At 40.7% G+C, this 69,454-nt stretch overlaps 1 protein-coding gene across 3 annotated transcripts; it reads left to right on the forward strand.

Moving 5' to 3' along the window:
- The first annotated feature begins 30,926 nt into the window (after positions 1 to 30,926).
- Srfbp1 (serum response factor binding protein 1) lies at positions 30,927 to 52,733 on the forward strand. 3 transcript variants are annotated; one of them, NM_001005536.1, is given in 8 exon segments: positions 30,927 to 31,052; positions 38,675 to 38,763; positions 39,661 to 39,733; positions 45,963 to 46,034; positions 49,025 to 49,106; positions 49,723 to 50,446; positions 51,512 to 51,549; positions 51,914 to 52,208. In NM_001005536.1, coding segments are annotated over 8 exon segments (1,329 nt in total). In that variant the 5' UTR covers positions 30,927 to 30,986; the 3' UTR covers positions 52,099 to 52,208.
- The last annotated feature ends 16,721 nt before the right edge of the window (positions 52,734 to 69,454 follow it).

Consider the following 69,454-nt stretch of genomic DNA (forward strand, 5'->3'; position numbering starts at 1 on the left):
AGTTCTCACACCTCATCAGAGGGGCTCCTCTTTGCAGTGGGCAGAGGCTCTTAGAGAGATACCCAATGGGTCCAAATGCAGAGGCTACAGTGCTGTGCTCAGTCTCATGTAGAACATCCTTAAACAACAACAACACATAAAGGGACATCCAAAGTGAATGACAAAAAGAAATTTAAAGGGGAGGGAGAGGACTGCTCCTAGGTATGGTTGAGGAGATGGTTTATTGTGGATAAAAGGGAGAGCAGAGCCAGAGGTGGGGTCATCTGGGAGAGTCCAGAGTGGACATGATCAAATTGACCTGTGCCCTGTGGGAAGCGGGGACAGGGAAGAGAGGGGAACAAGGTGCAGCAGCCAGAACAACCAAGGTTCAAAAAGAGGAGGTGACCAAAATGTTTAGATTATACAGGGAAGAGCAGCCCAGCCGCTGGTATGGAGAGTTCAGGGTAAGGTGCAGGGTATGCCAGCCTGGAGGACCCTGTGACAGGTAGAGACTGAGGGGCTGTGGGGAGAACCTGGTAGCCAGTGTCTACTTTGATATGTTAAATAGGCACCCCAGGCATTTGTTTCCGGTTTAAAACCTCACAGAGTTCTTAGCTTATGGCAATGATAAAGGAGGAAAACATTCAAACTTATTTAAACACTATGTACATATATATCAAGCTGTACTGACTAGTTTTATATCAACCTGAAACAAGAAGGCAGTGGCTCTCAACATGTGGGTCGCAACCCCTTTGGGGGTTGACAGATCTTTTCACATTCTCTTAAGCCAATGAAATACACACATATTTACAGTATAACTCGTAACAGTAGCAAAATCATAGTTATGAAGTAGCAATGAGAATAATTTTAAGGTTGGGAGTCACCACAACATGGGACATTGTATTAAAGGGTCTCAGCATTAGGAAGAGCAAGAGTCATCACAGTGGATGGCGTTCCCACTGAGAAAAGCTTCCATAAGATCAGACTGGAGGCGCAACTTCAGTGCATTTTCTTAATTAACGATTGATTAGACTGGCCTAGATCATTGTGCATGAGGCGATTTCCAGGGCTGGTGGTACTACATTCTATAAAAAAGCAGACTGGGGGCTGGAGAGGTGGCTCAGTGGTTAATAGCACTGACTGCTCTTCCAGAGGTCCTGAGTTCAAATCCCAGCAACCACATGGTGGCTCACAACCATCTGTAATGGGATCTGATGTCCTCTTCTGGTGTGTCTGAAGACAGCTACAGTGTACTTAGTATAATATAATGAATCTTTAGAAAGCAGGCTGAATAAGCCACGAAAAGCAAGCCAGGAAACAGCATCTGTATCAGCTCCTGCCTCCAGGCTTCTGCCCTGGTTGGATTCTGACCTCACTGCTTTTGACGATGAACTGTTATATGGAACAGTGTGTGAAACGAACCCTTTCCTCCCCATGTTTTTGGTCATGGCGTTTGACCACAGCAATAGTAACCCTAACGAGGAAACAAGCATCACATGGTGTTCACTAGTCTTAGTAAGTGTTATGTTTTATGTATCAGTTTAAAGCACATTAAAATGCCAAGTTGGGACTAGATGATGTTGCAAAGAGTGTGTTATATTTTGTGGTAAAGAGATTTGAATTTTATCATACAACCAATGAGGAAATATTGACCAATTTGGGGGGCGGGGGTGTACATCCTATTCCCAATTATACTTTTAGGCACAGCATAGAACTCACAGTGAACACTGTCAATCTAGAAGCAGAAGAACTAGTCAAAAAGACTCTGCTAAGGTCAAGGTAGAGATGATTGATGCCCCACATTGAAGTGCGAGGCAGGTGAAAGACGTCTGACGCCCCAGACAGAGAGGTAAAGGATGAAGACCTGAAGAGGAGACAGATAGAAGACAGGAGCATTTTAGCAGTTGGTGAAAAGGGGGAAAGAGGAATGTTCACGACACTAGGTTTGTGGAACAAACCCAGTCACAATATAAGGCATGGAACGTGAGAAGGGTTGGCATGGGGGAAGTAACGGGAACTGTTTTTATGGCATAAATGGAATACCAGAGTGAAGTAATCCAAAATCATTTGGGCTAGAGGAATGGGATGAGAAGGAAAATGGTGAAATGCCTCTCAATATTGAGTTTTCCATGTTCAGTTTCCTGTCGGTCTATAGGTGGCCTAAATACTCAATTCCACAAATGAAAGTCAGCAGGAAAAAAGCACGAAAATCAAGAGAGATTCACAAGGTTCAGATGGGAGTATAAATTATCACTTGGATAAAAGTAATCCTCAATAGCGATTGAAACAATGAGGAGCACCTGGAAAGTACAGCTTAGTTCAACAATTTTGAACTTGTGACACTTTTAAGAACAGACATATCATAATTTTGAACAAATTACTATTATGTAGCCCAGTAATTTATGGCATCAACAAACTGCAAACAGCCTTCATGAACTTAAAATAGCTACAGAGTTGAGACAAACCACTTACAATTGTCCTGATGGTGTGGTACACATGAAACAAGGACCCACACAGTTCCTCATTCCTGGGAGGCACTCAAAGTGCTATTTTGTTAGATTCAAAACAGCTAGCTATGCCATCCTGAAAAAGCACAATATAAAACCAGTGGTGAATATACTCAACCTGTGAGATATGTTAAATAGTAGTGGGTTCCATAGCTATTTCCTTCAAAGGAAAGCATTCTCTCTTTAAGAAGAAAAAGGGGATTAGAGACATTCAGGAAGTTCATGAAATTTACAAGAATCAAGAGACACATCTTCGGGATTATAAAAGCAGTAACCAATTGCTGGGGGGGAAGATATTAAATGTACATTTGATCATATGCCGGTTTGAATGTTTTATATGTCTTTATCAGAATAGAAATTAATTTTAAATAGAACTGGTACAGTTCTGGCTATGAGAATGTGTGCTGCCATCTCAGTCACTCTCCCATGAGTGACCCCAATAAATCCCTTGTTTCATGAAGCTAGACCTGATGGAACTATTTCCTTGTTCTGTCGCTACCTGGTATGCGTAGCTGTTTGTTCTCTTGTACAAGGAAAGTCACGCATCATAACAGTAGGAAACTTTTTTCCACAATGAAGAATTATTTCATGAATGGATTTTTATATTTGGTATTACATTCATTCAACTTTTTCTGTGCAGAGGTTGATAATGTGATGTGATATACCACTGCTATTAACCACTACATTTAAAAGTATTAACTTTAAAAACCATTCTCATGTTAAATACAATACGGGAATTTAAAGAATATACTGCCTGAAAGTTAGAAAATGATGTCACACTCGTTTCTAAGGAAAGACCTTTAATTTCACACTGTTGCAAAAGACATCAAGAGTCTTAACTACAAGGCAGTATTGAAGTACAAAATTACAGCTCTGGCTCTCACAGCTTAACACAGAGTTATACGAGTAATTCATTACTGTGTTGATTTCCTGAGTCCATTTCTCCCATTTCTGTGAACAGAAATCTAGACTGAAAGTACATAAAATCATTTAATATAAAAATATTATAAGTTTATAATTAAAAGTGGCATTTATCAAACTACTTCTGTCAGTATATAGTTAAAACTCTCATATAAAAGAATATTTGAAAGATGTTCACTGTTCAGATAAGTTTTTTCTTACCAAGTCCATCTGTCTTTATTTCAGAGAGAATGCATTTGTTCTATTAATCTTTTGGCCTCTACAGAATTGAGAGTTTTCTTATACTTTGGGTTTCAATTTGTTAATTATGAGTCTTGCTAACATTAATGACCATGCATACTTAAGAAAGATTAATTATGTTTGACCACAGACAAGGTAATATATTAGAGGCAACTGTAACCCAGAATCCACCAGTCTCCTTGGTACATCTTCCCTCTGCAGCCCTGCACCAAGGAGCGCCAATGGAGATCCCTGTAGCATGAACGCCTGTGTTGCTATAAAGCAGCAAGGTAAAGACAAGGAACTCATGACCACTTAATTTCAGCACCATTAAAATTACCTATCTGCTTTCATTCCACAGCAAGAACTGTACCAGTCCTATTTAAAACTGATTTTTAGGGCTGGGGATTTAGCTCAGTGGTAGAGCGCTTACCTAGGAAGCTCAAGGCCCTGGGTTCGGTCCCCAGCTCCGGAAAAAAAAAACTGATTTTTATTCTGATAAAGACATATAAAACATTCAAATCAACATATGATAAACATGCATAATCAGCCCTCACTTCCAAAATCTAAAATAAATTTGGTCACTAAATGAAGAAGTTAAGAAAATAAGATGGTTTTATAATTTTTGTCCTTGCAAGTCTTTTCATTGTTTATATTTTTAAAATTATGTATACACACATATATATTATATTAACATACAGATATAATATATGATAAACATGTAATTTATTATACAGAAAAAATGAGGGAGAGACAGTTAGACATATCCTCCTTTCTATCTCCCTTTGTTATCATATAATTGATCCTCTTTTCTCCCAAGACAGCTTCATTTCTACTCTTATGATATATATACATATATGATTTACGTATTTTTATAAAGTCTAAGAATCATCTTTGCTGTACTGTCTTAACTTGTATACTATGACTACCTCCAGTCAAATCCTTTTCTCTCCAAACAATGTAACTTTATTCTTTTTATAATTAAAAAAATCCACATTTTCTGTACCCAATTTTTTTTGGATACTTAATCTCTTTCTATAACTCTTGTGAATAGTGCTGAAATAATTACTGATGATAAGTATCTCTGAGACAGAGTAATTGGAATTCTCCAAATTAATACCCAGGCATGCCATAACTAGACCATATTGCCGACTAACTTTGAGGTTTTGAGACATTTTCATCATGACTGGACTGACTAGTTACGTTCTTGCCAGCAGAGTATTAGGTTCACTTTGGTCCACATCTTCATCAGCATTTTTTTTTCATTCTGATTGGGGTAAGATGGATTTGCATTTCTCTGTTGGCTAATTAAGTTGAACATTTTTTCAGGTATTTGTTGACTTTTTATATTTCACCTTTTCAGAAATGATTGTTCAGTTAAGTTACTTAGCCCATTGCTCTATTTGCCTTCTTTATTTTATTGTTTGGGGTTTTTCATTTTGTTTGGTTTTTTTGCTTGGTTTTGGTTTTTGGTTTTGGTTTTGGTCTGGTTTGGTTTGGTTTGTTTTTTTATTTTATTTTATTTTCTTCTTTTCTTCTTTATAATTATCTTTAACCTTTTTTTCACAGTCCGGTCGTTGTCCTCCTCCTGGTCTGCCCTCCAACAGTTTCTCATCCCATCCCTCCTCCCCTGTCTCCAAGAGGATGTCTTCCCCCACCACCAGGCTTCCCAACTCCCAGGGGCCTCGTCTCTTGAGGATTAGGTGCATCTTCTCTCACTGAGGTCAGACCAGGCAGCCTTCTGCTGTACATGTGTTGAGGACCTCATATCAGCTAGTGTATGCTGCCTGGGCAGTGGCTCACTGTCTGAGAAATCTTGGGGGTCCCAGGTTTGTTGAGACTGTTAGCCTTCCTATGGGATTGTCCTCCTCCTCAGCTTCTTCCAGTCTTCCCCTAACTCAATGACTTAATTCACTTTGTAGAAAGGTCTAGTGTTGAATTCACAGAAATCTGCCTGCCTCTGCCTCATCAATGTTGGGATAAAAAAGGTGTGCCACTATCACCTGGCTTATTGTGGAGGTTAGCATTAAATCTTCAGGTACATGTGTTTTGTTTTAAATATCCTCAGGAAATTATTAAAGGTGGGCGTTGGAGGTACATTCAAGGGAAGGGGGACAGAAGGAATAAATACGAAGTATCAAAAGGGAACAATTGAACTGGAAGAGCTAAACGAGGGTGATGGAGCAGAGTACAGGGTACAAGAGAACTTTAGGGGAAAAAAACAGAAATCTACCGCTGGAGAAGCTTTTCTCTAAATGGTAAAGAAGCCAAACTATCTGGACAATAGGCTTCTCTATAGGAAGAGGTCTTTGTTCTGGGCAGCTGCATATATTTAGCTGTCCCAAATGTATTAGTCATGGTTCTCTTGAAGAACAGAACTAATAAAATGAGTATATATGGGATGTATTGCAGTAGTTTATAGGCTGTAGTCAAGCTAGTCAATCAATGGTTATCTACCAATGGCAAGTCCATGAATCTGGTAATTGTTCTGCCCATGAGGCTGGATGTCTCTGCTGGTCTTCAGTATACACTGTAATTCTGTAATCTTGGAGGAGTAGGCTCTAATGACAGTAAAGTAATAAACTTGCTAATGAGAACAAGGACAAGCAGGCAAAGAGCAAAAGCTTCTTTCTTACATGCCCTTTATATAAGGTACCACCAGAAGGTGTGACCCAGATTAAAGGTGAATCGTCCCAGCTGAAAAGATCCGAATTAAAGGAGGGCCTTCCCACTGTGATTATTTAATTAAGGAAAAACCCTGTAGTTAAATTAGTCATTGGTGGCAGACAGAGGGAGAGAATCGGGTAAGAGCAGGTGTCGCGCGCCCAATGTCCTGCCAGCAAGAACAACGCGCGGCAACAGGATTCTTCTGCGAGCAAGCCTTTACTGTGTTACAGCTCTTCTTAGTGTTACAGCTCTCTTAGTGTTACAGCTCTCTTGAACAGGGACCCCGAGCAGCAAAAATCGCTCGGCTTATATAGACAACAGTATGCTAATTATCTCTCAGGGATTGGTGGGGCTTGGATCACCCCACTACTTGTCCTCCAGGGATTGGCGGAGAATGAATCACCTCATTAGCATATTAACGGTCAACTAACACCTGGTGCATAAACCGCACATGTGCAGTACCGCTGTTCACCACTAGAGGGAGCCCTAGCAAGGGGACAAGCCTGCACATGCGCAGTAAGTCGTTTATATCCAGACAAGGCTGGATGTCGGCGCCATCTTTGTTTCGCCGCGCCGCTCTCTACATCTCCCCCTTTTTTGTTTAATAAAATGACTGGTCTAGATCTGGGTGTCACGTCAATCTTGTCATTGCTCCTGTCTTAGGTCATTCTCATCCAAACTCGGCATTACCCGTCATAGAGTTACCCTATCGCCACCAGGCCCCGTGTCTTGGGTTGGTCCGAACTCGAGGAAAGTTGCCCGTCCCTGGATACAATGACTCCACATGACTGTGACAAAAATGATCTAGGGCGAACTCTTGATCTTTCAAAGAGGCCAGTCATATGTTGGAAGAAGTACCCTTTTTAATGGTGGTCATAGCCTAGTAAACAACCACTTTGTGTCTGGCATGTTCTCTTTTTAAACAGCCAATAAGCCAGAGACCTACTCCGCATACCTGGAGGACAATAACTCCCCAGGACAAACATGCCCGCCCACTCCTTGAAAAGGGAGAAAGCATTGGTAATCCATGAGGTAAAGTCTTCAACTGTGATGGGGTCCAGCCTAGTGCTGTTGAGGACAGCAATCTGCATCAGCAATTGTCTTGATAGTTGCTCTGCTTTCATGGACCAGTTTGCTTTCAGATAATTCGAGATTTCTTTGCTCTGTTGAAAATGCTGAGAAAAGTTAGCTTGCAAAAGAGTAATGTATAAACCTCTAAGGGAGGAAACGCAAGACAGCTGTGTCATATGATACAGTGCTTCAATTTGTTCTTGAACTAAATCTATCCTTTGATTGGCTAATAGAAGGCCAGATGCCAAATGGGTATTAAATTCTTCTTGGATCTCTAGCGCCATTGCAGTTCTTTTTACAATCTGATTGACAGTCTCAGCCGTCTGTATTTGATTGGTCATAGTAATTGTAGCTGTGGTAGCTGCAGCAGCAGACAGCACAATGGCTGAAATTATGGCTGCCGTAATTCCAAAATCTCTTCAGCAAATTAAGAATAGGAAAGCTATCTGGGTTTGCCTCCACTGGGATTGGCACAAAGGAGGGAATCTTAACCATCACTGCGGTGTCATTAGTGCCATCCCAGCATTCAGCTAAATAGCAGACTACATCAGAGCTATTACAATTTAAAGCACCACTGCTTACATTAGTGCTTATCAGAAAAAAGGTGATCTAGCACATACTGAAGTACTAGTGGCAGTATTATTTACCAAGAAGTTATTATATTGAATATTGATCAACCTTGTATCACCTTTTCTGGTAGCTGAAACATTATACAGCACGAAGTTCTCTCCCATCAACCTAGCAAAGGGGGTCAGGGATGTATATGACCCTTGCTCATTGGACAGCACCCATACAAACCAAGGCCAGAGACTATGCTTGCCAGTCTTATTCTCAAAACAGTAGAATTGCTATGAACTGGCATGGGTACTGGCCAGGATCTGGCAATAGCCCACAGAGTGAGCGAATTAACCTGTATTACCATTCCCAGTAGTAATAATAGGGTTCATAATCTCATCTTCAGGAAGAGCAGAAGACAATCTTCGAGTCAAACGCTCGGGTTCCCAAATTGGATTTTCTTGACTCTGTGGAAAAACACAAATCGCTCCCCTAGATCTCGAAATCACAGGATCTGGGCCACGCCATTCATCAGTTAAGACATCCTTCCACTTTACTCCTGTCTTAGTTATAGGTGTAGTAGTAGCATGGCGATCCGCAGCAGAGCGGCCATGCACATCCAGAATTAAGAAATTTAGAGTAAAAAGAGCTAAAGAAAGTTGTTCTTTTGGTGTTCGGCTGCTGGCAATTCCCTCTTTTTGTGTTTGTATAAGCTCTTTTAAGGTATGATGTACCCTTTCCACAATTCCTTGACCTTGGGGATTGTATGGCAATCCTGTAGTATGTTTGACCTGCATTGTCTGGCAAAATGCCTGAAAGGACTTTGCAGTGTAGGCAGGCCTGTTGTCTGTCTTGAGACTATCAGGCTTTCCCCAGGCTGCCCATGCCTCTAAGCAATGGCTAATGGCATTATGAGTCTTTTCACCAGTCATCAGAGTAGCAGTAGCGTGTATAATACCGGAACAGGTATCAACAGAAACATGAGCATATTTTAAATTTCCAAATTGAGATATGTGTGTGACATCCATCTGCCAAAGTTTTAGCGGGATCAGACCACGAGGGTTAATCCCCACATGAGGAGGGTGGTGAAATTGACCTTTTTTTAAAACCATATCCAATAACTTAAAAGCCAATAGTCCATAACCAAGGCATGTAGAGAATATTTATACATTTAAAACCAATCAGAAAACAAAATTGAAGTGGCTACACATATCTTAGCTACAGGTGCAAGGCTCCAAGGGCCGATTGAAACTGCTTTTTTAAGAGAAGCACCTTGTCACTTGCTAAATCTCCTTGAGAACAGGAATCCAAGTAGGCACACTCAAGTTTATCATTTTGTTTGATTCTCCTGAATAAATTTTCAGGCGGTCTACCTCTATCAAATCTGTTCAGTATGACTCTGTGAGGTTTCCAGAGCCTAATCACATACCTAGCAATAGCCTCAACTTGAGCCACAACAAAAGCTGCACTGACCCCATTTTTTATCTCTGCCTTCTCTCTGTTCCTTTTATCTCCTTTTCTTTTCTTTTTTTCTTTCGAGACCTTTTCTCCCTCTGACATACTTTCTTGTTGCTCTGCAAGGACCCTCTGACCTGTCCTAACAGCTTCCTCACATCGTTTATCCTCTAAGCAGGCAGGGACCATTTGCCAAAGAGGTTTTGGTCCAGGCTTAAGCTTGCCCTCTGTGGCCTCTCTATCCCACACAAAGAAGAAAAGAAACAAAATTACAAGCCTTGCCCACAAAGGATCCATAACTTTAGGTTTCTTCACAGTGGCTGTCCACCTAGGCCCATATCTTTCTTCCTCATATATGGCTGCCTCTTCCTCTAATTCCTCCTCCTCCGACTCTGACAACTCTTGCTCAGAGTCACTGCCAGCCAGTTCTAAGGCTTCTAATTCTTTTAATGGATACAAAGTATCCTCTCCGGGTGACTTGTACTTCGTCCTCCGGGGCATACCTATTTTTTCCTCTGGCAGCGTTTCTTCCGCCTTTTGTATCTCTTTCACTTTTGTTTTAGTAACCTTTTTCTTTTTTGCGCGCTCCTAATTTCTCACTCCGCTCCGTTTCTGACATGCTCTCTTAAATCCAAAAGGGGCATGTCTCTCGGAAGCCTAATTTCTCACTCTGCTCCGTTTCTGACATGCTCTCTTAAATCCAAAAAGGGGCATGCCTCTCAGAAGCCTAATTTCTCACTCCGCTCCGTTTCTGACATGCTCTCTTAAATCCAAAAAGGGGCATGCCTCTCGAAGCTTACCTTTTAATTTACCTTCTTGCAGTTCTGAATCCTCTTCAGCACACTGAAGGGTCCCCTCGGCACTGGCGATGTTGGTTTCCGGGTTTCGGCACCACTTGTCGAGCGCCCAATGTCCCGCCAGCAAGAACGACGCGCGGCAACAGGATTCTTCTGCGAGCAAGCCTTTACTGTGTTACAGCTCTTCTTAGTGTTACAGCTCTCTTAGTGTTACAGCTCTCTTGAACAGGGACCCTGAGCAGCAAAATCACTCGGCTTATATAGACAACAGTATGCTAATTATCTCTCAGGGATTGGTGGGGCTTGGATCACCCCACTACTTGTCCTCCAGGGATTGGCGGAGAATGAATCACCTCATTAGCATATTAACGGTCAACTAACACCTGGTGCATAAACTGCACATGTGCAGTACCGCTGTTCACCACTAGAGGGAGCCCTAGCAAGGGGACAAGCCTGCACATGCGCAGTAAGTCGTTTATATCCAGACAAGGCTGGATGTCGGCGCCATCTTTGTTTCACTGCGCCGCTCTCTACAAGCAGGAATGGGAAGAGGAATAGAGTGGCTCAGGTGTGCGGAGATGCAGAGAGGGGCCAGAAGAGTGAAAATAAATCAGCCACTGGGGTGGGAGCATCTCTAAGATGCAGGCGACTCCAGGGTGTCTATGGAGGTGACTCTGAGACTCATAGCAGTGTGCAAAATGGACTCTGAAGTAGTCACCTCCTGTAGCCAGGCAGAACTTCCAGTGGAGGGATAAGGGCACCAACCAACAAAGCCTTTGATGCAAAATGTGCCCTGCCTACAAGATGGGCAGGGACAAGGATGGAGCAGAGATTGCCCAAATTGAGACCTATCCCATAGGCAAGAACCCGTCCTTGACACTATTAATGATACTCTGTTATGCTCGCAGACAGGATCCTAGAATAGCTTCTTCCAAGAGGTTCCACCTAGCAGCTACTGAAACAGGTTCAGAGACCCACAGCCAAACACTGGACAGAGCTCTGGAGTCTTGTGGAAGAGTTGGGAAAGGACTGAGGGACCCAGAGGGATTAGGAACTCCACAGGAAGACCAACAAAATCAACTAACCTGGACTCTTGGGAGCTCACAGACACTAAACCGCCAACCAAAGAGCGTACATGAGCTGAAGCTAGGCCTCCCCCACTCATATGTAGTAGATATGTAACGTGGTTTTCATGGGGCTCCCTCAGCAACTGTAATGAAAGCTGTCCCTGACTCTGTTCCCTCCTTGTGGATCCTGTTCCCCTAACTGGCTGCCTTGGCTAGCCTCAGTGGAAGAGGATGTGCCCAGTCCTGCAGAGATTGATGTGCCACAGTGGGTTGGTACCCAGGGGTGGCCTTCCCTTTTCAGAGGATAAGGGGAGTCGGAGGCCAAAGTGGGAGGGGAGTCACTCGCTAGTCTATGAGGAGGGGAAACTGTGATAGGGATGTAAAATAAATAAAAATAATTAATGGGGAAAAATTTCCCTCACAGTCCCTTGGGTTTTAGTTAAAACCAGACAAGATCAAATTGAGAAACAAGATAGCGATCATACCAGCTCTTAAAAAAAACTCAGAATCGGTTCCCTTAAATATCACATAAAAACAAATGGTGAAGGAAACTCTGAATTCAGTCAGTTATTAAACAATCATCTTTCTCGGATATTGTAGACTGAGAAAGTTCTATTTAGACAGTTAAAAAAATGAAACCAGTAGAAATCAGATATGGGGGGAGGTTATGGTAGGTAAGCAATGTTTGGTGTCCCAGTAGAAAATGTTATGATGCTGGACCACCTAAAATGTTATGATGCTGGAAACAGTAGGACTACTGTTTCCTTAGACAAGAATTAGATTTTTAAACACAATGAGCAGAATTTAAAGATAGGGAATGCTTTGATCTAAGACACCCAATGTTTCTTTTAAATAAAAGGGAAAATAATGGCAATGTGGAAACTAACTACTTCTATAAGGAGAGAGGTTGTGTGACTATTGCCTTCTGTGAAAGAGAAATCTGAAGTGTTTGGAGGCAGGGGCAGGGGGAACCATTGTTGGTCCGTTTATCTTTCAGAATTAATTAAGACAGTGTCTAGCATTCATCTCCTATCCTCTTTTTACAGTTGACTATTTCAAGGTTCTAGATGACAGAGTGCCTTTCCCAAGGATTTTGGTTAGTAACTTTTTAATAATTTTTGCTAGATATGGAAGTATAATGAGTCATAGCCTGTGGCTCTTAAATGTTGATGATAATCCTCTTGGCAGGATCTAATTGTTCATCAAATTTTAGCTCTCTAAATTTTGGAAAACTATCAGCACATAAATTTGGAATTCTTATTTTTAGATTTAGGTAGCATGGAAATCAAAGAACCAAGTTATTTTATAATTAACTAATTTCTGAGCTTTTGCTTAACTTGCCTTTGTGATCACATTGATATAATTTTTATTCATCTCTGACTTTTATAGCCCTGATTATTAAAGTCTGGCTTTGCTATTTCTTATTTATAATATTCTCAATTGATACTCAGTCCCACTCAGTACCTATTATATAACTTTAGAAACAAAACTCACGTGGTATTCTGTTAATACCCTGAATATTCTGCAAGACACTGACAGTAAAATGGTAGAAATCAAACACAAGTTCTGCTAACAATGAATTTAAGAATTTAATGGAGGTACAAGTATTCAAAACGGTTATCAATGTGATAAAAATTTAAAACTTAAGAAAATGGACTAATTAAAAACCACAGCAAAGACTTTTAACAAATATTTAAATTATTGAGTATAGGTCATGCATGGGGACTGATAAGACTGGAAAACCAGGATATGGTATTTCTAAACTACACTGAATGGTCAGGGGGCTTGAATGACAGGTTAATATGTCAGACCTTGTGCAATACAAAATAAAACTGGAGAGGTTAAACATCATAAACTGGGTAACCAACTCAATCTTCTTTTGAGAGAATGGTTTGACAGCAATAAAACTAGAATTAGGAAGATCATCAGTTTTCTAGCAATTTCTACCATGCAGGCAAGATATGATGAGTATCAATAATCACACACAGAGAGGTAATGGATTTGAAAGATATTTCACTGTTTTTAAAAGCAATCAACATAAGATACGCTGTCTCCTCACTGGTATTGGAAATGAACTGGCTCAAAGTGAGTTTGTTCACCACCCACACCAAACTTACCACTGAACAGGTGCAGCCAAGTGCAGAAGATACAGTAGTCAATGGATTGTGAGCAGTTCTCCAAATATACTTTTATAGAAAGTATGTTTATCAAAGACAAGAGCCTGAGATCTTTAAGGGCTATTAGTAAGATTTAGCAGGAAAACTGAAGTAACGGTTTAGAACACAGACTACATAAATCTTGTTTAGCTTTGCAAGCCATTGCAGTTATCAATCTACACATTTTTTTAAAGAATGAAAATGTTATCAATGACTTTGCCAGAAGCTTAAAATCCATAGTAATGATAAAAGCAGGTTGACATATAGTGCTTGTTACTGATTTTATGTTTTCCAAGAAGCCTTTCCACTGCCTTGTTCCCCAGCTGGAGCTAGCTAGCACAATCCAGCCCTGGGTTCTCTGTTAGACAATGTAGTTTCTTGAACCAGACATGGTCATCGATGTGTAAGCTTTCAACTTCAGCTCGATTGTGAGTTGGGTCATGTAATTCTTTGTGGAATCGATAACAATCACATGGTCAGGAATAGATGTGAAAAGCTTGCTATGAAAAAATACATTATTCAGCAATGATTCTAAGAAGGGAAGTCTAGTTCATCCCATACTTTCTTTTTTCCTTTTTTTTAATTGCATATTTTCTTTATTTACATTTCAAATGTTATCCCCTTTCCAGATTTCCCTTTCTGAAACCCTCTATCCCATCCCCCTTCCCTTGCTTCTATGATGGTGCTCTCCCAACCACCCACCCACTCCCTCCTGCCTCCACACCCTGGCATTAACCTACACTAAGGCATTGAGCCTTGACATGACCAAGGGCCTCTCCTACCATTGATGCCCTACAAGGCCATCCTCTGCTGCATATGTGGCTGGAGCCAGGGGTAGCTCTATATGTACTCTTTGCTTGTCGATTTAGTCCCTGGGAGCTCTGGGGAGGTCTGGGCGGTTGACATTATTGTTTTTTCTTATGGGGTTTAAACTCCTTCAGCTCCTTCAGTCCTTTCTCTAACTCCTCCATTGGGAACCCTGTTCTCAGTCCAATGGTTGGCTACAAGCTTAAATCTCTGTATTTGTCATGCTCTAGCAGAGCCTCTCAGGAGACAGCTATATCAGGATCCTGTCAGCAAGTTAATCTTGGCATCAGCAATAGTAATTGGGTTTGGTGACTGTATATGGGATGGATCCTCAGGTGGGGCACTCTCTGGATGGTCTTTCCTTCAGTCTCTGCTCCACACTTGGACTTTAGATTGTCCAGTTTTGTTGAATATAGGCTTTTGTAGGTGGATCTGATGATTTTTCTGAATGTCCTTAGTTTCTGTTGTTATGTTTCCCTTTCATTTCTGATTTTGTTAATTTGGATACTCTCTCTGTGCCCTCTGGTTAGTCTGACTAAGGGTCTATCTATCCTGTTGATTTTTTCAAAGAACCAGCTCCAGGTTGTGTTGATTCTTTGTATAGTTCTCTTTGTTTCTACTCGGTTGATTTCAGCCCTGAGTTTGATTATTTCCTCCCGTCTACTCATCTGGGGTGCATTTGCTTCTTTTTGTTCTAGAACTTTTAGGCTCGCTGTCAAGCTGCTAGGGTATGATCTCTCCAGTTTATTTTTGAAAGCACTCAAAACTATGAGTTTTCCTTTTAGCACTGTTGCCATTGTGTCCCATAAGTTTGGGTATGTTGTGCCTTCATTTTCATTAAATTCTAAAAGGTCTTTAATTTCTTTCTTCATTTCTTCCTTCACCATGTTATCATTGAGTTCAGCTTCAATGTGTATGTGGGCTTTCTGTTGTTTTTGTTGTTATTTAAGACAAGCCTTAGTCCATGCTGAACTGATAGGATGCATGGGCTTATTTCTATCTCCTTCTATCTGTTAGGTCTGTTTTGTGACCGATTATAGGGTCACTTTTCTGGAAGGTACCATGAGGTGCTGAGAAGAAGGTATATCCTTTTGTTTTAGGATGAAATGTTCTACAGATATCTGTTAAATCCATTTGATTCATAACTTCCGTTAGTTTCTCTGTGTCTCTGTTTAGTTTCTGTTTCCATGATCTGTCCATTGTTGAGAGTGGGGTGTTGAAGTCTCCCAGTATTATTGTGTGAGGTGCAATGTGTGCTTTGAGCTTTAGTAAGGTTTCTTTTATGAACTGGGTGCCTGCAATGGGAGGAGAAGCCCTTGGACCTTCCAAGGCTTGACCCCTAGTGTAGGAGAATATCAGGCAGGGAGGCATGAAGGGGTGGGTGGATGGATGGAAGAACACACACATAGAAGAAGGGGAGGGAGAATGGGATAGGGGATTTATGGATGGGAAACTGGGGAAAACATGTGAAATGTAAATTAAAAATATCCAGTAAAAAATAAATGTGGGCGCCCTTGAATTTGGAGCATAGATCTTCAGAATTGGGAGTTCATCTTGGTAGATTTTTTCCTTTGTTGAGTATGAAGTGTCCTTCCTTATGCTTTTTGATAACTTTTGGTTGCAAGTTGATTTTATTCTATATTAGAATGGCTACTCCAGCTTGTTTCTGCAGACCATTTGCTTGGGAAATGTCTTCATTCTTAATACTTTCCGTGCTTTCAGATAACCTAATCTGACAAATAAATGGAGTGATCATCTATACCTAGACCACTGTATTAAAGTTTAGTATGTAGGTCAATGGCGACCTTGATTAGGGGGCATTAACATAGCGTTAACATGGGAAGAAACTGATGCGGTGATGAGTTCCGAGAGATAAGGCTGAAGTAGTACTTGACTTCACAAAATGAACAACATTCAGTTCTCTTCACATTTACTCCTTCGTAGAGAAATAGCATTTTAATTCCTCAAAGAGAGGTAAGTGACAAGCTCACTAACAGTCAGCCACCATAATTCTACCCATTTGATTCAGAATTTCTTTTTAGGTTATTTTACCTTTCTTAATAATAAAATTATTTAGTGCACCTGTATTAATTGTAGAACATAGTGGCAGTTTCATGCCCATATAAAATGACCGGATTCGGCACCCTACACTTCCCCAGATTTGGACCCACTATGGCTTGGTGCCATTTCTCCTTCCTTAAAGTCTCATTTTTCTCTTTCCCTTTCTTTCTGTACATAAAATAATGTAATAGTTGTCTTTCTAAGTCTCTCTTATTGCATAAAATATAAAATTATCTCTGCATCCATCTATATTCCTAAAAGTATTACAGCTTGACTTACGTTTCTGGCTAAATAAAACATAGTTGTGTGTAAACCTCGTGTTCTTTAGCCATTCGCTCACAGGCAGGTGTGCAGGCAGACTCCATCGTTGTCTGTTATGATTGGTTCCATAGTGAAGAGAGATGTGCCCACGTCTCTATTTTATGCCAATACTGATTTTCGGGACATATACAAGAAATAGTGGAGTGGGCTCATCTGTTAGCTGTATTTTGAAGATTTTGGGGTTTTTTTTTAACTTCCATTCTTAATTCCATACTGTCTGGACTAACAGGTAACAGTACCAAAATTGTTCAAGGGCTCCTTCCCCCAAACTGAATGTTCTCACCACATTTATTATTACTTACTTGGTGACTTCATTACTTATATCCTGACTTCAGTGTCTATCCCGGTTTTGAGGGACAGGGGATCCAACATATATGCAGTATGCATATATAAAATCCTGTTTTAAATAACAAACTTAAAATGTTTTCTCTGAACAGGCTTTAACATCAATCAATTTAATCTCTCCCAAATTCCCATCTTGACGATTGTATAAAATGCCACAAAAATTCTGCTAACAACTGGCAATTGTTTTGCACACCTGATTTCACAGGTATTTTGAAACATGCTTCTACCAGAATAGTAAAAGTTGTTGGTTTTTTCCTCAAAAAAAACCTTGTTTTGATTTATTGGAACTCAAAATTCCAATAAAGGGTACCTTGATTTTTAGTAGGAATGTGATATTTTTAATATATTTTTTAATTTCTACATCTAACAATGTTTGGGGCAACATTTAAGAGTGTATTTAAAAATTCTTTATACATTCTGTTCGATTATTATTGCTTGCATTACTTAGCTAATTTCATCTGAATTTATTTAGTTTTTTAACAGTCATACTAAGCTCTCTTTCAAATCTGAACCCAAATACAACCTACTCCTGAAGCCTTCTATTCAAATTTCCCTTGCTCCCCTACATGTTGTTGGCATGACTTTTCCTAGGTCAATGTAAAGAAATGTCTATTCACTCCAGATAGAGCCTGCACAGACAGACCAAAGAAAGCATTCCATCCAAGCCCAGCTTGGTTCATTGGCTGCTTACTGAAGCATGAGAAGTTTGAAGGCAGCTACCTCAGTAGAAAAGGCCCACTCTCCACGATGGGATCACAGGCAGAGGCACCACTGAAGACAATCCCACAGTGTCAGGAAAGGGAAGGGGCTTGTGAGGCTCTCGTGAGCCTCCCGAGTCCAGTGAGCCTCCTCCGTCCTTCCCTCCAAAAGAGATAAAGTAAATAGGAGTGAATTCTATAAGGTCTTCTTTAGACAACCACAACTGCTGTATTTCAAACCAGAAGAGACAGCTTCGCTATGCTCCACTGTTAAAAAAAAATTATTCTACTCTAACACATAATGAAAACTGTCTTCATACCACAATTATTAAAGGATATCTTTTTCAGTTTTTAATCTACTGAAAATATCGAGGCTTTTCACAAATAAAAACTTAAAGTATTTAATAAATTAAATCAAAGGCCCACTACTTTATTTAAATTGAGTGGAAACTGGGCTTTAAGTGTTTTCTAAGCATTACTTTGAATTACTATAGGCTTTTGTTACAATAATCTTGAGCTTATTATAGTAAGCTAATGTGTAAATGATGAAAACTACAGATCACATATATGAAGGGATTTACAGTTATTAAATGCACTATGTCGCTAAGGATTGATCAGTCAGTAATTGGATGGATGAGAAAGAACAGCATGGCGTTCACAAATTATTAAAATGCTTTCTATTTGGCTCATGTGTCTGTTACAAAACTTTCACCAAAGACTTGAACTAGAATTAGAAGACTTGAACTACCTGTGTTACCACTGTGACCTTTGGCATATTTGTCATTTGTGAGACAAGAGTCCTTCATATGTGATGTCAAGATCAAATGTAATGATGAAAATGACAGCCACTCAAACTATTGAGAAGCAAACTTTCTTCAAGTGTGTGTTGTGTTTCCACTCGCTCATCACAACCTGGAATATTATTATTATTCCCACCTTTTTTGTAAGTAGAAATGTTGGCGTACATGAGTGGTTTCTGGAGAGGTTAAGAGGTGAAACTGAAGTTGGCGTTTTGTCATCTGACTCTGGGGATAACTCCCTTAGCTACAACTACAGGTTGCTAAGAGTTGCTATCCTCACTTTATAAACTAAAGCTAAGTTTCGTAAACTACTAATTAGCTTTTTCAGAATACTGTGATGTATAGTTCCAACAATAGGACATTTTCAGATGACCAGCAAGTATAAAGTCAGGAACGTAATCAAATTATTGCTTTAAAATTCAAATGAAACGTAAGCAAAGGAAAAAAAATAACTTCTGGAAGATGTCAAATTCATAGCCTCAATATTCCCTATATCCTCCCATTCGTGCTTTCCTTCTTATTACTTGAATGTTCAGTAGATCTAGATGGTTTGCTGTAGTCTTGTAACTCGTGTAAAGTAAAAATCAAACTTTACGCTTTATGAATGGGATAGGAGTTTACTCACCAATCATTTACCCAGTTTTCTTCAGCTTTCCAACTTCAGGGTCAGTGTGCAATTTAGAAAACAATACTGCCACCCAGAGGATATGGGGTGGAAAGACACAGTCAAAAGGAGAAGACTGTTACAATCTGTTTCTTGGGGAATTATTAAATAGCCCAACTACCAAAGGCTGCGATTTGGATGTGTAAGAAAAATGACACTATTCTTGATACCTTATATTTTCATCCTTAAATAAAGTGCAACTTAGAGTTCTATAGATTCTGTAACTTCTAATAGCTGCAACAGGATACAGAAGTATAGAGAACATATCCTAAGCCAACAATGACAAGAACATCTATCAACCAGTTCTAGTCCCACCTAAAACAAAACAGAACAAAACAGAAGCTGGAGAGATGGCTCAGTGATTAAGAGCACTGGCTGCTCCTGCTGAGGACATGAGTTCAGTTTGCAAACCCCACCTGCTGTGTTCACAACTGTCTGTAACTCCATTTACAGGAGATTAATGCCCTCTTCCGGACTCCAGAGACAAAACGACCTTCTGGACTCTATGTAGACAAAACGAACACTCAAACATATAAAATGAACAGCACGAACACTTCTAGAAAATAAACTATCGATTTGTCCATTTTAACAAATATCAATAATGTCATTTCATCTAGTTATTACCAATATGAGCAGAAGCAATGAATCTTGATATATTTATCTTCTCGGCATTATTATAAGTATTTTCCAGGCAACCATCTTACCAGTAAGACAATGCTTATTTTTTTTCAGCCTTTAGAGAATTTTATTATTCTATTTTGGTATTTTCCTAGAACTCCCAAGGCAGTGTTCAATAGTAGCAGTGCTAGTGTGCATGCCTACCCTGATCTTGGTTTTAATGTGAATTAATTCAATAACAGAAATGAAAGAGCATATTCAATTTCCATTGGAACAAAACTGCAGAAATGTTTTAAATTCTATTTCAGAAGCTAACTCTCTTGGAAAAATATAAGTGCACAAGGGAACACTATACTATACTAAGACTTTACACAGACCTCTACCCTTGATTTCCTCTCTTGGGAACAAATAAATGGTATACTTCTACTATGGTAATTTCTGATAAAGTATGATCTGAATGACAAACCTAAGCCAGCTTTATATTCACACGGCATGATACTGTACTGCTCTACATCTAAAATACTAGAAGACACGATCTGCAAAGCATGATATTTGAGGCCTGATTTTAGTATTCTAGCACAGGGATCAAAGAATGGTATTTCTCTATAACAGCTGTGGGAGAGGAACACGTGTGTGCAGGCGTGTATGCACACCTGTGCGTATGGACACCCAGAGCGAATGTCAGTGGTTGTCTCCCATCACAATCTACCATGGATTTTGAGACAGGGTCTCTCCTTGAATCCAGAGCTTGCAATCTCCACAACCCCTGCTCTAAGATTCCGTGTGGGCTGACTAGTTGTCTTATTTCTACTGTTCTGACAAAACGCCATTACTAAGGAAACTTATAAAGAATGAATTCATTTGGGGCTTACAGTTCCAGACTGTTGGAGTCTGTAACCACCAAGGCAGGGAGGCATGGACAGCAGGTAGGAAACTCTGTAGCTGAGAGCGTACATCTTGATCCACAAGGATGAGGTAAAGAAAGCTAACTGAGAGTAGAGTGGAAATAAAAAATGAAGGACTATTTGCAAATTATTTTCAGAATGTCAGTATCACCTTGGCCTAACAGCCAAAGACCTAACAGCAAAAGAAAAGGCCATGAGCATGGATGAAAATCTGAGTAAAATCCTTACAAACTGGGGGATACCCATTGCTGTGAGTGTGGTCTGGTAGAGGAAGTGATGTGTAATGAAAGGGGCTTTGGAAATGTAGAACTGGAAGTCAGAGGTTTAAACGGAAGACAGCCCCAAAGAGGATAATGCACTTCCTTAGTAGTAAAACAATGAAAGAGTATCACACAGGTGAATATGAACCAGTGGCTTAGAGAAGAAAGGGGGTGCATCCACTGTTGACCCAACAAAACTCACCTGGGCCCCCTACTTGTGTTTTTCATGGCCATAAGAACTTTATCTTGCATTTTACAGAAAAGAGCATGAACAGTTTTTCAAAGCACCCCTTACCCAGTCACGTTTCTCTGGCAGCTGCTGAAACAGGCACCAAGTCTAACAGCAACTTGGTTATTGTCGCCTTGCAGGGATTTCAGGTCAATGCCAAATAACTTGGCAGCTTGTCTGTCTTGTTTTTAACAGAATGGTATGTCTGCCCTGATGGTAAATCCACCCACCAAATCTCCACTACGCATTGTGGAAAATCAGTGGTGATTAGCAAATTCCTTGCTCCTGACAGTCTGGAAGCCAGTTTTGGTACTGGCAACAGAGTATTGGTAATCTTGTACTATTGGATCTGATGGTCAGCATATTCCTTGATACATCTTCTCAAGACATTTCTGTTTGGGTTGAAATCATCTTTTAACTACAAGTTGATTATTACTATCTAAAGAACCACCTGCACCCAATTCTGCCAGAAAAAAGAAACAAAACAAAAAAACAAAACAACAACAACAAAAAAAAACCTCGCAAGAGGTTTCAGCTGATAATGTAATAGTGATAGTAAAACTGATAAAAGATGCTTTCTTGATTAGTGCGGGTCTGTGTTTCGCCTCACCACTGGGGTATGAGGACACTGCTCAGGGAGGCAAAACAGAGGCACTAGGCTTTGAACCTGTGGAGTTCATGTGACACGTGCTTGGAGAAGTAGAAACATAGCCTAAAATAGACGCCTCAGCTCTGGGTGAGAAACAGCACAGGCTGTGATTGGGGCTGCAGTTCTCAAGCTCCAAGGCACCCAGTCACTACTGGGAACCGAAGAGTTGAGAACTGGGGCTGAGGGCTGGAGATGGGTCAGGTGGGGTGGGCAGGGATCCGGCTTAGCTCAGGGTGAGTTCCAGGATTGTGGAGAGGTCTTCTGCAGGTGACTTAGACATGGCTCTGTATGATGGTCCCCCCCACAACAGTCCTTAAGGGGGCAGACAGTCCTTGCTTGTCCAAACTGTTAATTCATGGAGTAATACAAGTGTTCCATAAACATATTTCGTTCTCTCCACTTAATTACCTTCACAATTTTGTCAAAAAAAATCCTGTCTACAGATGTGTGTCTAGATTTTTATTCTTTTCTGATGTTAAATATCTAGCTTTATATGTGTTTGCAAACATGACTTCTATTTTCAAGTTGAGGGAAATGACAGAATTGACAAAATAAGGTCTGAAGACAAGATTACCTTGAGGTGAATCTAGAAGTGTGCCTCCCGAATTGAACCTTGACTTTATCTACTCTCCATCCATATATTCAATATCAATCCCTAATGCTATGTAGTTTAGGGATAAAACATTTGTGGGAATAATTAAGGCTAAATAAGATTATTGCTGTGAGATCCTATTGCAACAGGATTGGGGCCATTAAAAGAGACACTATAAAGCACTCCACATGCACACAGAATAAAGGCCATATCAGAGGTCAAACATCTACAATTGGAGAGCCTGGAAACCAACACCTGGCAACCTCATCCTGGACTTCTAGATTACACAAGTTTTCGAACATGGATTTCTATCATGTAATCTTCCCTGTCTGTGAGATTTTGTTAAGGCATCCCAAGTAAAACAGTATAGTGGGATTTGGGAAATTTTGAAGAACTGATGGGAACTGAGTTCCTGTTGAGTGTGCTTTTGGACCCTTAGTTTTGCTAAGCTCAGTTCATATGCTGTCCTGCCCTACCCAATCTGGCCAGATGACAACTCTATATTCCTCCTTCAATATTGCCATCTTGTTCAAACACAAGTACTCAAGTCTCAAGCAGAAATCGTAAACACTTTGGGGGAGTTTATATAGTACCTCTGAAACCTTGCAGTTAAGAAAATTGAGGAGAGTGGGGAGAGAGCTGGCCCATCAGAAGTGAGGACACTCCTGAGAATCCAGAGTTGACAAAAACTTTCTGACTACATTCCTGACCCAAGAGGAAATTGCCTAGTACCATCTGTGCCCCCAGGGCTCAGGGACCTAGGAGCAGTAAGGGCAGGACCCTTCGGGTTTCTGCCTGCACAGAGAACTGAAAGCCAGTCACCGAGAGTGCCTACACACCTGAGAGCAGAGGTAAGACCAACTTTTCTGCTCCAAGTGACCTGCCTGGTGGCACCAGGACACACAAAGGCAGAAGTCCTCTGGGACAGGACACTTCCGTTTTCTGGCTGTGCCCAGAACTGAACTGAACCAATCCCATAGCTCCCTGTATCCAAATCCCGTCGGGGCAAGAGCTGAACTCCCAGAAGTGTGGACAATCCTGAAACCTCAGGACAGACTGCCACTTCTGTCCACTTCTGACCACTTCTTCCCACATTCCCCGCCCAAGAGGAAACTGAATAGTGCCTTGGGATATAGGAAGATAGGAGCAGTCAGCCGCAGGAACTGGCTGGTTTCTGGCTGCATCCAGAACTGAACTGAACCTGTACCACAGCTCCCTCTTGCACCCAAATCTAGTGGGGATGAGAGCTGGACCCTCAGAAGTGTGGACACTCCTGAGAACCCAGAGTTGACAAATACTTTCTGCCCACATTCCTAACCCAAGGGGAAATTGCCTAGTGCCATCTATGCCCCCGGGCACAGGGACCTAGAAGCAATCAGGGGCAAGACCCTTCAGTTTTCTGCCTGCCCCAAGAGCTGAAAGCCAGGAGTGCCTACACACCTGAGAGCAGGGCTCTCTGTTCTCAGATCTGGTTGAAAAACATAGTCCTACAGGAGTGTTGACACACAGGCCTACAGGAGGGCCAAGCCACTTTCAGAGTCAGCAGGACAAGCCAGCACCAGAGACAACCTGATGGCAAGAGGCAAGCACAGGAACCTAAGCAACAGAAACCAAGACTACTTGGCACCATCAGAGCCCAGTTCTCCAACCAAAGAAAATACTGGATATCCAAACATACCTGAAAAGCAAGATTTGGATTTAAAGCCCCATTTTATGGTGAAGATAGAGGACTTTAAGAAGGACATATATAACTCCCTTAAAGAAATAGAGGACAACACAACACAAGCTCTTAAAGAGAAAACACAAAAATCCTTTAAAGAATTCCAGGAAAACACAGCCAAAGAGGTGAAGGAAATGGACAAAACCATCCAAATTTAAAAATGGAAATAGAAACAATAAAGAAACCACAAAGGGAGACAACCCTGGAGATAGAAAACCTAGGGAAGAGATCAGGAGTCATAGATACAAACATCACAAACAGAATGCAAGAGATAAAAGAGAGAATCTCAGAGGCAGAAGATACTATAGAAAACATTGACACAACCATCAAAGATAATGCAAAATACAAAAAGCTCCTAGCCCAAAACATACAGGAAATCAAGGACACAATGAGAAGATCAAACCTAAGGATAATAGGTATAGAAGAGAGTGAAGACTCCCAACTTAAAGAGCCAGTAAATATCTTCAACAAAATTATAGAAGAAAACTTCCCTAACCTAAAGAAAGAGATGCCCATAAACATACAAGAAGCCTACAAAACTCCAAATAGATTGGACCAGAAAAGAAATTCCTCCCATCAAATAAGAGTCTAAACACCAAATGCACAAAACAAATAAAGAATATGAAAAGCCGTAAGGGAAAAAGGTCAAGTAACATATAAAGGCAGACTTATCAGAATTACACCAGACTTCTCAACAGAAACTATGAAAGCCAGAAGATCCTGGACAGATGTCATACAGACCCTAAGAGAACACAAATGCCAGCCCAGACTACTATATCCAGCAAAGCTCTCAATTGACATAGATGGAGAAAACAAGACATTCCATGATAAAACCAAATTTACATAATATTTTTCTACAAATCCAGTGCTACAAATGATAATAGATGGAAAATTCCAACACAATGAGGGAAACTACACCCTAGAGAAAGCAAAAAGTAATGTCCTTGCAATGGCACCTGAAGAAGAGAGGCACACAAACAGAATTCCAACTCTAACAACAAAAATAACAGGAAGCAACAATCACTATTCCTTAATATCTCTTAACATCAATGGACTCAATTCCCCCAATAAAAAGACATAGACTAACGAACTGGATATGTAAAGAGGAACCAGCATTTTGCTGCATCCAGGAAACACACCTCAGAGACAAAGACAGACACTACCTCAGAGTAAAAGGCTAGAAAACAGTTTTCCAAGTAAATGATCCGAAGAAACAAGCTGGAGTAGCCATTCTTATATCGAATAACATCGACTTTCAACCAAAAGTTATCAAAAAAGATAAGGAAGGACACTAATATTCATCAAAGAAAAAAATCCACCAAGATGAACTCTCATTCCTAAATATCTATGCTCCATATACAAGGGCACCTACCTACATAAAAGAAACCTTACTAAAGCTCAAAGCACATATTGTACCTCACACAAAAAGAATAAATTTCAATACCCCATTCTGACCAATGCACAGATCATGGAAACAAAAATTAAACAGAGACATAGAGAAACTAACAGAAGTTATGAACCAAATGCACTTATCAGATATTTATAGAACTTTTCAGCCTAAAACAAAAGAATATACCTTCTTCTCAACACCTCACAATATTCCCTCCAAAACTGACCATATATTCAGTCATAAAACAGGTCTCGACAATAAAAGAAAATTAAAATAAGCCCATGCATCCTATCAGATCACCATGGACTAAGACTGGTCTTCAATAACAACAAAGATGACAGAAAGCACACATATACATGGAAGTTGAACAACACTTTACTCAATGATAACTTGGTGAAGAAAGAAATAAAGAGAGAAATTAAGGACTTTTTAGAATTTAATGAAAATGAAGGCACAACATATCCAAACTTATGGGACACAATGAAAGCAGTGCTAAGAGGAAAACTCATAGCGCTGAGTGCCTGCAGAAAGAAAGAGGAGAGAGCATAAGTCAGCAGCTTGACAGCACACCTAGAAGCTCTAGAACAACAACAAAAAATAAAAAATAAAAAAAAAACCAAATACACCCAAGAGGAGGAGAAGGCAGGAAATAAACTCAGGGATGAAATCAACCAAGTAGAAACAAAAAGGACTATACAAAGAATCAAAAAACCAGGAACTGAGAAAATCAACAAGATAGATAAACCCTTAGCCACACTAAACAGAGGGCACAGAGAATGTATGCAAATTAACAAAATCAGAAGTGAAAGGGGAGACAGAACAACAGAATCTAAAGAAATTTTTAAAAAATCATCAGATACTACTACAAAAACCTATATTCTAGAAAACTGGAAAATCTGGAGGAAATGGACAATTTTCTAGACAAATACCACATACTAAAGTTAAATCAGGATCATCTAAACAACCCCATAACTCCTAAAGAAACTGAAGCAGTTATTAAAAGTCTCCCAACCCAAAAGAGCCCAGGACCAGATGGGTTTAGTACAGAATTCTATCAGACCTTCATAGAAGACCTCATACCAATACAGTCCTAACTATTCCACAAAATAGAAACAGGTGAAGCACTATGCCATTCCTTCTATGAAGTCACAATTACGCTTATACCTAAACCACACAAAGACCCAACAAAGAAAGAGAACTTCCGACCAATTTCCCTTATGACTATTGACACAAAAATACTCAATAAAATTCTTGCAAATCGAATCCAAGAACACATCAAAATGATCATCCATCATGACCAAGTAGGCTTCATTCCAGGGATTCAGGGATGGTTTAATATATGGAAATCCATAACATAATCTACTATATAAACAAACTCAAAGAAAAAAACCACATGATCATTTCATTAGATGCTGAGAAAGCATTTGACAAAATTCAACACCCATTCATGTTAAAAGTCCTGGAAAGATCGGGAATTCAAAGCCCATACCTAAACATAGTAAAAGAAATATTCAGCAAACCAGTAGCTAATAACTAAACGGAGAGAATTTTGAAGCAATTCCACTAAAATCAGGGACTAGACAAGACCCACTCTCCCTACTTATTCAATATAGTCCTGGATGTCCTAGCCAGAGCAGTCAGAAAACAAAAGGTCAAATTGGATTCGAATTGGAAAGGAAGAAGTCAAAATATCATTATTTGCATATATGATAGTATACTTAAGTGACCCCAAAATTCCACCAGAGAACTACTAAGCCTGATAAAACAACTTCAGGAAAGTGACTGGGTATAAAATTAACTCAATCAGTAGCCTTCCTCTACTCAAAGGAAAAACAGGCTGAGAAAGAAATTAGGGAAATGACACCCTTCACAATAGTGCTAAATAATATAAAATACCTCGGTATGACTCTAACCAAGCATGTGAAAGATCTTTGTGACAAGAACTTCAAGTCTCTGAAGAAAGAAATTGAAAGACCTCCCATGCTCATGGATTGGCAGGATTAATATAGTAAAAATGGTCATTTTGCCAAAAGTAATCTACAGATTCAATGCAATCCCCAGCAAAATTCCATCTCAATTCTTCATAGAGTTAGAAAGAGGAATTTGCAAATTCATTTGGAGTAACAAAAAATCCAGGATAGTGAAAACTATACTCAACAACAAAAGAACTGGGGGAAATCGCCATCCCTGACCTCAAGCTGTGTTACAGAACAATAGTGATAAAAAAACAAAAACGAAAACAAAAAAACAAAAAAAACTGCATGGTATTGGTAATGAGACAGGCAAGTAGATTAGTGGAATAGAATTGAAGACCCAGAAGTGAACCCACACACCTATGGTCACCTGATCTTTGACAAAGGTGCTAAAACTATCCAATGGAAAAAAGATAGCATTTTCAACAAATAATCCTGGTTCAACTGGTGGTCAGCATGTAGAAGAATGCAAATTCTTATTGCCCTGTACAAAGCTTAAGTCCAGTGGATCAAGGACCTCTACAGCAAACCAGATACACTCAAACTAATAGAAGAAAAAGTGGGGAAGAGTCTCGATCACGTGTGCACTGGGGAAACTTTCCTGAACAAAACACTTATGCTCTAAGATCAAGAATCGACAAATGGGACCTCATAAAACTGCAAAGCTTTAAGGCAAAACAGCAACCAACAGATTGGGAAAAGATCTTTACCAATCCTACATCTGATATAGGGCTAATATCCAAAATATACAAAGAACTCAAGAAGTTAGACTCCAGAGATCCAAATAACCCTATTAAAAAATCAGGTATAGAGCTAAACAAAGAATTCTTAGCTGAGGAATATCGAATGGCTGAGAAGCACCTAAAGAAATTCTCAACATCCTTAGTCATCAGGGAAATGCAAATCAATACAACCCTGAGAATCCACCTCACAATAGTCAGAATGGTCAAGATCAAAAACTCAGGTCACAACAGATGTTGGTGAGAGGAACACTCCTCCATTGTTGGTGGGATTGCCAACTGATACAACCACTCTGGAAATCAGTCTGAAGGTTCCTCAGAAAATTGGACACTGCACTACCTGAGGATCCAGCTATACCTCTCCTGGCCATATACCCAAAAGATGCTCCAACATACAACAAAGACACATGCTCCATGTAGTGGCTATTCCTATTTGTCAACTTGACCATATCTGGAATGAACTAGAATCCAGAATTGGAAGGCTTGATCTTGAGGCTGGGAGATACAAGTTTCTGACCTGGATCTTGGTATGAAGAACTTGAGGCAAAGTGGCTGTGAATTCCAGGAGCTGAAGGCAAAGAAATCTCTGAGTTCAAGGTCACCTGGGACTAAGCAAGTCCCAGACCCAGGCGTGGTGGTACACATCTTTAATCTGGGACACATCTTCTGCTGGAGACTTACATAAGGACATTGGAAGAAGGAAGAGGGTCTCTCTCTTTTTTGCCTGCCTGCCTCATGGGACAGAACCACTGCTTGATCCTTGGAATTCCATTCACAGCTGCTGCTGATTGTTGTTGGGGAGTTGGACTACAGACTGTATGTCATCAACCAATTCTCTTACGATATAGAGATTACTCATAAGTTCTGTGACTCTAGAGAACCCTAAGACACTCCACTATGTTCATAGCAGCCTTATTTATAACAGCCAGAAGCTGGAAAGAACCCAGATGCCCTTCAACAGAGGAATGAATACAGAAAATGTGGTACATCTACACATGGAGTACTACTCAGCTATCAAAAACAATAACTTCATGAAATTCATAGGCAAATGGATTGAACTAGAAAATATCAACCTGAGTGAGGTAATCCATTCACAGAAAAACACACATGGTATGTACTCACTGGTAAGTGGATATTAGCCCAAAACCTTGGATTACCCAAGATATAATCCACAGACCACATGAAGCTCAAGAAGAAGGAGTACCATAATGAGGAGGCTTCACTCCTTAAAGGGGGGAACAAAAATATTCATAGGAGGGGATATGGAGGCAAAGTTTGGAGCAGAGACTGAAGGAACAGCCATTGAGAGCCTGCCCCACATGTGGCCCATACATATACAGCCACCAAAACTAAATAAGAATGATAAAGCTAAGAAATGCATGCTGACAGGAACAGGATATAGATGTCTCCTGAGAGACACAGCCAGAGCATGTCAAATACAGAGGTGAATGCTAGCAGCAAATCACTGAAGTGAGAATGGGACCCCCACTGGAGGAATTAGAGAAAGGACTGAAAGAGCTGAAGAGGCTTGCAACCCCATAAGAACAACAATGCCAACCAACCAGAGCTCCCAGGGACTAAACCACTACCCAAAGACTATACATGGACTGACCCATGGCTCTAGCTGCATATATAGCAGAGGATGGCCTTGTTGGGCAGCAATGGAAGTAGAAGCCCTTCCTGCCAAGGTTGGACCCCCAGTGAAGGGTACTCTGTGTGTGTGTGTGTGTGTGTGTGTGTGTGTGTGTGTGTGTGTGTGTGTGTGTGTGTTGGGGGTGCACGGGAAGGGAAAACCCCTTATAGTGTAGGGGATTCGATAGAGGGCTTATGTCTGGGAAACCCGGAAAGGGAATATCATTTGAAATGTAAATTTAAAAAATCCAATAAAAAAAAAAACTGGGGAGACATCATGGTAGTTTTACAATTTATTATCAGTAGTAGTAGTAGTAGTAGTAGTAGTAGTAGTAGTAGTAGTAGTACAAGTAGAGACACGATGCAGCAAACATTTTCCTCCTTTTTAAAAATCGGGGAGTGCGGTTGTCTTGCATTTCTATTTTGCACTGGACCCCATAATCTATGCAGGGGTTCCTAAAGTCTTGATTGTAGTCAGTCCCCAGCTAGGGGAGTTTGAACAAGCCATTTTATTTAACTGTCAGTTTTGTTTGTTTTTAAAATGAAGATCGGATTTTAAGATTAAATCAAGTAAAGCGTTTGGGCCAGGATGTTACCTACTGTAAAGGTCACTACTAAAATTTGTAATTAATAGTTGGTCTAATTCAGACTTCTCATTTACATTTCTTCTGCCTAGAGTTTGGCTCTTCAAAACAGTTCTTACAGGCAAAAGCAATTGCTCCTATTTTACTTCAAATATCCCGTTTACTAAAATTCAACCTTTCCACATATTCATGCTTTGGCCAGTAGGAAACAAAAGGCTTTGAGGGTGTTGTAATGATGTTCTTCTTGAAAGGGCAAAAAAATTTTCACAAGCGCTAAATTTTAAAATCGAACAAAATCAAGTACTTGATCTATTTAAAAAAAAAAAAAAAACACGTTTGGCTCTCCTTGCGGCCTCCCAACTTTAACAGAGCACGAAGAACCTTCTGGTTCTTCTGCTAACAACAGCTAAAGCAACGCCTACTTCAGCGCGCACTAGCTTGGTTTCCAAGGAAACGCTCAATTTTGGCTGTTCGCCCACAAACTGGAAGTCGCCGTTCGCACTTCCGGCACTGCCGGAAAATCCCTACGTTTGGGCGGAAAAGACCGCCATCGGGGGCGTGTCTACGCAGCCGTGGTGTAATTGCCGGTGCTCACGTGCTCGAGATGGCGGCGGACCCCTCTCCTCCGTCCGCAATGGCTCAGCCGAGACCTCTGAACCTCAATAACGAGGTGAGCACGCGGGTCGAGACCGTGGGATGTGGCCTCTTCTCGGCGTCTCCCGCCGCGCGGGCAGCAGTGGGTTGAGAGGTTCCGGAAAGGCGGAGCACGGCCACCGAGGACCCGGTGGAGACCGGATCCACGCGCCGGTCGGGTCCCGGGTCTCAGGCTCCGCACACTTCTGTCTGTGCGACCGAAGCGGGGGTCGCTCAGTGTACAGTCACTTTTAATTGTTCTCTGTAAAATGAAGCTCAGAGTGGTATCTTCCTCAGAGGGTTGTAAGATATAAATTTATTGAGATCTTTGCGTAGTGCGGGACCCTGAGTAAGCTCTTCCTTTCTTAATTGTCAAAAATGAAGGGAAGGGAATTCAAGCTGAGGCATAAGTTGTCCTAAGAAGTTCCAGATCTTTAATGACTGTGTACGCACGCCCTAATTTCTTTTCTCCTGGTACTGTCGGTCCCATTTGTCCCCATTACAGCATTTCGTACACGCTATCTCTGTTTTCTCTAACCTGGTTTCGCGCTTTTACCTTCACCACTACCTCCACTGTAGTGTGCTACTGTCACTAGGCCACCTTGAGTTTCTGCTGTATGTTTTTCCCAACTGTTACCTGGCATCCTAAAAAGTAAGGTTTGGAGAGCAAGGATCGAAAAGAACACCTCAAAACAACCGACATGGAAAGAATTGTTTACCCTGCATGCGGTTCGTATGCAGGTTACACAGCCGTGTATGATGTTCTTTGTGCTTTTTTTTCCTTTTCCGGTAACCTAAGATAAAAAGTAAATATGAAGGTCCCATCCCTCCCAAAAACAGTGCAGAAGTGTTTGAAAGAGGCAAAGTCAGATGTGCGATAGAGTCTTCAATCTTCTTTGAAGATATGTGGGAATTGCATACAATAGTTCCCTAAGGTACCTGAAGGTCTTATAAGCAGAGAAAGGGTGGTAGGAAATGCTGAATAAAAGAAGGCCTAGACAACTAATGAGAGTTAACAAATAGGCTACTACTGTCTAATTGCCAGATCAAAGAAGTATTTAGGATTTATTGATTTTTTTAACTCACTTAAACTTGTGTTTTGTACAAGATAACTGTTGGTGGGACATTTTTATTAGGTTATGTATGAGCTATGAGTGATCTTAGGTTAATTGTCTTTGGAAATTCACAGAAAGGGATAATTACATTTAGGTCCAGTATTGATGTCAGTGTCATAGTATTCGGGCATCTGTCAAGTAAGGCTCCTCTTGCATGTCACTGACTTGTAGACTTTTTCAGAATAGCTTAAATATGACCGTTGGGAAGCAGTTGGTAATTGATTTTAACCAGAATGCTTCCCACGCTGTGAAAACCTGTTTCTGTGTGCCTGTGTCTGAATTTATCAATCAGAAATGATACATATCTCAAATTTAAATTTAATATGTCCTCAGAGAGGATAAAGAGGACAGAAAAGGGTGGAAATGTTGATGTTATAATTAAGGTCAATGAGGAAAGTAGAAATACAAATATATAGTTACCTATCACTTAATGGCAACAAGGTGTAAGAAGTGTGGCATCTGGTAACATTGTCTTCGGAAACACAAACGGAAATGGCTATGACATAACTCGTCCTTGAATTATTATGGGACCACTGCCCTGTGTTCATCCCTTCAAAGTTTATGACGGATCTACGTAAAACAGGCGCATACCCAAAGAAGGAAGAGAGACAACTAACTGCCTAGAAAAAGCTCATCAAACATACTTGTTTTTTCCCTAAAAACTTGTCAAAAGAAATGGGTCAACAGCTTGCCCATAAAGGAAGCCGATGTGGAAAAGTTGAAATCCACTGTTCCACATCGTTCCTCTTTTCTTGTGACTGCTGCTTTAGTGGTCCAGATTACATCCACATAGAAAGCTCTTCTGCTCTCCTCCTAGCCACCCAAACTGACCCTTAATTTGGTCATTTTAACTGCTCCTGAGCACTTTCTTCAGCACAGATTTAATCAGGTCATTTCCTTGTCTTAAATCCACTAGCTCTCTTTTGGATAAAATTGAGCAACAGAAGGGCAGCCTGTCCATGTTGTGTCAACCCATGCACTGCAGCTGGACTGGCTTCCTTCTGGCCCACTACAGTCCTTGCACATGCTGTTCCTGGATTTGGAATGTCCTCTTGTTGTTCCTACTTAACACTTTCTTAAGAAGCCCATTGCTAGTTTTTGTCCTTTGTGTAAGTTCTGGGAGTACCATGTAATTCTTCTTGTCAGTACTTGCAATGGCATTTACTTGGGACTGTATATGTGAAAGAGATTTTGTGTCCCTCTACCTGTCTTTACAGTCTTGCTTGTATTCTCAGTATATATTTTGTGAATATTTCCTTTTTTTATATAGGAGGGAGGGTGCCACAGTTCACATGAGGAGCCCAGGATAGCTCCTGGGCGTCAGTTTTCTCCTCCTACCGTCTGGGTCTTGGGGATGGAGCTCAGTTTTCAGGCTTGGATCCTCAATATCTTAAAATAAATAGCTCTTCTTAAGTTGGTTCAGGGAGTAGTTCTGGTCTTCTGTATTTGACTGTTGTGCATGTGTGTAGGGGCGGTAGTGATTATTGTTCTATTGCTTTTAAATTTTCGTGTCTACTTAGGCATATATAGGGAAAAGAACTCTTACTTACAGGATTTTGAACTATCCGGGGTTTCAGACATCCACTTTCAGTATCAGAAAATATTTCCCGCAGAGGAGGTAACTTGTAAAGGTAGGAGCTAAAATGCCTAAGAACCAATTTATTTTCTGTTATGAATAATAAGAATACCCAAAACTGTGTTTATGTGTATATATGGACATATATGTATATATGTAAAACTTTTTATATCGTAGTATTTGTGAAAATGACTGAAGCTATAAATGTATTCTCCTTGAACTGACAAGCAGCTTGCTTGCTTGTTAACACCCTGGCAAGCCTTGCTAGGTGGCAGCATAGGCTTGGCAGTGGTTAAGTTACAGACAGCCACTTACCAGTTTGGATTTTGTTTTAGAAATTCTTGTTTATTAGTAATAATTCAACAGTGTAACTAATAGTAAGTGGTAAACTAAATGACCAACCTAGAGTTTCCTTGTAAAGGCATAAATGTAATGTAAAGGCTTATAACTGGAATACTTGAAACACATGGAAAATGACAGTTCCCATGACAAGATCGTGTGGTGTCACACTTATTTCTAGCTTAGAGGTAATTACTAACTTTTTTGGTGTATGCTTTTCTTACCTATATGTCTCATTATTTTCTACCATTTCTGTACCTCATGTGTAGTATTGGTGTATACTTTTAAACTTAACATGTGAGATACTGCATTGCAGAAATGTCTGTCCTTCTGTGTGTTTTTTATACATGTGTTTTATGAAGCATGTTCTAGTGGGAGGGGTGTGGAAAGCATTGTGAGTGATCCTTTGTTGTAAGTATGCCTTCTAGATGGACTCTCGGGAGTATTTTTATTAAAGATTGCCAAAGATTCCTCCATACGGACTACAGAAGTTGTCGTTTCTACCAGCGGTATATGAGCATGCCTGTTTTCCAGTGTCCTGATTATTGTTTTATGATTTTTATGTATGGAGTGACTCGGTAGAAGTTGTAATGTATTCCAGAAGTACACAGATGAGCTCAGCTTTTCCTATAACCATCAGTGTTGTTAAAGGTTACTCTAGACCAAGTACATGGCAACGTATGCATTACTTGATATTAGCTGATTGATGAATAGCAGACAGTCAGCAAAAGTCAATTCAAATCACTTAATTTTGTCTATGCACCATGGTATCGAAAACGTTTAATTGTTAATAGCAAAATATATTTTTTTCTCACAAGCAGGTTCTCAGAAAACATAAGCTAGGAGATAGGCTAGATGAGTAAAGTGTCCCATTACACAATATGTGACATCTAGAGAGAATGCTCACATTGTAAAACACTCTTCCTGTCTGCTGATAACCACCAGCAATGGAATATTGGATGCAGAGAGGGCTTAAGTCATAGCTAGAGAACCCTTTGGATGGAGTGCCCATCTTTTGTGGTCTGCTTTTACCTGTTTGTGGTTCCCTTTTTTTTCTTTTCTCATTTTTGAGTTGACTTTCTGTCTGTTCCTTTTTCAGTGGGAATATTAGGTTTTGACTTTATTATTTTTGTTATCTATCCAAGAAGCGATTCAGGTTACCTAGATTCCACATGGCACCTCACTGTCAGCACAAGTACACTCTGCGGTATGACCTTTGAATCTTGTAGTGCGTTATTTTAAATGCTCTTTTTTTCTGCTAGGGATCATCAGTCTGAGTAATGATAAGCTAGAGATTTTTACTTCGTTTTCTCTCTCCAGACTCTGTACATATCTTTCACTTTTTTTTTCTGTTATCTCCTTATCTGTTTTACCTATAATCTTCCCTCTCCCGCCCAAACAACATTGTAGCCCAGGATGCCTTTGAGTGGCCCCAGATGTCTCCTTCCCTGCCTTGTTGATGGCAGCTTTCTCTAGGCAGCATTAGATTCACAGTGGGCACATGGGAGGTTGTGACAGGGCACTTTCCGTTCTGCTCTGTGCTTGTCCATGCCTTGTCAGCACCAGTGGATACAGGGACGATGTTCTATACAGTCCCATGGCCACATCTTCCCAGGGAGGGACACCTACTTCTTCTGGTTAGCAGTAATGGACTCTGTTCATGAGTCCTGGATGTCCTGGCCAGAGGGGCTAAGCAGTTGTTGGTACAAGAAGCATTTCTGACAATTTTGTGTGAATTGTTATACTTCTCATGGTTCACACTCATCACAAACATTGGAGCATCAGCAGAGTGGGCAGAGATGATAACCCTTATGGGTCAGGTGTTCTCTGGCCTTCTCTGTGGTGGTGAGGACATTAGTAGACTTCACAATATACTCTGCACCAGCATCGCCCCATTCGATGTTGGTGGATCTCACTCCTGGAGAATGCTGATGGCTTTCCCGTTGATGACAAGCTTCCTGTTCTCAGCCTTGACTGTGCCGTCAACCTTGCCATGGGTAGAGTCATACTGGAACATGTAAACCATGTAGTTGAGGTCAGTAATGGCAACAATATCCACTCTGCCAACCTTGAAGGAAGCCCTAGTACCCGGGCATCCAATGTGGCCAAATGCATTCTCACCACTGTAACCTGGGCCGTGTCTCAGGGGAGGCTGGCACTGCATGAGAAGAATCCGCTGTGCCCATCACTCCCAGGCTCGAACGGGGTGTGTATATGTGGGTGAGTGTTGTTTAGTTTCTGAAAGGGGGTCTTGCTGTGTAGTCCATTGTTGTGGTAAAATAAAAAGTGGTTTCTTTTATCCCACGCTAGTGGAGGCACCGCAGGGCCACTTGGCATCTGTGCGATATTTTCATCTCAGTCTTAGCCGCTAACTGCCATCCCTTCTTACACTGTCCCCACGGCTACTCCACCAGCAATTTCTCTACCCACCTAGTTCCTAACGGGGTGGCCGCCACGACAGTTTCATACAGAGACCACCTATCTCTCACCTCTCTTACTGTGGACTCAATTAAGTACCATGAAAAAATAGACCACGCAATATCCCCTGATCCAATTGATAAGATATAATTTGCCATCCAGACAACATAAAATTCTGTACACACCCATCCCTTAAAACTAGTCATAACAACCTGTATTTATGCGCAGAGAAGAATCTTAACATCTGCCACCATGTTCTCCCAGCCTCTTTCCTCGCTCCAGCCCCCTCTCCTCTTCTCCCTCCCTTCTAAAACCTCTGTTCCCTCCTCCCTTCTCGTCCAATGACAGGCCTTGTTTTATCTTGTCTGCCTTCACCTGCATAATGACATCAACCTACACATTGTAGTTCCCAAAGTCTGCATTCCCCAGCCTTAGCCTGTGAGTGCTGGGACCATGGGTGTACCTCCCAACCCAGAGACTGCCCAAATGTGATGCACAGTGAGTTGGCCTCCTGCCAACTGGTGCTGCAGTTCCTGGTTGACACATGAATTGATGACCTTCAATGGCCTCACAAAAAAAGGCCACTAGTAATGTTTTACAAAAATAGAGCTAAGAATTTAAAGTAAACAGTTGTGAGAAGAATTAAAATTTCATTTTTATATCTAGTGAATGTCTACATACAGCTGAATTTCTCTGTTGCCTATACACAGACACTGAGAGAGTTAAAAAAGAGAGCATGTTTGGTTTTGGTGTGAATGAGTATAGGAAGCATTCCCCCTACTTTGAGAATTCTTTATCGTGTAATGTCTAGCATACCTCTTCTTGAATTGGAGTTTTAGAGTTGGAGACTAGTGTCCTATGTCCGGAATGTAACTGGGAAATGGCTTTGCCTGCTGTGATTTATTAGTTAATAGTTGTTAATACTTAATAGTGAGTGGTATATTATCATTTTATAAGGTTTAACCGCAAGGTTAAACTTTGAGGAATATTAATGTTTGAATGTATAAATTGTCACTTGGTAGTACTCCTTTTATAAATGACTTAATTTTACAATGTATGATAATCTCTTATGATTCTGTCTCTCGATATTTACGTTTGTTTTGTTGTTTTGCAATAGTCTCACTCTGTAGCCCAGGCTTGCTTCCAGCTGAGCACGTGGACAGGCTGTCCAGAGACATGCCATTTTCCATTTCCTTCATCCCAAGCCTTGGGTCACAGATGGGAGCCTGCCTGCCTGCCTGCCTTCTGCTCATGAGCTCAAGCAATACAAGACTTGGTGTTGATGGACAGTATTTCTTCTTTCCTCAAAAAAAGTTTTATAGCAAAACCAGAAATTCCAAAGATGTTGCTGTATTCTAGTGGGAAAGAAAGTGGTTATGTTCTTTTAATCCGTGTGATACAGTGCATCTGCCGCAGTAAAAAGACAGAAGCTGGGCTGGGTTACTAGTTGTTCAGCAAGTATCTGTTGAGCATGATCTGTGTGCCATGCACTATTTCAAGTGTTTAGAACCAGTGTTGAGTAAAATAAGATTGTTGACTTCCATGGGATTTATCTGGAGGGAACATACATCAATTATTATTTTAACCAAACATAATTGGATTAACAGTAAAACACTCTTACTTTTGTGACAAATTGTAAAAGTACCCTTAATTGCAGTAGTATGATATTTGTGACCTTTAGAAATGATGTTGAGCCAATCAGAAAGAATAGATGTTAACAAGACCTTGGGAAGACATCTTCCTGTCACAAGAAAGACTCCAGTAAAAGCTGTGATGGTGATACAAGCATGCTGAGGCCAGAGTGAGAGTCGGCCCTGTAGTGTCTGAACAGTGCCCGACACTGTGGAAGGAAGTTAATGTGTGATATCGAAAATGGTGAATATGAGTCCCAGAACTCCAGGACAAAGGGATTTCTCATAGAAAACAAATCATGATTTAGTGTGTTCCAGTACCAACAGGACATAAAAGTAAACCGCTAATTACTGGGAAGGCTCTGGCTTTGAAATCAGAATCCTGACTTGATTCTCCTTCCGTCCCGCACATACATGGCCAGCCTTGTCATGTTCCCACACTGTTACGGAAGAAGCGTGACTTGATCAATCCGAGCATGGTTAAGCAGAACTTTGGTTAAACTGCAGACTAAGTGTAATAACGTTCAGAATGTCTTATTTCCTTTAAGAATCCATTTATCTTGTCTTCTTTTTCTCTAAGGTTGTAAAGATGAGAAAAGAAGTGAAGCGAATCCGAGTTCTGGTCATCCGAAAACTAGTCCGGAGTGTCAGCAGACTGAAGTCCAAAAAGTTAGTCATGGGAAGTCGGATGTCAGGACACGTTTAATATTTATAAAGTGAGAGGGCCGAGTATGCGCTCAGCACTTGAGTTTCCGTGTACAGTGATGGGGTGGGCAAGGATGAGCTGTGTCAGCATGGCCTGCTGTGCTGTGAACTATTGTTGCTTAAGAAACAGGATGGTGTCTTCCGTTTCTTCCCTTTCCCCTTTCTAAAATGAAGTTCCCTTCAGTATTCCAAATGTGTTTTGTAGAACTAGAAGTTATCTCAAAGTGTTAGTAAGTCTAGACTGTCTGCTTTGAATCACTTATGGTTTTATTTCACCAGCCTTTCTTTGGCTTAGTATTTTGAAATTTTCAGTATTTGTGGAAATGTTTGTCAGTTTTTTATATACTGTGTGATATTTTTGAATAAAAGAATACTTCTTACTTCTAGTATCAGCAGCATTAATGGAAATCTATTTATAATTCTTAATGTTAAACACAAGGATTTAGAAAGCCTTCAAAAGTATGGTTTCTGGTTTTCTGTTCCTTCATAAGTATTCTAGAAGATAACCCTCCTTGCTGACTAAGCAGATATTGAACATCTTTACTTTTTCTTTAATTCCAGAAAACAATTTTTCAGTTAATAAAAGCATTGCCAAACTTTAACCATATCTTTGGAGGCTTGTATTACATTAAATAGAGTTTTTGATCAGAGGGTGTAGCCGACCTTGCTGTTAAAGGACTAGAGAAGCTACCAGTGAAACGACTCCAGGATAATGTGTGTCTTGTCCCGTTTCCAGTACAGTGACATCAGGGTGTGTTACTGTGGCCTGAAAACAGCAGTGCGGGCTGCAGCGCCTCTCACAGGCTTTGCTCACCGTGACATGGCTCTAAAGCTAACGCTCCTCTTGGTGATCTGTTGTAGGGGCTCTGAAGATGCACTGTTGAAAAACCAAAGGCGAGCCCAGAGGTTGCTTCAAGAAATCCATGCCATGAAGGTAAAAGCCTGGGATTGCACATCATATACAAGTGTCTCCTTGGCAGCTCATTTCACTGGTCCCTGGTCAAGGTCTCCTGAGTTGCCCCAGGCTCATTTGTGTAGCCGGGCTTGGTGAGGAGTGGCAGGTTTGCAGAGCTGCACTGTGTGTGAGCATGTCTCCCTGGCTTGAAGTGCTAGACTAATTTGAGTCAAAACTGCCAAACTAAACTCATTTGTGTTTTATAATGCCTCATGCCTAAGGCTTTTATTTCACTGTTTCTTGAGCATGTATTCTAAAGAAAGGCCAACAGTTAAGTGTCCATGTTATTTGGGAATGTGGATGGTGATGCTGGTGGCTGACATCATGCTTCTCTTGTTGCCAGCTCAATAAATTTTTATGGAGTGGTGTCAGCGTTTTACTGGGTTCTGTAAGAACTTAAAATAGGTTTAGTGTTGGACCAACGTGCTCCATATTGTTGTCTTTCCAGCCAGACTTTTCACTGGTGTCATTTTTAGTCCTCTTTCTGCCCTTTCTTTGTGGAAACTTTCATTTACCAAATGACATACCATTAAATGTCTGGAAGCCTTTTTATTGCAGAACTTAAAAACAACATTTGGTACCAGCAGTTATCTCAATTGCAGGGTAATTTTGTATATGTTTGACTTTTATAATCTGGTTTAACATCTAAGTTCAAGTAAGATAAAAGAACAAGAGAATTCTTTAACAATATTTTAATTGAATTAAATTATCAGTGCTTTTCACTATTTTTAAGAGAAGGAAAGTTATCGAACAGGATACAGTTACTCTAGTTAAAGAGTTAGGTATAGGAAATGGTTGGTTAGTGTGAAGTGTATTTATTTGTATTTGTTGCTCCTCCTGTAGGACTATCAGGTACCTAAAATCCTTTCAATAGAACTTTTCATGTGATTTCTTCTAAATATTGATATTTGTAATTTTAATTATGCACAGGCTTTGAAACACTAGGTGATTGTTAGGGGTTTCTTTTGTAAGAAGGGTTGGGTACATACAAGGGACAAATGTTTAGTCTGTAAGGAGCACGATGACAAGCAACTCCTCATCGTTGTGTTAGCTGAGGAGCTGTCTTATCTGATCTATATGTGAAGTCGGTTTTCTGTTCTTTAGTTTTATCAGCAGCAGGTCAGACCCAGTGCTAGAAAAGTTTACAAAGTGACCACTGTCTTCCCTGTAATTGACACCACTTATTGTCACCCCCAAAGCCGCAGTTTACTGACTGCAGTGAGTTCATACACTTCAGAGTATAGGCATTTGAATTCCTGTCGTGGGTAAGGTATTCCGCGTTGGCTAGCCTCATTTTATTTGGTTGCTTCCTTGTGGCTTTTTTCTCTCTTTTGATATGAACTCAAACAGAATTACGTTGAAATATAAAAACTCAGAATAGGAGTAGTAAACTATATGTTTACTTAACTAAACTGTTTAATTTTATTTCCAGCTTATGGTACTTTTACAGAATCAGCCTTTTCTGAAATAAATATATCATTTTTCCAGTTGAAAGGTTTTTGATAATTTATTGTAAGGAAGTGTTTCTCATACATTTGGGAGTATCAAAAGAAATGGTTGGAATACAGTGGATTCAGAGCGACAATTAAATTTGAAGGAGAACCTCTACTTTCTGTCTTTCCACAGGGGATTTCTCCTTTAGTTTATACACCACTAGATTTTTATAGTTGTCCTCAGGCCATACTGTCTGATACTCTCTCGGTATGATAACAGGGTATTTGTTTGCAAGATGCTGTCTCATGAAGAAAACCCATATATTTTTAGAAATGGGAGTAAGTTTCTTTTTGGTCATGGCAGAGTGGGGCAGTGCGGGCAAGACCAGATCTTTGTGATTCTGTAAAATGAGAGGCTCTAATCTTACACACTGTAGGTATGAGCCCCGTCTTTGATGCTACCGCTGATAATGCCCATACTTCTCAGTGTTAATGTACATGCTGGCTTCTGGGACAGGCTCTTTCTCATCGAGAGGTAACTAAAGATCCCCAGGTTACTTATCTGGAGACAAAAAAGATAAAGGTGAAGCTTTTTATGTGAATGCTGGGGATTGAATCCAAATCTTCCTACTTAATGTGGCATCAACATTCCCACTAAATCATTCATCTCCCAGTGCCTGACACCTTCCTCTTCACATTGCTAGTTCTAAGAAACTTTCCATAGCACTACCATTCTGATTCCAAAACCTCCCTGCCTCTCAATACAGCCCTGGTCTGTCCGCTGTCAGCCTCTCTAGCTGTCTGTTTTCACGGCATTCCTGCTAATAGCTGAGGAGGGTGTCTTAGATGATGAGTCAGCTTTCTCAGTTGTTTTTCCTGGCATGGATGGCTGAGTGATTTTAATGCAGCATTTTTTTTTAAACTTACATTGCTGTATTTATAGTACTGGGATTATTCTGAATCCCTAGACATATGTAAAATGTTGCTAAACTGTTACTAAAAAGATTATGAAATCAAGTTTTCTTTTATTAGTGCTAAGTCTCAGAAACATAAAATTGAAAAAGCTAGTTCTTCATTATTTAAAGTCACCTTAGTCAGTGCTCTAAGGCCACTATGTATGTAGAATAATAATAATGCCACTCTGTGTGTGTGTGTGTGTGTGTGTGTGTGTGTGTGTGTGTGTGTGTCTTTGTTTTTCTACAGTGTTATATATTTATGTGTCTTTGCATCTGTGAGCACATGCATTGTGTGAAGGACAGAGGACAGTGTCTAGTCGTTGAATCTCGTCTTTCTCCATGGCGATCAAGCTGAAGTCTCTAGGCTTGGTGCTGCCTTTCATTTAGTAAAAGGTTCTTTAGGTCTTGTGACCTTTGAAATAGTCCACAGGAAATAATGTCTGTATGTGCACAGATCAGCATATACTGCCTTCCTCACACTCAGGAAACACCAGTTGAAAAATAGAATCTTTATATTGAAATCCCACATGCTTTCTGGAATGTAATTTCTCCAGTTAAAAATCAGAGCTTCAAATAGGCCACATTCCTGACCCCTTAATATTGTTTCATTGTAGGTCCTGTAATATAGACATTTTGTCTCGCATATGATGGCCTTACCTTACTCTTCTAAATAAGCAAATCTTCAAATGTAAGTGGTGTCTGTCTTCTTTGAAGCTTCCGGTCCTAGGGGAAGCAGGTCAGGCTGCAGGACTTACTGGTAAATATGAAATGTAGTGCTCTTACTGCTTAGATTACAACGCACACCAGGCTTCTGGGCAGAGAACTTATTCTGGAATCGACCCATTCAGATAAGCCTCCTTTTAAGATTTAGGAGTAGAGAATGATACGTGGGGGCTGGGGAGGCTGTTGTTTTTATTTGATTTTTCAAGTTTTGTAATTCTGGAAATGTGAACTGTTTACCCTGTCAGGATATTTCCTAATAACCATGAAAGTGTGCAAAGCATTTTCAACCATTAATGTAAAAACAAAAATGCATGCTAACAAAACACCCATACACATAAAGATAAATACATCTTTAATAGAATAAAAAGCTATTCCAAGGGGAGTATTGTTTCAGTTTTTAATTCTTGGCAATTTCTAGTAAAGTTGTAGAGACATCTTCACATTCTCCCAATTTTCCTTTCTAAAGGAAGCCAAATTTAAAATCTATTGTTTATATGTGGCGGTGAATTCCAGAGAGAAAACTCATGTTCTTAAATCCTTATAACTGTTGAAATGCATTATGAAGATGTTGCAGGTTTCAGGAGAATTTGTTCTTCTGGTCACATTCTGGTTTTTAATATTATTAACATCTAGTTTTAATCAAAATTATTAACATCTAGTTTTAGTACTCATGTCTGGTGGGTCATAAAATTAATAACTTTAAGTTAAAATGAAAAAGTTGGTGTCTAGAAAACTCCTTAAAGTTCTGTATTACATATGCAGGTTTTGTAGATTTTAGTTTAAAACTTAGAGGGTGTGTGGAGTAGATTATTGATTTGGCTGTCAGAATGATTCCATTGGAAGACAGCCAAGGAGGAAGATTGAGTAGGTTAGTGTCTGACATGATTTTAGGAAGACGCCACCGAGTGGAAACTCTAACCTAGAACTAGGAAAATATATGTGAACCACTTAGATATCAGTATTTCCCTGGGTACCACAGACAGAGCCGGAGATCAGTCAGTCCATGGCAGGTATGGGCTTCTGGGCACTCCAGTCCTGCTGTGCTGCACTACGGGGCCAGTTCCCGTCTCCATCTCCTTAGGAGGGATGTTGTCCTATCTCAGTAGTTTCTGTCTCAGTTCACCATTGTAGCATAACAGATGGTTATTAATGTCTGTCTTTAATAGAGTAGCTGTCATTGCTGATGATGGGATGAAGGAGACGGAAAGGTCTGAGTGGTGACTAAGATTGCAGGTGGTACTCCATTTCACAACCTTCCTTACATAGGCACAGCCAAGGTTTTGCGCAATTGTGTTTTCTAAAACGGTGAGACTGAAGGCAGAGCAGAGGAATGGCCAGAAAGAGCGGGCAGGAGAGACAGTGAGTACAAGAGACAGTGGTTTATAGATCTGTCCTACGCATGTAAAACAGATATTATTAAGCCTTTGTTTCTCCATTGTGTTCCAAGATGGCTTCATTCATCTGTTGTATTAGTTGGGGTTTCAGTTGGTTTGATAAAACACCATGACCAAAGCAGCTTGGGGATGGGGGTGGTTTCACTTCAAGTGTATCATGAGAGGAAGTCAGGGTAGGAACCTGGGAGTGGGGACTGATGAAGAGGCCATGGAAGACCACTGCTTCCTGGCTTGTTCCTTATGGATTGCTCCGCCTGCCTTACAGCATCCGAGCGCCACACTAGCCCAAGTGTGGTACAGCCCACAGCAAGCTGAGCCTCCCACATCCACTAAGAAAGTGCAAATCAAGTTTGCCCACAGGATAATCTGGTAGGGGCATTTTCTCAATTAAGGTTCCTTTGAAAACTGTGCTAGCTTATGTCAAGTTGACCTAAAAGTCCCATAGTCTTCAAAACACTTCAAAGTTCAGTCTCTAAAATCTCAAAGTCTTTTTAACTGTGGGCTCCTGTCATAATCAACAGCAAGTACTTTCTTATTTCAAAAGGGAGGAACCCAGGGCACAGATTTTGCTCTGAAGAAAGCAAAATCAAATTCCCAACAGTGTGAATAACTCAGTGTCTAATGTCTGGGAGTCACTCACAGTCTTTTTGGCTCCTCAAAGGGCTTGGGGCATTTCTCCTACTCTGACTTCTGTACCCATTTTGCCCCCTGGCTCAAGCCAGTTCCACTCCTTGGCTGCTGCTGTTCTTGGTGATCGTCCCATGGGAGTAATAACTCTAAACTGCTAGGGTCTTCTGCAACCAAGCCACACCATTGACCAATAACCTTTCTTGGTCTCTGTTCAGGGACTCTGATCCTGCCTAATGGTTTGTTCATTTTAATCATGGGGATGGTCTGTGCATGTGAGTGCAGTTCCTGAAGAGACCAGAGCTATCAGATATGGCTAATAACAACTGAAGTGACAGGCAGTTGTGAGCTGCCATGGGGTTGATGGACTTAGAACTAAGGTCCTCTGAAATAATACATTGTAGTTTGTCCATTTCAAATGGTATCCTTTGGGCTCCTGTCTGCATGTGTGGTGTGTCAAATAATAGTCTCCACCCCTTCCTCTCTTCCTCTGCTTTTTTCCAGGTGCAGTCAAAATAATGAGCTTTAATCTATTATGCTTTTCTGCAGTATCACTGAAGTTATTCCTAACCTGAAAATTTATACTTGACCCCAAATATTGTTGATAAAGTTCCTTCTCCGACCCCAAATATTGTTAATAAAGTTCCTTCTCCGAGACTGGTTTCTATTTTAAAGTATCCCTCTACAGAGGCTCTTGTATACAGTATTCCCTTAAGTTCAAGACTGTATTTATTCATTCATTCATTCATTCATTCATTCATTCATTCATTCAGTTATTTATTTATTTATTTATTTATTTATTTATTTATTTATTTATTTATTTAGAGAGTTGATTTTGAAGGCTTCCTGACTGCATAGGAATCTTTGGGTTGCAGATTATAGTCCGTGAAGTTGTACTGAACCTGATGATGTGAGCTGCTGCAAAGGGAATGGACATTTGAGGCATTTGTCATTAGTTTTTCTAGTACCATGGTAGGATCTTAACTGTGGCTGGTATTATTTATTTTCTAGAACTTAGCTTTTTTATTAATAACTCACGATACTCATAAATTAACTAAAATTGTTTTTTCCACAGGAATTGAAACCTGATGTCATAACTAAATCTGCTCTTAATGATGATATCAACTTTGAAAAAACTTGCAAAAAGGTAAGTCTAAGATAGCGACAAGGAAGCAAGGGTGCATGGGATGTGACGCACTCTCCCGGCCTCTGTCCTGCGACCGTCTCCTGGCACTCCGCTCCACACACTCTTTTGCCCACTCCCTCTCTCCTCCCTCCAGTACTGTGTGTTTACTACTCATACATAAAGCAGTGGTAAGAATCATAAGAAAATAGCTTACATCACTACTAAAGGTTTGGATTATTTATTGATTGATTTAATTTGGGTGCTCAGTGTTTCCCCTCTTCCTGTCATTATTGCCCAGTGACTTCACTATATTAAAACTGTATTTTTTCCTGTTAGAGGAAAGATTTATTTTGCCCTTAATCTACTTAAAATTCAAGTCAAGTATGTGATATATGGATCAATTTCTATGTTTTGTTATTCCATTTTTTAAATTATTTTTTAATAGTCGTTCTTCACATGCTATTATATTGTGTGTTGACCAGGAACATAAAGACTTTCTGTGCTTAGAATGAATCCATTTTTCTTATCTCCATTTAAAAAAACAACAACGTGATAGAAGCAGAAAGAGAATTTATTTTGGCTCAAAAATTCAGGACTTACTATACACCGAGGTGAGTTGTTTGGGGTAACTAATAGTGTTAGCAATGCGTGCACAGTCAGCTAGGCGGATGTACCACAGTATGAAGGAGTCTAAGGAGAGTGCAGAGGCTGACACCATGGCAGGGTCTCTTAAGAGAAATCAGAACCCACACATAAATGGGGGAGTCTCTTATATTTTCTGAGAATGTTGGTTCATAGAACCAGGGGCTCATATGATTCCCACTCCAGAGTCAGGGGTGGGTGTAGGGAGCTGGAGACTAATACCTCCATTGATACAAATTTCCCCAGAAAAGAGATGGTGTCACATAGGAGTCTGTTAGCCAGGGATTCAGACGCTGCCTCAGTAGCATTTAAGTGTCTAGAAGGGAACTGCTGGGGAAAAGGGAACTGGATAGCTTTTTAGGCCTATGGAAAAGCTTCCTCTCTTGTCTTTCTGTTGTACCCACCATATGTTTTAAACCTGCCTTGACTTATGGTCTTCTTTGTTCTGTAAAACTATAAAACTTCGCCAGACTGCTTCCATGCTGGCATTACGGGATTTGGGTAACCAAAATCTGTTTTCTTGGGGTCAAAGGGGCTCAAGAGCACGCATTCTCACTAAGACAAGAACTGTACGTCAGTGATTGTGGTTTGCTGATTTGTTTCTTTAAATAAAAGGAGTTGAACTTAAGCCCAGTTTATTATTACAAGTGTTAAATATTCTTGCTCTGCCAGTGGATTTACAGTTTGTTTAGGTGATATTCCAAAGAATTAGTGTTGCACACAAGTAATCCTCCTTTATCAGACACTTAATGTCATCCAGAGTATATTTGAAGAACTTTTTTCAAAATTGAATAACAAATGCCTTTGTGTTGACAGTAAATACCCAATACCAAAGTAAAAATTTTCCATTAAAAGATGAGGGTGTTTTCTCCTTTTTTGTTTAATTTATTTGAAATGGAAGAAACTGGAGGTGTGTGAAAAACCACAGTTTCCTGAGAATTTTCCATGGCAAACGTTGTTTCAGTTTTAAATAAGGAAAGCTGCGGTTTCTGTCATCCAGTCTGACCCTGTGAAGGCTTTGATGCAGGTGACAGCACTGTGACATGTCTGTCCTATGACATTTATCACATTCTGCTTTCGATAGTCGTTTGTGGGGACATTTTAGCCACAGCATGTAGTCAGTGGGTGTCCTGAGGGAGTGCAGACAGAGGGTTGGTGTGCAGGTTCCTTGTTCCTTTGAGGTCCTGCACTGAACACGATGTATGCAAGACTGAGCAGCCAGGACACAGCAAGCTAAGCCCTGGTTTGGGTTTGGCCTTTTCACCGATGTTTTCATCTTTTTGTGGAAACACTTAATGTGGACATTAAACAATTTAGTGCAGAAATAATTCTCAGTTAAGTCACAGATGATTTGTGAATTAGAGGAAAACTTATGGGGATGTATTAGACCAAATTCACAAATCTGAATTTGAGTTCCACTTTGTTCCTTAATAGTTAAATTCAAATAATCCTGACATCAAGACTAGATTGTTCTTTTTTTTTATATAGAAAAAGGCTTTTGGCCTATTGTCTTTTCTTATTAGCATTTGAGTTTTGAACTTTAAGTGAAGCGTCATTTAAGAGCAAACGTGGTCATGGTTCAGAGGTGAAGCTTGCTGCCTTAGGGGTAAGATAAGAGCACTGCACAGCTTGTGACATTCGACCTTCTTGGGGACAGTCTGTCATGGAGGAGTCACGTGCTCTGTGAAGGAAGGCAAACTGGCCGCCGAATCTTTACCTGAACCCCTGGAGGGGAGACATACAGGGACACGGAAACGGCTGTGGGGGAGATGGGCTTGAGAGGACCTTTTGTTAAAGATGTCTGCTTAGCCGTGCCAACGGGGCGCTACCTAAGCCCCGGCTGGAGCTAGGACATAGAGGCTGGGGAGAGGTTGGGCCTAGTGGGCAGGTAAAGCAAACAGCATGTGCTGTGAATTTCTAATTTGCAAATAAGTGCTGCAGAATTACATGTTCCTTTCCCGTTATCAAATATTGTAAAGTGTTACTAATGAGCTGGGTACTGTGTTGGGCTCTGAGCACATGTCACAGGTAAAAGACATTCAACACATAAGGAGAGAACATTATATTGTTCTAGGTCTCCCATAAATGAGACTTCAAATGTTACTGTCATCATAGCTTAGCACTAATACCGTAATTGAGTCTAAGTTTTTAGACTGTTAAATGGTAACATTTTAATTATTCAAGATTGGTTCTGTTTTTATCAGCGTGATCTTTGTCTTTACATTACATAGGTTACTTATCTAAAGAGAATATTTGCAAATTGTATGCTCCAATTAGTACATACAAAAGATTAATTGCCTGCAGTGTAATCATTTCCAATAGTGCCAGATTAATTTTGATGTTATGTATTTATTGCTTTTAATTTGCAGCCAGATTCTACTGCAACTGAGAGAGCGATTGCCAGATTAGCAGTTCACCCTCTTCTGAAGAGGAAAGTTGATGCGCTAAAAGGTATGAATCAGATGGCGGTGTGCGCAATGCTTTGAGCCACGATTCTGGGCAGGTGACTTCATTGATTTTAAATAGTCATCTTCAATGTATAGAACTGTGGGCCTTTGCCTATAAGTTTGAAAGATGTTTTATGTCATAAAAAGAAACCAAATTTGTATTTTTTCAAAATCTTAGTATTTATTAAATATAAAATTTATGTTAAATATATACACATAACCATGTTGAACAGTTGATATTTTAAATACTTAATGCAGTTCCATACTGTCACATAATTTTTATGTATCTTTTATAAAATGTACTTATGAAATTAAGAACTTTGTCAAAGATTATTTACCACTTATTTTGATGTCTAGAAATGTAATCAATGCAATAACACAAATTAGTATTGCCATTTCATTGTTTTCAACAATATTTTTACTGCTTTTCATGACTAAAGAGACATGAGGAAAGAGCCTTATACACAGTGAAAAGATTTCTTTGTGACTTCTTACATACGCACTGTGGATCCCAGTTATCCTCGTAAATGTTTCCACGTAGCCGAAGTAGGACTGTGCGGGGACAGTGACATTTTGTGTGTACCCGTGCTGAAACAAGTCTTGCACTATCTTGCTTGCAGCTGCTATCCAGGCCTTCAAAGACGCAAGGCAGAATGCTCCGGAGGCTGAGTCATCTAAGAGTGCTTCAAAAGAAAGCCAGTGTGAGGACATTCCAAGGTCACAGGCTGAAGCAAGTGAGTCACAGCATCCTGAGAGAACTGTTGTTGGTGAGCAGAAGGGCAAGGACAAGGACCCCACCACAGCCAAGAAGGCAGGAAGTGGTTCAAAAGAAAAACTGGCCAAGGGGAAGCAGGGACCCAAAGCAGTGGCCACTCCACATTCTCCAGGGAAGCCTTCAGAAAAGGGTGCTGGGATTAACTCTGAACGCCAGGGGGCCCCAACCCCCGGGAACCACAGCCAGGGGAAAGCCTCAACCAGAACCACAGAGGACAGCGTGTGTGAACCTGATGACAACAGCATCAGTAAGGAAGAGGTGAGCGAGGAGGAAAAGGAGTATTTTGATGACAGCACTGAAGAACGGTTCTACAAACAGTCCTCTGCATCTGAAGACAGTGACAGTGGGGACGACTTCTTCATTGGAAAAGTCAGGCGGACCCGAAAGAAGGAATGTGCTGTCCCTTCCTCAGCTAAGGAACAGAAGCCCCTCCCAAAAGTGTCATCCAAAACAAATACACTTGAAACCCACTGGGATATAAGAAACGATAAACATAAGCTGATTCCAGAAGCCAGGAAGTTAGAATCCGTGTTTTTCCACTCTTTATCTGGACCTAAAAGCTCCAGAAGGTAAGGGCGAGTTTGTGCTCTGAAATGGTTCAGTTCATTTGTTTGACATAGGACGTGGCTACATGTCCTCACAGTATGAGAAACCCTCCTCGTGGACCTGCTTTGTCTCATCCGTGCTGGGATTTGGCCTGGTGCTTTCTCTTCACCTTTGTAAATTGCATGGTGTGTGGAAATAGCAGCAGCACACTGCCTAGCTTCACATGAAAGGCTACTTTGCAGCCCAGTGACATGCCTGGCCAATTTATTGTTCTTTCCATTATCAGGGTTTCGAAATGTGGAACCTTTTTTTTTTTTTTTTTTTTTAGTGAGAAACTTAGTTTTCATGTCTGTCTTGATGAACAGAATTTTTTGGGAAGTGTGTGATGGCCTGCTACTACTCTAAGCTTCACTCACTCCTATGATTCAGGGCATGGGGCTGCATTTTTCCTGACTCTCTATATTGGGATATTGCTCTCCATGCTTGCAGATAGTCTCTTCTCAGCTGATCTTCTGTAACGTTTCATTTCAGTTCTCAGTCTTGATAGAGAATGATGGTGCATTTTAATGTAGAGGCTGTGATTAGCTTTGTTTAGAAAGTCTAAACAATAAATAATCTAAAAAGATAATGACCTTTTTTCTATGTATTTATTGGTTAGAGATAGTCTTTAATAAAATAATACAGCCAATATTTTTCTTAAACTTGGAGTATTGAACCTTGAGAATAATTAAAATATTTACTTAACTGACCCAGCCATGCCCAAAACGTTTCTAGGTTTTTCTTGGTTCTGCACCAAAAATGTAAACTTTAATTTTCATTATTATATAAATTCTTCTCCCCTTGAGAAAATTTTTGAAGTTATTTATATAGACAGTCTGTAAGAGCAAGGGCAAGATAGCCAAAACGGGGATTATTAGGGGGGGATTGTCAATGGAATTGAATGTCTGATTAGCTGAGTCTTGATTTTTTTTAATTGGATGTTAGAGTGAGCAGGTGACTGCATCTTGTGAGTGAGTTTTATCACCCATTCCATCATCAGAGGATTTGTTTTATCTTATAGGTCTTAATGTTGTTCTGTTTTCTTTTAGGGATCCCAGAGAACAGGCCCCAAAGAATAAAGCCCCAGGTGTGTACAGACTGCTCAGCCTGCAAGCAGACAAACATTGCTTTGTGAGAGGATGAAAATTGTCATTTCCTGATAGTATTCCTGATGTGTGTACCCACACAAATGCAGAGTGTCCTCATTATCAATAGCAGTTTTTATCGGTTTCCTTTGGCTTGTTTTGTCTCCCCATGTTGTAAGAAGCTTCATACAATAATTAGTAAATTAACTCCTCATGTAACTTGAAGCTGTCTTCTGTTGGGGTTCAGCTTTAGTTTGTGAGATACTGTGTCTAAGTAAAATGAGATTTTCTTTAATAACTGGTGTGAAGAAGTGAAATCTGTCCAGTTCGGGTATAGTAACTTGTCATTTTTGCTTCTCTTCCCAGATATTCCAGAAAATGAACCTCCAATCCAGAATAAGTTTACAAAGAGTGCACGCAGAGGATTCGAGAGTGCGAAGCAGCCGTCGTATGCACCTCTGCATCCTTCCTGGGAAGCAAGCAGGAGGCGGAAGGAGCAGCAGTCCAAAATCGCTGTGTTTCAGGGGAAGAAAATTACGTTTGATGATTGATTGCTTGCTGCCTCTTTCCGAGCTTTCTGTCAAAAATTTTGGTTTTGTTTTTAACCAGCTTGTTATTTAAACTTGTGTTTAAAAAGTCTCTTTGAAAGAGTTATAAAATATATTGCTTGTTTTTCTTTTTTTAATGTGAGTTTGGGGAATATTTACATAATCTTTTTACAGATCTCTAGATTTGTTTCATAAGAGTGCCTGCCCCAAATTATTTCTTACATAAAGTAATTTAGACATTACAGAATTTTAGGTTTTCTCATTCAGGATTGCAAACTGTATTTCGCTAGTTAAGCTTTGCCTTTTGCCTTGAAAATAGGGCAGAGAGGGCTCAGGCAATGGTTCACCTCCTACAGCCTAAGGACCCGAGTTTGCCCCAGAGAGTCAGCCCCAGGATGTGAGGGTAGAACCCACTCAGTTGTTCTCTGATTGCACATGCAGTGTGGCATGTGCCTGTGTACACATGCGTGTGCTCAAACACACAGTAAATGTCATAAAAAATGTTAGGACATATTTAAGATAATAGTGGGAAGATGCAGAAATCAGGACTAGAAATGTTATTGTTATAAGACAACAGAAGTGGCAGTCTTCATTGTGGATATGGAAATATAAATAAATACTAATTTGTCACAGTCGCAGTTACTTGCAACTTAGTCTTTGCGGTGTTTAAGCCACTTGCTCATGTGTAGCGGCACTCAGAGTGCCTCTGGAGCAAGCATTCCATTCGTTGAAGAATGGATAGGTGGAGCCCTAGTTCTTTCCTGTCCGTGGACCAAGTATAGGATCCAGATGTTCATGGTACAGAAAACTTATCCGTGGTGTCTACTCACTTAGCGTTATATTGGGGTACAGCACTGAGAATTGAATCTAGGGCCTCATGCATTCTAGGTTTTGAACTTGCTCTACCACTGAGACCTTGCTGTGTGATTCAAGCAGGGCTGGGTTTTTACTCTCCCAGTACTGGGGTTGCTGGTATTTTATCTTTGTATTGAAATGTAGAACAGGGAGAGATTGCAATGACTCATAAAGAACTACCTACTTCATACTGTACAGTAGCTCTAAAGAAAAAGAATTTTTTAAAGATCTCAGCTATTTCCTTTTTACTACTGTGGAAGACAAAAAAGATCATTAATTAATTAAACAGTGCTAACTGAATTCCATTTGGCCGGCATGTTAATTCTGTTAGTATAAGGTAAAGCCTTCCACTCAGCCTGCAAGCACCTAGTTTGCAAGTCTGGGTTAGCTTGACCACATTCTCCCTTAAGCTCGCTGTTCAGAAACACAGGCAGTACGACATTAAAGCTGCCAGAAGCAGCAGAACTCTGTTGAGGTATAAAGTACATTAATCAAAAAGCTGAGAGGGAAATCCACGGAAGGTAATGCTTTCTAGAAGTCAGATAGTGCGCAAGCACAGGCTGTGGGAGCCTGCTCAGGACCTAGTTGAGGCAACCTCAGCACTCCAAGGGAGAGCACATCCTGGTGTATAAGTGATGAAAGCATGTCTGTTTAAGGGAATCTATCAAATTAGGGCAGTATCAAGCTATATTGAACAGACTGCAAATGGCCTTACACATCAAGAGAACTGAATTTCACAAAAGTAATTCAGAAACTATCACCAACCTTAGGCATAGAGTACTGATTTTTAATGTGTCTAATTTTCAACAAATAAATTATACACAAAGTGTGGCCCATGTGTACAAGGGGGCAGGGGGCAGCAGTAAATAGAAACTGAGGAAAAGCAAATGTTGAACTTCAACCAAAAAACCACTGAGCTAAATTAAATATGTTCCAACCTATAGGGCACTGTTTTATAGAGAAAGGAATGACACACATGCCTGTATTGTGGTGTCAAGAAACAAAGTTAGGAAGAACCAAAGTCAGAGGTTAGGAAGTGCTACAGAGTAGAAAAGTTGAGCCGAGCTCTTACGTCAGTTGAGATGATGCTCTTTGAAGAGCAGAAGAACGAGCAGCTTTGCCCAGAGGTTCCGAGTACTTGCTTTGTGATTACAAGGACCAGGGTTAAGATAACAGCACCCAAGACAAAAGACCTGGAACTAGCTCCAAGGGATCAGACATCCTCATCTGACTCTGCATGCACAAACAGTCACATGCACACGTTCATACACATTTAAAAAATTTAAAACCCGACAGACTTGGAGACCTATGGATGACCACTTAACGTGCCAATTTAGAAATAATGGGACTTTTATGTAACCAGTTTACGGTCAACTAGCTGTATTTCCCAAAGACTGGGAAAATGTGTTCTCATTAAAATTTAAGCATGAATGTTTAGAGTGCAAATAATAGCTATACACTCAAAATATCCAAAGAAATGTGATCTACAGGAGAAATGAGGTATTGATACTACAGCATGGGTAGAACTTGAGAATATGCCGAATGAGACCTCTTGGATCGGTTATATGTTACTTTCTGAGCTTTGGTGTAGCAGATAGTAGCTATCAAACAGCTCTTGGCTATTTGGAAACTATGGGCAGCCATTCTTTGGTTTTCAACCTGCTCCAGTTAACCACAAGTGTTCTGTTTACCATTTTGTGTCACCTCATAGCCAAAACACCAGCCCATAAGACAAAATGCGAGAACGTAAAAGGAGTTTGTCATGATATAGCGGGCTCTTCATCTAAATGCAGTTTTGTGTGTAGTTTGGAACAACACTACCAAGTCAGTCTTAATGTCCATATCAAAACAAATTCTTGTCAACCAATACAGTGTTCTAATTGTAGCATAAATGTCCATGACCAAAGACTTCAACTGAAATTCAACCAGAAGCTTGCCTCATCTCCTCTGTGTCTCCTTTCATGCACGCTCAGTGTTGGATCATCTCCATTATTCCAGAAGAGGATTTGAGCTCTCTATTCTGATGGACCTTGAACTATATGCTCTAAGTTAGTCATTCAGCTGTAGTAATCCGTCAAAAAGTTGAGTTGAATCCCTCTAGAGCAGCAGTTCTCACCCTTCCTACTGCTGCAACTCAATATAGTTCCTCATGTTGTGACCCCCAATCGTAAAATGTATTTTTGTTGCTACTGAATAACTAATTTGCTACTGTTTTGAGTCATAATGTAAATATTTTTGGAGGTAGAGGTTTGGCACATGGGTCATGAGCTACAGGTCAAAAACCACTGCTCTAGAGCAACCCCATCACCTGTCCTGTTACAGGTAAGCCAGGTATACACTCTTAGAAAATGGCTGGACTTCGCTAGGTCCGTTTTTTTTTTTTTTTTTTTTTTTTTTTTACACTGTCTACCTCACTTCTCTAACAGACTCAAGAAAAGTTCATTTTTCAATGTATCCAGTTCATATCTTTCAACAACAATCTTCTCAGCTTCCTGTGTTCTATGTCCTAGTTTCACTGTGGCAATATCATTTATGCTATAGATATACTTTGTATATGATCAAGTTCATAACTCATTACAACTCTGCTTTATCCCTTGCTTAAGAAAGCCTACCCAGGGTAGAGGAAAAAAATCTGTCCTAAGCTTTGAGCATCCCTGCCATCTTGTTGAGCATACCAAGACCTATTTATTAGCTTTACAGCTTGTTCATTTCTCAAGCTGTTTTTCTGCTGACCAATCACAAGATTGGGTAACTTTAGCACAAAGTGTTCCCCTTCCTTATTAACAATCACTGTATGTGAAGAGTCTACAGTGGCTCATTTGCGTTTCCTCTACAGGACTTTGGACAATATAGGCATAAAGAAAAGGTCAACCATTAGGTTTGGGTTACTCAAACTTTGCACATTCCCAACATTTGCCTATCTTCTGGACTGGACCTTTTGGGAAACAAGGTCTGAACTAACATTCCTGCCTGAAAAGAACTGTTTGTATATGTATGAACCTGGGCCATAGAATACTTCTTTGGTCAGATAGTGTGTTTAACAAAGTAATTTATAAATCTGTGTGGCCTTTTCTAAACAGAGGCTGTGTACCAAACTTCATCAATCATGAAAATATTGTGTGTGTGTGTGTGTGTGTGTGTGTGTGTGTGTGTGTGTGTGTGTGTGTGTGTGTGTGTAAAACTGACCCAATAAAAACCCAAGACACCAACATGCCAGTGAGCTTGCCTGGTTGGAAACATCCCATGGACTGTAATATATCATTGCAAGGAGAATGAGCAAACCCTGAGAAAATCCTATTTAGGACCTGCCTCATTGGTTCCTAGCAGATGATTAACTTACACTATAAGTTGACAATGTGATCAATGAGTTATTACTAGAAGTATGGTTTGTGTTTAACATTGCTTTTTCTAAGAGATGAAGGCATGAGTTGCTGAGATCAGGTTGGCAGTTTGCACCTGTGTGATAGATTCTCCATTAAGAAGAAGGGAGGGAGGGAGAGAAGGAAAAGGAAGGAAGGAAGGAAGGAAGGAAGGAAGGAAGGAAGGAAGGAAGGAAGGAAAGACAGACGGCTAGCTGGCTCTGCTCATGGGAATTCAGAGGAACTTCTCAGACTTCTGACATTATCATCTGTTGTGATGTCATTATGTAGAATGTCTATCCATGACTCCACTAAGAAAAGAGGCCTACAAGATGCACCTGTTGTCTCTTGAATGTCAAGCCATGCCTCTTCTCCCTGTGCTAATTTTAAACTGTGTCCTATTGTAATAATAACAAGAAGACGATGATGATGACAATGATGTAAATAAATCACCAAACATTCAACAAGTACAACAAATTTTTCTGAGTCGTTTGAGTCTAGTGAAACATTGAGATTCGGGGTAGTCTTCAAGATCAAAATCTCCTGGGGAACTGGCATAGGCATCATATTCATGCTGTGTGTCTTGTTTTTACTGTGAGTAATAAAATTACTTGGTTCTGATCCAGCATCTCATTCCTCCACTCAGCCATGAAAATTCTCATGCCCTGTAAAGTTTATGATATCCCCAAATAACCCTGCGGTCCCTCCAATACTTTAATAGCTTCATGTTGAAATGTGTACTCTTAATCCATCTGGAGTTTATCCCTCTGTGTCTGGCAGATTAGCAAGCTACTTAAACCAATTATTATAGTATTAACTAATTGACATTTCTTAGTTTTCTCATTTTCTCTCTCTCTCTCTCTCTCTCTCTCTCTCTCTCTCTCTCTCTCTCTGTGTGTGTGTGTGTGTGTGTGTGTATTTGAGAGAAAGAGAGAGAAAGAGAGAGAGGCGTCATTTGTTTTATTGTTTCGTTGCTTTGGTTTTTAAGACAGGATCTCACCTTCAAGCTATTCTCAAAAGCACACCAATTCACCTGCCTCAGTCTCCCTATGGCTAACCTCTCTTGAATTAGATTTGAGTCAAAGAACTTATGAATTACATGGGTGGAGGGGAAACCAGGAAAAGGGATAACATTTAAAATGTAGATTAAAAAAAAACCATTTAAAAATGGAAGAAAAAAAAAGAATTGCCTAAGTCATGAACAGAATAAGGAAGAAAGTTGTGTCAGTCGCTTCAGTCCTTGCCCACAAAACTTAGCTTCTTTGTCCCACAGGTGGATGATCCCTCCCCCACCTTTCCTATGAAGGAACAACTGTTAGCAGAAAAAAAAAAGAGAGAGGATTTTTTCTGTGTAAATTACAGAGACTTGAGTGTTCATCAAAGTGAGTGTCAAGTGAAAGAGAAGTTGGATTAAAAGACCCATGTTGAATATTCTATTGCAGAATTTGGTGCTGGAAAAGGGTGTTCATTTAAGGAAGAAGGGAGGCTTCAAATTACCTGCACAGTCAGATGAGATCTACTCTGCAGGTCTGAAGAACAGGAGTTTTTTTTTTTTTTTTTAATGTTATATGGCAATTATTAAAGGAGTTGTTCACAATTACTTGCACATTGGACCTATGCCTATGACCCCTTGTCTCAGGGTAAAGGTAGAAACTAAGAGTGTTTAGTGAATGTTATTATCTGTTTTTATCAAAGAAATGGAGTTTGAAAGAGACAGATGAACCATGTTAACAATTTTCTAGTTTGCAGATAAGACAAGAGCAAAAAGGAAAGAAAATTCTATATTTTTAGTTCCAAAGTTTAATTGAGAGTTAGGGCTCCATCATAGATAATAGAAAAGGAATAGGATTACCTCCTAAATATGTCAGCCTTGAAATACAGAGACAAAGGGAGAAACCAATTAGCAGACATGAAAACTGGAATTAGGAAAGAACCTTGGGAGGGTACTATTTGCAAAAATAATCAACCACATATCTTTGTACTGAATTATTTGTAATGCCAAAAAACATTGCAAGAGTTAATTTTAGCAGCATTTGAATTGCCTGTTAGGAAAAATATGCCCAGGCCACAGTAGTTATTTAAGGAAGAAGTATGTGACAAAAGATTGTGTAGTCCCCAAAGGGTAGAATCCCCATCATAACCTTCAAGTGCAAAAAAGACCCTCCAAGAGGATGAAGGCAATAGTGGAAGGTCATCCAAGAGGACCACAAAGAGGAACAAAGTACTATTTTTTTTCCCTAAAAGCAAAATGAAGTCAAAGAAACGCCCTCACTTCAGAGCAGAAGATTTCAAAATGCCCACTTAGTAGGTATGGCTACCTCAGATGTGAGCCTTCTCTTGTGTCATTTCTTTACTAGTTGGCAGTTATTATTAAAAACAAAGAAACAAACAAACAGAAAGACAACAGCAACAATAAACACAATCCTTCCGTGCTCACTCTAGTACACTGGGCTACTGGCAATCGCCACTGTAAGCTGTGTTTGGGCAAGGGTCACTGCTCCCCCAGGAACCTTCCCCAGAGCTGATAGCATCACTTATGACTCACAGGACACCCACTTAGAGCTGTGCTGAGTAACAGGATGGGATTTTGGACTGGCTCCCATGAAGAAGGAAGGAATCATTGTATTCTAAGCGTGGTAGGATTTTTAATAACAAAACATTCTTAATAGTCTATGGATGACCATTGGCTAAATGGTCATTGACTATTTCCACCCCATCTTGGCACTTGGTTGAATTGCATTCCCCAGCTTCTTGAAGGTAGGCAAATGGTAACCAATGGAATATGGACAAAAAAATGACTATGCAGCTTTTACCTGTGCCTCTGAACATCAGAGGACCCCTTTCCTGTTTCCATTAGATATTGCTGTCCTGGGTCTAGCAGTCTTGCAAGACAGACTTTAAAGTTGGTGAGGTTCTGTTAGGGTCTCTTGTTAACATGGGAAAGGTCCTCCCAACCATATCCAGCTGCCCCCTGATCTTCATTCACATAAGCAGAAAAGAAGTGGTTGATTTAGTCACTGGGGATATTTGTCACTGTAGCTATGTTTTACCACAAGTTCAATGTATAGTTCAGACTTTTTTCAAATGTGAATGTTTGAAGGCTACTGTTGGCTAACTGGGTCATTCCTTCACTGATAATTTGAAGTATCATCATATAATCATGGTAATATTCCTAGCTGGTTTCTGTCTCTCTGTCTACCTCACCCTGTGTTGTGTTTGTCTCTGTGTTCCCCCCCACCTCTCTCTCTCTCTCTTTGTGTGTGTGTGTGTGTGTGTGTGTGTGTGTGTGTGTGTGTGTGCACTCACATGGATGCATGCCCATCTCTTTATACCATGGGAAATCACAGCTCTAAATTTCATTTAAAAAGCAATATCCTGGCTTACCCACTAGATTAGATGTGAAGAAGTGTCTGATAGAAGCACCTTAAAGCAGGGAGGATTTGGCACGTGGTTTGAATGTACAATCCACCATGGTGGGGAAGCCACAGAAGCAATGTGAGGTGGCTGATGACTGCTGTTTGCAGTCAGAAGACAGTAGTTCAGTTGTAAGCTTGTCTCTCTTCACTTCCCCTACAGTGCCAGTCATGGGCAGAGCTGCCCACATTCAGGGTGGGTCGTTCCTCCTCATTTAAATCTCTCTCTGGAAATCCCCTCCTAGAAACACTCATTAGTGTCTTTTCATAGTAGTTCTAAATCCTTTAAAGTTCGTGATGAAAATTAAAGTACCATACCCATAAATCTTTTTATATATCCATTCCCTTATGTACACAAATACCTTTTTATGAGTAAATTTTAAAGTCCACTTGCAAAGTTTTATTTTTAAAAATATACTAGCATGTAACTCTTGTTATTCTTAGAGATTATTAATAACCTGGGGAGCAGCTGCATTTCAAGCATGTTCTGTAATTAATTGCATAAAAACTGAGCCTTCTGTGAAAAATTATAGAACGGAGGAACAAATATTATGTGTGAAGACACGTTCAGTAGCTGGAGTATGATGTCATCCTGCAGAAATCAAGCAGCCTTAAGCCGGACACTGGAATGTTGTTTGTCCTTGGAACATGTGTTTCTCTTCACGAGTAAACTTGTTTTGAAAGAAAGTCATTCTCCATGTTGTTTTCAGGGTAAAATTAAAAGGATGTTTTTCAGTGAAGACAGCCAAAACTTAGAGGGTCAATGAAGGGATGCGGGTTATTCGTATTTATTTTTTAAACTAAACATAGTATGAATATTCCACAGCGGGTTTCGCTCCCTCTGTCATAAACAGAAGTTCATAGCCTCGTGCACGCTAGCAAACAACCAGCTAGGTCATCTCCAAAGGTAAGTGCGAGGTAAAGCACATTTCTTTTGTTTTTATTTTACCATGGGTATCACTCATGATGAAGGACAGGCACTCAGTCCTGTCTCAGTTAGGGTTTCTGCTGCTGTGTTAAAACACCATGACCAAACATAAATTGGGGTTGGGTCAGTGTACTTCATTTTACAGCTTGCAGTCCATCATCCAGAGAAGTCAGGGAAGGCACTCAAGGGAGGAACCTGGAAGCAAGAACCGAAACAAAAGCCATGGAGGATCGCATCTTGCTGGCCTGTACCCCATGGCTTTCTCTGGGGTTTCCTGGATCACCTCTCCAGGGGCGACACTGCCCCCAGTGAGCTGGGTCCTTTCCCATCCATCAGCAGTCAAGAAAATACACCACAGCTTGCCCACAGACCAATCCGGTGGGGGCATTTTCTCATCTACGGTTCCCTCTTCCCAAAAGACTCTAGCTTGTGTCAAGTTGACTCAAAACTAACTGGCACAAGCCTGTTAACTCTTAAACTCAAGCACTGCCATCTCATGATCAGTATGCCTCTCATCTCTTCAATGCTGGACTTAGGAATTGGATAGCTATGATTCCCTCAGTCTTGAAGCCCTCCCTTCAATGGCCAATTGGTTATTCTTATTCCAATCACCTGCTTATGTATTTCCAACACCTTCCTCCAGAAACTTTGTGAGTACAAAGAATTTTTCTTTTGCGCTGTAGCCCACCTTTGAAGAGTGTTTGGTATATGATAGGTACTCAGTTAAACACTTTTTTTTTCTTTTTGATAAATGTTTTCATTCTATCAGTTGGGATTGAATAGCTGTATCTGTGAATTAGGAGTTATTAAAATAAGCAATGAGAGAGAAGGTGGATTGGCACTAGATAACAGCTGCGGAAAATAACAATCGAAGAGCAAGTGTGGCATGAAGGATTGCTGGGGAAAGTTAGTCGTGCAGGGAGCACCCAGCAAAGCTGAGCAGTAGGAAGAGGATGGTAGCATGGTGACCGATCCACCTCAGGAAACCATTTCAAGTCTGCCATCTATAAAATGGAAGTGGTCAGGATGACCACTTGTTTTCATTTCTGTAAGCCGTGTCGTTTTAGTTATTTGTGTTCTTGAACTTTATTATTGTTAGTCCATAAGAGTTTTTATGCTGAAAGGCTTAACCCTTTGCTTACCATGATTCACTGTGGACTCTCCTGTTTTTTTGTTTTGTTTTTTTTGTTGTTGTTGTTGTTGTTCATGTTGTATATTAGTTTAATTTTTTAACTCGTAATTGGTTGTTCTTGGTGTATAGAAAAAGCTTTGAAATTCTGCAGATGCATAGTTTTTTCACACAGTTTACACAGCTCTCACTTTTTAATATTTATTCAGTTATTACTATGTTTTTATTTGATTATTTTATTTACATCTCAAATGTTATCCCCCTTCCTGGTTTTCCCTCTTCAAACTCTCTATCCCATCTCCTCTCTCCATACCTCTATGAGGGCACTCCCCCACCTACCCACCCACTCCCTCCTCATTTCATTCCCATATGCTGGGGCATCAAGCCTCCACAGGACCAAGGGCCTCCCCTCCCACTGATGCCAGATAAGTCAATCCTCTGCTACATATGCAGCTGGAGCCATGGGTCTTCTCTTTGTTGGTGGTTTAGTCCCTGGGAGCTTTGGGGGATCCAGTTAGTTGATATTGTTGTTCTTATGGGGTTTTAAACCCCTTCAGCTCATTCAATCCTTCCTCTGACTCCTCCATTGGGATCTCTGTGCTCAGTCTGATGGTTGTCTGTGAGCATCTGTATTGGTCAGGTGCTGGCGGAGCCTCTCAGGGGACAGCTATACCAGACTTCTGTCAGCAAGTGCTTTTTGGCACCAGCAATTGTGTCTTGGTTTGGTGTCTGCAGATGGGTTGGATCCCTAGGTGGGGCAGTCTCTGGATGACCTTTCCTTCAGTCTCTGTTCCACTCTTTCTCCCTGCATTTCCTTTAGACAGGAACAATTCTAGGTTAGAATTTTTGAGATGGGTAAGTGGCCCCACCCCTCAGCCAGGAGCCATGCCTATCCGCTGAATATGTTAAGATTAAGAATTATAGCATCTGAGAGACCTCACCGCCTGATCAAGTGGGCACTCCTGAGGCTGCAGAGCGGAGGAGACCACCAACACTGCCCACCCCTGCCCACATCCCTGGCCCAAGAGGCAACTGTATAAGGCCTCTGGGTTCCCATAGGGGAGGGCCCGGGAGCGGCAGGACCCCTGCGCCTGAGACACTGCCGGAACCTGAAGGAAACAGACCGGATAAACAGTTCTCTGCACCCAAATCCCGTGGGAGGGAGAGCTGAACCTTCAGAGAGGCGGACACGCCTGGGAAACCAGAAGAGACTGCACTCTGTGCACATCCAGGCGCCAGAGGAAAACACCAAACGCCATCTGGAACCCTGGTGCACGGAGGCTCCTGGAAAGAGCGGCGCAGATCTTCCCGGTTGCTGCCACAGCGGAGAGGACTTAGGCAGTACCCCACGAGCAAACTTGAGCCTTGGAACTGCAGGTAGGACCAACTTTTCCCCTGCAAGAAACCTGCCTGGTGAACTCAGGACACACAGAGGCAAAATTCCTCTAAGGCCGGGCACTTCCTGTGTTTACCGGAAGTCCCACACCGGCGGATCCCGGACCGCAGCAGCTCTCTGCTCCCAAACCCCGTGGGAGAGAGACCTCACCGCCTGATCAGGTGGGCACTCCTGAGGCTGCAGAGCGGAGGAGACCACCAACACTGCCCACCCCTGCCCACATCCCTGGCCCAAGAGGCAACTGTATAAGGCCTCTGGGTTCCCATAGGGGAGGGCCCGGGAGCGGCAGGACCCCTGCGCCTGAGACACTGCCGGAACCTGAAGGAAACAGACCGGATAAACAGTTCTCTGCACCCAAATCCCGTGGGAGGGAGAGCTGAACCTTCAGACAGGCGGACACGCCTGGGAAACCAGAAGAGACTGCACTCTGTGCACATCCAGGCGCCAGAGGAAAACACAAAACGTCATCTGAAACCCTGGTGCACGGAGGCTCCCGGAAGGAGCGGCACAGATTTTCCCGGTTGCTGCCACAGCGGAGAGGACTTAGGCAGTACCCCACGAGCAAACTTGAGCCTTGGAACCACAGGTAGGACCAACTTTTCCCCTGCAAGAAACCTGCCTGGTGAACTCAAGACACAGGCCCACAGGAACAGCTGAAGACCTGTAGAGAGGAAAAACTACACGCCCGAAAGCAGAACACTCTGTCCCCATAACTGGCTGAAAGAAAACAGGAAAACAGGTCTACAGCACTCCTACACACAGGTTATAGGACAGTCTAGCCACTGTCAGAAATAGCAGAACAAAGTAACACTAGAGATAATCTGATGGCGAGAGGCAAGCGCAGGAACCCAAGCAACAGAAACCAAGACTACATGGCATCATCGGAGCCCAATTCTCCCACCAAAGCAAAAACGGAATATCCAAACACACCAGAAAAGCAAGACCTAGTTTCAAAATCATATTTGATCATGATGCTGGAGGACTTCAAGAAAGACATAAAGAACTCCCTTAGAGAACAAGTAGAAGCCTACAGAGAGGAATCGCAAAAATCCCTGAAAGAATTCCAGGAAAACACAATCAAACAGTTGAAGGAACTAAAAATGGAAATAGAAGCAATCAAGAAAGAACACATGGAAACAACCCTGGACATAGAAAATCAAAAGAAAAGACAAGGAGCTGTAGATACAAGCTTCACCAACAGAATTCAAGAGATGGAAGAGAGAATCTCGGGAGCAGAAGATTCCATAGAAATCATTGACTCAACTGTCAAAGATAATGTAAAGCGGAAAAAGCTACTGGTCCAAAACATACAGGAAATCCAGGACTCAATGAGAAGATCAAACCTAAGGATAATAGGTATAGAAGAGAGTGAAGACTCCCAGCTCAAAGGACCAGTAAATATCTTCAACAAAATCATAGAAGAAAACTTCCCTAACCTAAAAAAAGAGATACCCATAGGCATACAAGAAGCCTACAGAACCCCAAATAATTGGACCAGAAAAGAAACACCTCCCGTCACATAATTGTCAAAACACCAAACGCACAAAATAAAGAAAGAATATTAAAAGCAGTAAGGGAAAAAGGTCAAGTAACATATAAAGGCAGACCTATCAGAATCACACCAGACGTTTCGCCAGAAATTATGAAGGCCAGAAGATCCTGGACAGATGTCATACAGACCCTAAGAGAACACAAATGCCAGCCCAGGTTACTGTATCCTGCAAAACTCTCAATTAACATAGATGGAGAAACCAAGATATTCCATGACAAAACCAAATTTACACAATATCTTTCTACAAGTCCAGCACTACAAAGGATAATAAAGGGTAAAGCCCAACATAAGGAGGCAAGCTATACCCTAGAAGCAAGAAACTAATCATCTTGGCAACAAAACAAAGAGAATGAAAGCACACAAACATAACCTCACTTCCAAATATGAATATAACGGGAAGCAATAATCACTATTCCTTAATATCTCTCAATATCAATGGCCTCAACTCCCCAATAAAAAGACACAGATTAACAAACTGGATACGCAACGAGGACCCTGCATTCTGCTGCCTACAGGAAACACACCTCAGAGACAAAGACAGACATTACCTCAGAGTGAAAGGCTGGAAAACAATTTTCCAAGCAAATGGTCAGAAGAAGCAAGCTGGAGTAGCCATTCTAATATCAAATAAAATCAATTTTCAACTAAAAGTCATCAAAAAAGATAAGGAAGGACACTTCATATTCATCAAAGGAAAAATCCACCAAGATGAACTCTCAATCCTAAATATCTATGCCCCAAATACAAGGGCACCTACATATGTAAAAGAAACCTTACTAAAGCTCAAAACACACATTGCACCTCACACAATAATAGTGGGAGATTTCAACACCCCACTCTCATCAATGGACAGATCATGGAAACAGAAATTAAACAGAGATGTAGACAGACTAAGAGAAGTCATGAGCCAAATGGACTTAACGGATATTTATAGAACATTCTATCCTAAAGCAAAAGGATATACCTTCTTCTCAGCTCCTCATGGTACTTTCTCCAAAATTGACCATATAATTGGTCAAAAAACGGGCCTCAACAGGTACAGAAAGATAGAAATAATCCCATGCGTGCTATCGGACCACCACGGCCTAAAACTGGTCTTCAATAACAATAAGGGAAGAATGCCCACATATACGTGGAAATTGAACAATGCTCTACTCAATGATAACCTGGTCAAGGAAGAAATAAAGAAAGAAATTAAAAACTTTTTAGAATTTAATGAAAATGAAGGTACAACATACCCAAACTTATGGGACACAATGAAAGCTGTGCTAAGAGGAAAACTCATAGCGCTGAGTGCCTGCAGAAAGAAACAGGAAAGAGCATATGTCAGCAGCTTGACAGCACACCTAAAAGCTCTAGAACAAAAAGAAGCAAATACACCCAGGAGGAGTAGAAGGCAGGAAATAATCAAACTCAGAGCTGAACTCAACCAAGTAGAAACAAAAAGGACCATAGAAAGAATCAACAGAACCAAAAGTTGGTTCTTTGAGAAAATCAACAAGATAGATAAACCCTTAGCCAGACTAACGAGAGGACACAGAGAGTGCATCCAAATTAACAAAATCAGAAATGAAAAGGGAGACATAACTACAGATTCAGAGGAAATTCAAAAAATCATCAGATCTTACTATAAAAACCTATATTCAACAAAACTTGAAAATCTTCAGGAAATGGACAATTTCCTAGACAGATACCAGGTATCGAAGTTAAATCAGGAACAGATAAACCAGTTAAACAACCCCATAACTCCTAAGGAAATAGAAGCAGCCATTAAAGGTCTCCCAACCAAAAAGAGCCCAGGTCCAGACGGGTTTAGTGCAGAATTCTATCAAACCTTCATAGAAGACCTTATACCAATATTATCCAAACTATTCCACAAAATTGAAACAGATGGAGCCCTACCGAATTCCTTCTATGAAGCCACAATTACTCTTATACCTAAACCACACAAAGACCCAACAAAGAAAGAGAACTTCAGACCAATTTCCCTTATGAATATCGACGCAAAAATACTCAATAAAATTCTGGCAAACCGAATTCAAGAGCACATCAAAACAATCATCCACCATGATCAAGTAGGCTTCATCCCAGGCATGCAGGGATGGTTTAATATAAGGAAAACCATCAACGTGATCCATCATAGAAACAAACTGAAAGAACAGAACCACATGATCATTTCATTAGATGCTGAGAAAGCATTTGACAAAATTCAACACCCCTTCATGATAAAAGTCCTGGAAAGAATAGGTATTCAAGGCCCATACCTAAACATAGTAAAAGCCATATACAGCAAACCAGTTGCTAAAATTAAACTAAATGGAGAGAAACTTGAAGCAATCCCACTAAAATCAGGGACTAGACAAGGCTGCCCACTCTCTCCCTACTTATTCAATATAGTTCTTGAAGTTCTAGCCAGAGCAATCAGACAACAAAAGGAGATCAAGGGGATACAGATCGGAAAAGAAGAGGTCAAAATATCACTGTTTGCAGACGACATGATAGTATATTTAAGTGATCCCAAAAGTTCCACCAGAGAACTACTAAAGCTGATAAACAACTTCAGCAAAGTGGCTGGGTATAAAATTAACTCAAATAAATCAGTTGCCTTCCTCTATACAAAAGAGAAACAAGCCGAGAAAGAAATTAGGGAAACGACACCCTTCATAATAGACCCAAATAATATAAAGTACCTCGGTGTGACTTTAACCAAGCAAGTAAAAGATCTGTACAATAAGAACTTCAAGACACTGAGGAAAGAAATTGAAGAAGACCTCAGAAGATGGAAAGATCTCCCATGCTCATGGATTGGCAGGATTAATATAGTAAAAATGGCCATTTTACCAAAAGCAATCTACAGATTCAATGAACTCCCCATCAAAATACCAATCCAATTCTTCAAAGAGTTAGACAGAACAATTTGCAAATTCATCTGGAATAACAAAAAACCCAGGATAGCTAAAGCTATCCTCAACAATAAGAGGAATTCAGGGGGAATCACTATCCCTGAACTCAAGCAGTATTACAGAGCAATAGTGGTAAAAACTGCATGGTATTGGTACAGAGACAGACAGATAGACCAATGGAATAGAATTGAAGACCCAGAAATGAACCCACACACCTATGGTCACTTGATTTTTGACAAAGGAGCCAAAACCATCCAATGGAAAAAAGATAGCATTTTCAGCAAATGGTGCTGGTTCAACTGGAGGGCAACATGTAGAAGAATGCAGATCGATCCATGCTTATCACCCTGTACAAAGCTTAAGTCCAAGTGGATCAAGGACCTCCACATCAAACCAGACACACTCAAACTAATAGAAGAAAAACTAGGGAAGCATCTGGAACACATGGGCACTGGAAAAAAATTTCCTGAACAAAACACCAATGGCTTATGCTCTAAGATCAAGAATCGACAAATGGGATCTCATAAAACTGCAAAGCTTCTGTAAGGCAAAGGACACTGTGGTTAGGACAAAACGACAACCAACAGATTGGGAAAAGATCTTTACCAATCCTATAACAGATAGAGGCCTTATATCCAAAATATACAAAGAACTCAAGAAGTTAGACCGCAGGGAAACAAATAACCCTATTAAAAAATGGGGTTCAGAGCTGAACAAAGAATTCACAGCTGAGGAATGCGGAATGGCTGAGAAACACCTAAAGAAATGTTCAACATCTTTAGTCATAAGGGAAATGCAAATCAAAACAACCCTGAGATTTCACCTCACACCAGTGAGAATGGCTAAGATCAAAAACTCAGGTGACAGCAGATGCTGGCGAGGATGTGGAGAAAGAGGAACACTCCTCCATTGTTGGTGGGATTGCAGACTGGTAAAACCATTCTGGAAATCAGTCTGGAGGTTCCTCAGAAAATTGGACATTGAACTGCCTGAGGATCCAGCCATACCTCTCTTGGGCATATACCCAAAAGATGCCTCAACATATAAAAGAGACACGTGCTCCACTATGTTCATCGCAGCCTTATTTATAATAGCCAGAAACTGGAAAGAACCCAGATGCCCTTCAACAGAGGAATGGATACAGAAAATGTGGTACATCTACACAATGGAATATTACTCAGCTATCAAAAACAATGAGTTTATGAAATTCGTAGGCAAATGGTTGGAACTGGAAAATATCATCCTGAGTGAGCTAACCCACTCACAGAAAGACATACATGGTATGCACTCATTGATAAGTGGCTATTAGCCCAAATGCTTGAATTACCCTAGATCCCTAGAACAAAGGAAACTCAAGACGGATGATCAAAATGTGAATGCTTCACTCCTTCTTTAAATGAGGAAAAAGAATACCCTTGGCAGGGAAGGGAGAGGCAAAGATTAAAACAGAGACTGAAGGAACACCCATTCAGAGCCTGCCCCACAGGTGGCCCATACATATACAGCCACCCAATTAGACAAGATGGATGAAGCAAAGAAGTGCAGACCGACAGGAGCCGGATGTAGATCGCTCCTGAGAGACACAGCCAGAATACAGCAAATACAGAGGCGAATGCCAGCAGCAAACCTCTGAACTGAGAATAGGTCCCCCGTTGAAGGAATCAGAGAAAGAACTGGAAGAGCTTGAAGGTGCTCGAGACCCCAAAAGTACAACAATGTCAAGCAACCAGAGCTTCCAGGGACTAAGCCACTACCTAAAGACTATACATGGACTGACCCTGGACTCTGTCCCCATAGGTAGCAATGAATATCCTAGTAAGAGCA

This window comes from Rattus norvegicus, chromosome 18, assembly GCF_021556685.1.
Source record: "Rattus norvegicus strain SHRSP/BbbUtx chromosome 18, alternate assembly SHRSP_T2T, whole genome shotgun sequence".
NCBI lineage: Eukaryota > Metazoa > Chordata > Mammalia > Rodentia > Muridae > Rattus > Rattus norvegicus.

Coding starts and splice junctions, on each gene's coding strand:
- Srfbp1 (XM_087592319.1), top strand. Junction 49,107..49,722: donor GAAAGTTGATGCGCTAAAAG/GTATGAATCAGA, acceptor TCTTGCTTGCAG/CTGCTATCCAGGCCTTCAAA. Junction 51,550..51,913: donor CCCAAAGAATAAAGCCCCAG/GTGTGTACAGAC, acceptor TTCTCTTCCCAG/ATATTCCAGAAAATGAACCT.